The sequence below is a fragment of the Globicephala melas genome, chromosome 1 (genome assembly GCF_963455315.2).
Source record: "Globicephala melas chromosome 1, mGloMel1.2, whole genome shotgun sequence".
Lineage (NCBI taxonomy): Eukaryota > Metazoa > Chordata > Mammalia > Artiodactyla > Delphinidae > Globicephala > Globicephala melas.
This window is the reverse complement of record NC_083314.1, coordinates 164,326,925-164,398,834: the sequence shown is the minus strand read 5'-3', so window position 1 is coordinate 164,398,834 and position 71,910 is coordinate 164,326,925. Positions and strand designations below refer to the sequence as shown.

The 71,910-nt window shown below is 49.9% G+C and overlaps 1 pseudogene; it reads left to right on the top strand.

Moving 5' to 3' along the window:
* Window positions 1–17,941: 17,941 nt before the first annotated feature.
* LOC115857962 (eukaryotic translation initiation factor 4E transporter-like) lies at window positions 17,942–70,692 on the top strand (annotated as a pseudogene).
* The last annotated feature ends 1,218 nt before the right edge of the window (window positions 70,693–71,910 follow it).

The following is a 71,910-nucleotide window of genomic DNA, read 5'->3' as shown; positions in this document are numbered from 1 at the left end:
AAAAGTCCTCCCCAAGACTGAGCTGGTTCAGCATGGACAGGATGACAGAGGGGAGAAAGTCACCAGACAGACCTGAGCCAGGTCCCAGCACTGCGTCCTAACTGCACAGAGGTGGACAAAGCTCTCCCTGTCCCGACCCTCAGTTTCTGCATCTGCCAAATGGGCACAATATCTAACCACCAACTGGTGGCATTGATGGGGAGACACAAAGGAAAGGAGACAGAGAAGGCAATCGATGCTCAGAGATGCTAAGAAAATGCACCTGAAGTAAACAGTAGAGCCAGACTCAAACCCAAGGCTCATGTTCTAATCACTAGGGTATGCTACCCTCTCTCGTTAAGTACTCTCCCCCCCGAGTCACCAGCTGTGAGGGCTTCGCCAGGGCCTGGTGTTTGTAAGCCTTGGTTTTCTCATCTACAAACTGGGTCCAATGATACTGCCTCAGGAATTTTCCATCAGGGTTTTTGATCTTGTATGTAAATCACCTAATACACAGTACCAGCTGGGACCTGGTAGGTAAGATGGTGATGGTGATGATGATGCTGATGGTGATGCGGATAAAGGTGGAGAGCACTGGTAGCAATGAATAGATGTGATTGGAAGGAGAGGGTTCATCCTATCCCATCCTTAGCAGGAAAAAGGAGAACGCTGTCTATTCAGAAACACCCCACCCTGCCCACCACAGTCCCTCCCGCTGCCCCTCACCACCTGCCACCTAGGAGAAGATCCAGGAAGCCCCTGAGATGGATGTGGGAGGAGGGTGGCAGAAACACACTTTGTTCTGGGCACCGGCTGCCGTCCTTCCTTCCAGGGGAGGGTCTGGCAGAGGCATCCCAGGAAAGACTATGGCTCCATCTCCCCTGGGGACCAGGGCCTGGGGAAATGTGAGTGGACAGTAGAGCAGGTAGTGCTGGCCTCTCTGGCTTGTTAGAGGGAGACCCTTCCGCTCCACCCCCAGCAGCCCTGCCCTGAGCCCAGGCTGCTTTCCTGATCTAATTAGCGTCGCTGAGAATTACACTCCGCACTCTGGCACACTCCGGCTCTCCTGAGAGCATCGCAGAACTAATACTGCTTAAATATGAAATGGTTCCTGCCCTCGGGGCCCGAATCTAGGAGGGAAAAACCAGAAACAAGAGTTGTAATAACCAGCTCTGATTAAGCAGTGTGAGTTACAAGAAATAAAATAAAAAACAGGCCCCCCCCATACAAAAATTAACAACACTCTGAGTTTTATCTGTTCTTTTAAGGAACACAGGCTGCTTATCTCTTATGTCCTTTCCATTCTTACGCTCCCATTTATTCATCCGGGTCGTTTGCTGAGAACCTACCATGTGACAGGAGCTCATTTTGGGTGCAGGGATGACAAACACACCAGGCAATGTGCCTGAACTCCTGGGGCTCACTGTCAGGAGGAGATTGTAGCCCTTCAAGGAAAAGCCACATAGACAACTGCACCTCAGGATGGGGCCAAGCATGCCATGTACAGGATGTGGGAAGATCTTGAGGGGGACTAACTCAGATGGTGGTCTTAGGGACTGACATTTAAGTTGAGACCTGCTGGTTACCTGAAGAGTGGGGGGCAGAGTGATCTATGGAGAAGGAACAGCATGTGCAAAGGCCCTGGGGTGGGAAGGAGGGTGTCAGAGGGACGAAGGAAGGGCACTGGGGCAGAGTGTGGTGAGGAGGGAGCATGAGAGGAAGAGGAGAGCAGCCAGACCCTGTGGGGCTCATGGCCTTGGCTGGCAGGGCTGGGATTACTCAAGGTTCCCCGTGCAGCCCTGAAGGGTTTGAAGTAAGGGAGGAGCCCGATCAGTTTGGGGATTTAAGAAGCTTCTCTGGCTCTTCCCTGGAGGTTGGAGCAGGAGCAGGGGGCCCAGTGAAGAGGTGAAGGGGGTCGTCCAGGCAGGAGTCAATGGCAGCTTGGACCAAAGCAGGGCTGTGGGGATGGAGAGCAGGGCGTGGGTCCAGGAGGTGTTTTGGAGGGTGAAACGCCCCACCTTGCGGGGGGATGGGTGTGGAGGTGAGGGATTTGTCGTGAGTGCATGCAGGTTTCTGGCTGAGGAGCTGAGGGATGAAGCTGCCATTTCCTGAGTGGGAAGGTGGACGAGGCGCAGGCTGGTGGGTGAGGCTGGTGTGGCGTCTGGTGTGGCGTCTGGTGTGTGTGCGGCTCCCCCGCTGCATCGCAGAGAAAGGGGTGAGAGGCAACTGGGTGTCCGGAGGATCACAGGGGAGAGCCCTGCAGGAGACGCCCCTCCTTCAGGGGAGAGAGGGCGGATGGGGGTGAAGGGACCAAGGAGGAAGGAGACCATGCTCATCCCTCCCCAGCGCGACCACCCCTAGCTGAGGGCTAGAGCCACGTGGCAGTAAGAGCCCCTGGCTGCCCCGAGAGGCCCCAGGGGAGGCAGTGGTGGGGACCCCTGGAGGGAGGTCTTGGGGAAGCTTCTTCTCATTCTCCCTCCCCCACGGTGGCAGGACAAGGCCTGGGCACTGGCCAGGGCATGTTTTCGTCACACCCTCTCGGCGGGTGAAATGGAGGCCCAGAGCTCTTGTGGAGGGGGCCACCTGCTCCAGGGCACCTGCAGCCGTAATCCTAGATCTTTCCAGGTCCCTGCCCTCAGCTGCCCCAGGTACCACTCAGCAGAAGCACAGATCTCTCCAATCTCCATCCCTCTCTCTTTGCACCGTGTCTGCCTTCCCAGGGCAAGAAGGGGCCTGTGCCCATTGGGTTCATTTGATTTGTTTATAAGCTTTTTTATTGATAAGTATTTATTTATAAGCTTTCTATTTCTTGAACCTGAATATCCCCCTCGAGTGACTGATATCTGCTCTACCAAGGGCTGTTATGGGAAGTTAGAAACGACACATGGGAGAGCTGAGAGCTGGTTTATTTTTAAACCCTGGGCTCTCAGTGACACCCTGTCCCTCCATCCATCAGCTCCCTCACCTGGGCAGAAACACTTGCTGATGTTATCGTGTGCTTGGCCCCACGCTGGTGCTGGGGTACAGAGGCAACTGAGCCAGGGCCTTGTCCCAGCTGAGCCCAGAGTGGCTGGGCAGGGGGAGAAGGGTCAGGGCAGAAACAGGCTTTTCCAGCGCCATGTGATCAACACCCTTCATTCACTCATTTTTTATTCCCCAAATATATCAGTCTCTGTGTGCAGGCACTGTTCTAGCCACTGGAGATACAGCTGTGAACACCACAGACAAAATAAATTACCGCCGCACTGGAGTCACAGTCCATTGGGGAGACAGATGATAAACCAGCGAGAGAGTCTGTCACCTCTGCCAGGTTGTGGTACATGCTATGAAGGAAAAGAGAGCAACAGAAAGGATGGAGGGCCTGGGGAACCTCTGAGGAGGTGACATCTGAGTAAGGACCTGAAGGAAGTGAGGACATGAGTCAGGAAAATGTCTGAGGCTTCTGGGAGAGTATACAGCACATGCAAAGGCCCTGTGGTGAGACTGTGCCCGGCACACTTGAGGAACGGCAATGACTGGGAGATTCCAAGGCCTGCCTGATAGAGGGAAATTTGAAAACATAGGGAAAGGTGTGGCCCTGTGTGGGTGAGGGTGGAGGAGCTTCAGGGAGCGCTTGTAGAATGTGGAGTGTGAGGGAGTGTATGAAAAAGCATCTCTGAAGAAGGAACAGCACAAGTCGCAGAGGAGTGAGAGAGTAGCACATTTTGGTGGTGGTGGGAGGTGGCTCTAGGGTGAGGATGGTGGTGGGAGGGGAGCCAGAACAAAGGGGTTGCATTAGTCAGGGTTCTCCAGAGAAACAGAACCAACAGGATATAGAGAGAGATAGAGAGAGATTTATTATGAGGAATTGCCTCATGCGGTTATGGAAGCTAAGTCCCAAGATCTGCCATCTGCAATCTGGAGGCCCAGGAAAGCTGGTGGTATAGTTCCAGTCCAAACCCAAGGGCCTGAGAACCAGGGGCTGATGGTGTCCCAGTCTGTGTCTGAAGGCCCAAGAACCAGCAGCATTGATGGATGTCCCAGCTCTAGCAGGGACAGAATTTTCCCTTCCTCTGCCTTGCTATTCTATTTGAGCCCTCAATGGATTATTAGATGATGCCCATCCACATTGCTGAGGGCTCTTTACTCAGTCTACTCATTCAAATGCTAATCTCCTCCAGAGACACCCTCACAGACACCTGGAAATAATATTTTACCTGCTATCTGGGCATCCCTTAGCCCAGACAAGTTGACATACAAAGTTAACCATCACAGAGGCCCCGCCAGGCTGGTCCTCAAACACACCAGGTTTGTACTTACCCCAGGGCCTTTGCACTTGTTGTTCCTGAATGCTCATCCCCAGATCTCCACAAGGCTCATTCCTTCATATCCTTTTCGGCTGCTATTCAAACGTACCTTCTCACTGAGGCCTCCCTGCTCAGCTCTGCCTCTCTGAGCCCTTCCCCATAACTTCTCCCTCCACCCACTTTGTTCTCCTTAGCTCCTACCCATCCCTGTGTTACATACTGTGCACATCCCAACCGTTCCTTGTCTGTCTCTGTCTACTAGAAATGTGAGCACCGTGAGGGCAGCAACCTGTGACTATTTTATCATTGCTGCATCCCCAGAGGTATGCAGCCCGTAATAGTGATTCAATAGGTATCTGTTAAATGATTGACTGAATGGGCTTATAAGTCGTACCAAGGAGCATTGGTATTATGGGTGTAATATTGGTATGGTCCTCAGAGCAGAGAGGAATCACCCAGGGCATTGAAGGAGGGAAGTGATGAGGTCTGATTTAGATTGATCTTCTGTCCACATTGAAGGAAACTAGAGGCTAGAAGGAGAGAGGGGCTGTTCCACCCCTGGAGCGTGAGTTGACAGGTCTGGACCAGGGCAGCAGCAGTGGAGGGGGCAGAGGGGCTGGAACGTGGAGACCCCAGGGGGTCTCGTTGTCTGCTTAGCTGTGGGGAGCGCGGAGCTGGGCGCTGCCAAGGGCAAATGCCCAGTCGCTGATGTGGGGGGCTGATTGAGAAAAGAGTGGGCTGGAGGGGTCAGAGGGGTTTAGAGACGGACTGTGCTGGCGGGTGGGTGGGACTCTGGGCATCCAGGCTCACACAGCAGGTCCTAGTGATAGAGCAGGACATTGACCGAATGATGGCAAGTGGAGGCAGGGGAGGAGGGCTCGATGAAGGGCAGAGCTGTGGACATCTCTGCAGAGGCATAGTGACATGGTGGGGACAGGAGAGGCCTGCTTCTCCGAGAGTATGAATCCCACAGCCCGCTGGTGGCCCTGCCCGATCACTGCCACCTTTGAGGCATTTGGGGCCAGGAAGGACCTCCCAGGCAGCTCCCAAATCCCACCTGCCTGGAGAGCCCCCTCCCTGTCTATGGAAGGCTGGCCCTGCTCCCTCCCCGCACCGTGTCCCATCTTCCTGCCAAGTGCAAGGCCCAACTGCCCTTGCCATGGACTTTTCAGGTCCCAAAGCTGCAGTCTCTTTTATTTTCCATCAAGTGTTTCCTCAGCTTTCAGAGCAGCTCTTCTCTGAGGCTAAAAGGTGTCTATGTCAACAGCCCTTAATATAGATGTCCTGCCATCACTCGTCTGACAGCTGGCCTGGGAACCAACCCACGGGGAGATGAGTAGTCCAGAGGAGGGGCCACATCCTGAGCCCAAGCCAACATCGGCAAGTGTAGGGGGCATGGGGTACGATGGGGCTGAACCCAGGACAGTGATGGGAGCAGCACACACAGGCTCTTCCTCAAGGGCTGAGCTTTGGGGTAGACATGACGTGGTTCCCGCCTCTGCCCTTCCTATGCACCTTGGAGAGAAGCGCTGGCCCTCTCTGAGCCCTGGCTCCTCACATGCACACAGGGATGCTGAGAGTGCCAAGGGTGATGCTGGGCAGCTCTTGGCACGGGCCGCAGTGCATTGCGGGAGCCCCATCAGTGGCAGCCGCTCCTGAGATGCGTTGACTCTCCTCCTTAGTCACTGCAGGCACCGTGCCTCCCAAGTTTGGTGCCCAAGGGCAGAGTGTCTTTCTGAAAAAGAACTGAGAGCAGGTCAGGACCCCTAGCTCAGGCCCAGGACAGGAACCTCGTGTCTGCCTGGCTCTCAGACTGGGGGTGGGGTGCACAGTGGGGAGGCTGCACCCCCTGGGGTATTTTCTGACACCTCCATAATGTGTATTTAACCCTGCGACCTCCCTAAACCACACCCTCCTGTTCCATCACTATCACATCAGTGCCCAGCACTCGACCTGCCTGTTGTCTTCAAGCTCCCAGGACATGGGTGAGGCCACTGATCCTGTTCACAGATAAGGGAACAGAGAGGGAGAGTGACCTTCCCAAGGTCACACAGCAGGCAGTAACAGCACCAGGTGGCAGAGGTCCCTCAGCTACTTAGAGGTAGAGATAGGGTGGGACCCAGGGTCTGGCCTCAGATCCTGTGCCTTGACTGTGCCTGTCCTGTCCCTCATGATGCTGCCCTTGTGTCCTTCATTATCCTGTACCCACCGAGGCCTCATGACCACCCTGCTAAGTTGGCCTCATCATCCGCACTCTACAGATGAGAAAACTGAGGCTGGAAAGAAGGGAAGAGGCGTGTGCAAGGGCTGGGCCTGGAACCTGGATGTCTGCTGCCTCCAAAGCCTGAGCCGCACCTGGGATCCTGTCAGGGACCCACTGCCCCCTTGCAGAGATCAGTAGGAACCAGTGGGCAGCAACCAGGGCAGGGTCAGCTCAGAAGGGAAGCGGGCTGAGCCCAGGGAGGACCAGGCCTCTGTCAGCTGCCACCCCAGGTGCCAGGACTCCCACCGGGAGTTTCCCTTCTAGGCCCCATCGACCTCACCAGCTTCCGGGTCCCCAGTGCACAGACTTAAACCTGGGCCCTGCCCGGGACCCCTGCTCTGACATCTCTGAAGAAGACAGTGCATTCAGCTTCACAGGCTGAGAAGCAGCAGAAGCATCAGATTTCCTGTCCTAAAGCCTCCCTGATTTGTATCAAAAACAAGTGGGGGGGCTTCCCTGGTGGCACAGTGGTTGGGAGTCCGCCTGACGATGCAGGGGACGTGGGTTCGTGCCCCGGCCCGGGAGGATCCCGCGTGCTGCGGAGCGGCTGGGCCCGTGGGCCGTGGCCGCTGAGCCTGCGCGTCCGGGAGGCTGCGGCAGTGGGAGGCTGCGGCAGTGAGAGGCCCGCGTACCGCAAATAAACAAAACAAAACAAAACAAAAAAACCCAAATGGGGGTGGAGGATGCCTGGATTCTAGTCACCTCATCACCTGGTCATGGATGTCACAGACTGTGACACCCACGCAGGCCCAGCTGTGATGTCCTCCCACCTGCTCACCTAGGATAAAGGCACATTCCCTCCCTAGGGGCAGGGATGGGGTGGGCTGGTGAGGGATGGGGGTGGGGCCCAGGTCCAGCCAAAGGGCTCTGGTCACCATGGAAACAGGTAGCTGGGGAAGGCAGGCCCTGAGGCAGAGGCTCTCAGTCAGGCTCCAGCCCCCAAAGCTGGGTCCACTGAGCCCAGGCTGGGTCTCAATCCTCGGTTCCATCACCATTCTCACTGTGCAGGTAGAAGGGACCCCTCCCCACCTCAGAACCCCGGGGCAAGTAACCCAGGCTCCTGGAACGGCTTCATCTGCCTCCAGATCCTGCCAGCAGACATGAGAACAGCAAAGGGTGAGCCTGAGACTTTGGGGTCAGAGACCACAGCTGCTGAGGCTGTAAACTGAGGCTGCTGTTGGGGGAGGCGGGGGGCGGACACCCAGACTTTGGGCTTGTAAAGGTCGCCGGAGGCCTTGGGCTCAACCTGCTCCTTTTCTGGACAGGAGAGCTGAGGCCCTGAGGGTGCAGAGGGCTCACAGTCCCCCGGCATCAACACCGACCTCCTGAGGATGCTTCTTCCCAACGGGCACAGTCCCTGAGCCTAGCCAAGCCTCTGGCGCCTCGGCCATACCCTGCCTCCCCCTAGCAGGCGGGCTCCGGGCTGGACATGTCCCTGTAGACACTGAGCACCTGCCCTGTTTGTCTTCATGGCACAACAAGGCTCAGTCCCAGTTCACGGAACCTCTTCACGCGTGGCCGGGCCTGCCATTGGAGGAAGACACTGTCTCTAGGCCTGCGGGGGCTAAAAGAGCACTGGGCAGGGATCAATGTGACTGTACTGGGTTTGGGACAGTCACTGTCTGGTGGCTGGGGTGTGGGTGCAGGTCACCCCCAACATGTGCAGCCTGGGGCACAAGAACCAGTGAGGCCCCCAAACCAGTGGGCTAAATATCTAAAAGTTATAAAGCAACTAACGAACTGTCAAATCAAATAAGTTTTTCCTCTTACCTCCTCAAACTCCTGAGCCCAGGAATGTAGGGAGCAGCGATAGCTGGCCCCTGACCCCTGACCCAGCCTGGACCAGCGCTTTCCCTTCCCTCCCTCAGCTTGGCCGCTCCATGGTCTCACGCACAGTGTGCGACACCCCAGCCCGCAGGCTCTGTCCGCACCTCCCCACCCACAGCTGCACTTCGGGGTTTAGGGGGTGCGTGCTGGCTCTGCGGGCCACCCTCGCGGGGGCAGACCCCAGAGGAGGCCACACGAGCCCTGGAAGCAGGTTCGGGTCAATCAGGAAGGGAGTTCTGGGGTTGGGGGACTGGAGCTTGTCCCTTGTCCCCCTAGTCCCTGAGGGGAGAGGCACAGCTGGAGGAGGCGGGAACAGGGCCCCTAAATCATGGGGCCCCAGGCAGGATGCCCCTGCTCACATCTCAGTGTCACAGGATGGAATGCAGGGGCCGTGGTGGGGCTGAGGGACCAGGCGGGGCTGGTGGGGAGCGATGTCTGGCCGGATGGAGATGCTCAGGGCCTGAGATGGGGCAGGGATGGTGGATGTGGGGAGGGGACTGCAGAAGTTAAAGGAGTTCAACTTGGCAGGACCTGATGGTCCTGAGGTGTCAGGAGAGTCAGGAATGCCCCTTGTTTCTGATTTGGGTGAGTAGGAGCTGCGGGGGCAACACCAAGATGGGAACCATGGGGAGGACCAGGTTTGAGGGGAAAGGGAAGGATGAGACTTTGAACATGTCAAGGGGCAGGAGGCTGTGGGCCATGCAGGGGGCAGAGGCCACAGGAGACCCCATACAGGAAGGTCCTGGAGGTGGGACAGCCTGTTCAGCTCAACACCATATGTCCAGCACAAGGCCATGTGGTACATCAGGGACTCTCAATACGAATTATAGTTGCGGGGGTGGTGGCAGCAGATAGAGATCAGGGGCTGTTAGTCCATACACAGGGGATGGGCCCACAGGCGTGGCTGAGCTCACTCAGGGAGCGGGAGAAGAGAGGAGGGCCATGAGGGGCGCCAGGCACTGTCTTAGCTCAGGCTGCCACAGCAAAATGCCACCAGCTGGGGGATGTTAAACAGCAGTAATCAATTTGCTCTCAGTTCTGGAGGCTGGGAAGTCTGAGATTGGGATGCCAGCATGGTGGGGTTCTGTTGAGAGCTCTCTTCCTGGCTTGCAGATCTCTGCCTACTTGCTGTGTCATAATGCAGAGCTAGAGAGAGAGAGAGAGAGAGAGAGAGAGAGAGAGGGAGAGAGAGAGAGCTCTCTGGTGTCCCTTAAAAGGGCACTGATCCCATCGTAAAGCCCCCCCCCCATGATCTCATCTAACCCTAATTACCTCCCAAAGGCCCCATCTCCAAATACCATCACATTGGAGGTTAGGAATTCAGCATATAAATGGGGGGGGGGCACAATTCAGTCCAAAGCGTTCCACCACTGGCCCCCAAATTCACGTCCTTCTTGAATGTAAACTACATTCATTCCATCCCAACAGGCTCCAAACTCTTAACTCCTTCCAGCATCAACTCTAAAGCCTGAAGTCCAAAGTCTTCTCTAAATATCACCTAAATCACATATGGATGAGACTCGAGGTATGATTCATCTTGAGGCAACATTCCTCTCCAGCTGTGAACCTGTGAGAAGAGATAAGTGCATCTGAAATACAGTGATGAGACAGGCACAGGCTAGACATTCCCCTTCCACTGGGCAGAAATAGGAAAGAAGGAAAGGGAGGCAGGTCCCAAGGAGTCCAAAACCTAGCAAGGCAGATTTCATGAGTTCTTAAGGCTCTAGAAGAATCCTCTCTGGTTCAGTGCTCTGCCCTCCAGGTCCATTGGGGTGGCAGCATCACCCCCACGGCTCAACAGGGCAGCCCGATCCCTTTGTTGGACAGGGCACCAGGCAGTAAGCTCTCTGTGAGGGCCCCATCCCACCCTTTCAAGCCCAGGTGGAAGCAACCTTGCCTCCTGAGCCTGTGCACTCTGGCTGTACTAGGAGTGGCAGCCCTGATGATCCCTGAACTGCCTTTGGGGTCCTTGAAAGATAGTGCATGTTCACAGCTGCACTATCTATGGCCAGTCCCATAGAACTGAAGAGATCTGACAGCCTTCCTTCATCTCTTCTCACCTTCTCTGTCCCCTTTATTGCAGCTGGCAGTGTCTCCACTAGTGCGGTCCCATCTCCATGCCAGGCTTCTGCAGAGAAAGCTGATCAAGTCCACAAGTTCTCTGCTAAGTTTCTTTCTCTCTCTCTCTCTCTCTCTATTTTTTTTTTTTTTTCCTATATGAAGAGTCTGAGAATCCTCCAAATCTTCAAGTTCTGGCTCCTTTTGGCCGAACAATTCCCTCTTCAATTCATCTCTTTCCTTTCTCATTTCACTCGAAGCAATCAGGGGAAACCAAGCTGCTCCTTCAACACTTTGCTTAGAAATCTCCTCAGCTGAATGCATGATTTCATCACTTGCAACTTCTGTCTTCCACAAAACACCAGAACAACAGTTCAGCCAAGTTCTTTGCCATTTTGCCTTCGCTCCAGCTTCCAATAACATGTTCCTCTTTCCTCCTGAGACCTCACCAGAATCTCCCTTAACATCCATATTTCTAGCGCACACCTCAACCCTCTTCTAACCTCTCCCCACTACCCAGTTCCAAAGCTGCTGCCACAATTTTAGGTATTTGTTACAGCAGTACCTCTTCTCAGTACTAAAACCTGTCTTCCTCAGCTCAGGCTGCCAGAACAAAATGCCACAGACTGCGGATGGGCTTAAACAACAGAAGTGAATTTCCTCACAGTTCTGGAGGTTGGAAGTCTGAGATCTGGGTGCCAGCATGGCAGGGTTCTGGTGAGAGCCCTCTTCTGGGCTGCAGACAGTGACTTCTCACTGTGTCCTCACTTGGAGGAGAGAAAGCAAGCTAGCTCTCTGGTGTCTTCTTATAAAGACATCAATCCCATCATGGGGCCTCCACCTCATGACCTCATCAAAACCTAATCACTTTCCAAAGGGCACAACTCCTAATACCATCCCATTGGGGGTGAGGGCTTCGACATATGAATTGGGTGGAGGGCACAATTCATTCCAGAGCAGGTACCAGTGTGTAAGAACGAGGAGAGACAGAGGAGGGTCAGAGAGGTAAAAGGAGCTCTGGGAGATTGTGGAGAGCCCTTGGAGGGGCCTCAGAGGTGAGTCTAACATAGAGTGAGGGAAGAAGTCTCCTCCCCACAGTAGTAAGAGGTCAGACAGATAACTGTGGTGATCGTGGTTTAGACCAACTGTTCTGGAAACACTGAGAAGTAGAACATTGATTTCCACTGGGAGTTGAGGGAGCCTCACCAAGCTCAACTTTCAAACTTGGCCTGGAAGGTAGGGTGGGGATGGGGAGATGGGGCAGTGAGGGGGGAACAGATGTGGAGGTGGGAAACGCAGGACATGGGACTGGAGCAGAGGGACCTGGTGAATCTGGGGTAAAGGTGCTGGATTTGGGCAAAGGGGATGGAAGAGAAGTAGTAGGGCTGGTGGGAATCAAGATGCAAGACTGGAAGAGGGAAGAGGGAGGGAGGGAAGAGGGCCAAGGAGATGTCTCAGACCTCAGACCACCTGCAGGGGCTGAGCCAGGCTCCAGTGCTGGGGAATGGAGAGTGAATCTGGAATCACAAAGCCTCAGGTTCCTACGAGCATTAGATGGGAAGAATAACACCACCACACTGTCTTGAAGCCTCAGGATCTTATGAAGTCTTATCATCTTAGGGCAGCTGAATTATAGACTCTCAGAGATTTAGGTTTTTTGAATCACAGAAATTTTGAATCATAAGTTGCTTGAGTGTCAAAATCCTGGCCAGTTCCCCTCCTGGTAATGATAATCCGCACTCCGTGTTCAGTGCTTTGCACATATTATGTACTTTTGTCTCCATAACAACCCTGGGAAGTGGAAACTTGTTTTGCCTGATTTTCCAGATGAAGAAACCCAGGCTTGGTGAGTATAAGTCATTGCTGAAGGTCAGACACCTTGCAATCAACGTGACCAGGACTCAGCCCAGATCTCTTGGCTTCTAAAGCCCATGCCCCAGCCTCTATGTTAGTTTGCCTCCTGTGAGGCTTTTCTGCTGAGTGCTCACCCATCCTCTGTGTACACCTCCAGTGACAGGGAGCTCATTACCCCTCCCCAGATCCACCCATCATTCCCAACTGTGGACACATCTCTCCTTCACAGGGCACACACTGTTTGGTCTTAAATCTGTACTGGGAAACGCCACAGAAGAAGACAACCTTCACCTGGGACTCTTGTAGGGAGAGAGAGCAGCTACCCGAGGTGGGTCAGTGCTCACACAGGAGCGGGGAGTCTTGGGTTAGGGTAGCCCCAGCTGCAGCCCCTCCCCCACCTCCATGAAAGAGAAGGGAATTTTTCCTGAGGGAGGGAATCAGTAGGAGACATTGGGAACAGGACCTCTCAAAGACAAATGAAGAGGGAGCCCAGAACGTTGGGAAGGTCATGTGGTTGCAGGGGTGGAGGGGATGCAGAGCAGGGGGTGCACAACACAGAAATCCAATTTTACTCCAGAGGTCAGAGCATGGGGCCCAATAAGATTGGAAATGTGTGCTGTGCCTTTATTTTCTCAGCTCTTCTCTCTGAAAACTTATTCTGCAAAATGTGCCTTGTGTCATCCATACTCCCAGATGGCTTTCTAAGTGAAGCTGTTTGTTAAGTGGGAGAAGAAAAAGGGGAGATTGATCAAGAGGGAAGAACAGGCAGAGCCACTGCAGGCCCCAGGGCAGGAGACATTGCAGGAACAGCGAGTGGGAGGGCCAGGCAGGGAGACGGGACTTGAGGCTCAGCTGAGTCACATGACCAGAGATCCACTGTATGCCCAGCTCTAGGTGAGCATTTTGGACTCACTGTCCCAGTACCTCCTCACACAACCTGTGTACCAGGTCCCATGACTCTCTTAGTCCATTCAGGCTGCTATAACAAAGTACGATAGACTGGGTGGCTTACAAACAACAGACATCTATTTCTCACAGTTCCGGAGGCTGCAAGTCCAAGATCAGACTGCCAGCATGGTCATGTTCTGGTGAGAGCCCTCTTCTGGGTTGCAGACAGCCTCCTTATTTTATTCTCACATAGAGAAGAGAGAGTGAGCTAGCTTTCTGGTCTTCTTATGAGGGCACTAATCCCATTCATGAGGTCTCCACCCTCATGACCTAATTATTTCCCAATGGCCCCACCTCCAAATATCATCACATTGGAGATTAGATTTCAACACATAAATTTTGGAAATACACAATCATTCAGTCCAAAATGATGACCATCCTCATTGTACAGATGAGAAGCTCAGCGAGGTGCAGATACTTGCCCACAGTCACACAGCAAGTGAGAGGCAGACTTAAGATTCAAGTTCAGTACTATCTGACTCCATAGTCTTGGCTTATAGCCAGGCTATCACATAGCCTCAGGCTGACAGAGTCTGAGTCTCTGGGCAAGAGGTCCAGGTAGCTGTATTTTTTAAAGCTCCATGCCACCTCGGGACATTCTAATGCACAACCAAGGTTAGGAAACCCTGAGCTGCCCCAACTTCCTTACTGTCAAGATGGAGAAATCAAGACGCCCCCGTAAGGGGCAGCACTTGCATAGGGTCACACTGCAGGTCAGAGGGTCTAGAACCCACACCCACACTCCAGTGAATGTTCGAGGTAAGTATTACGGAGCTGATCACTGGAGATGGATGAGGAGATAAGCTTGGCTGTGATCCCACATCACAGGCAGACCAGTGGGAATGTCTGTGTTGGATTCCGTTTCCACCTCAACTTTTGGAGGCCTCTTTTTTCCCCTCCTCCTTCTTCACTGCAGCCCACGCCCTCTAAGCCGGGCCTTGAGGAGCCATGATGGATCACCGCTGTCCCTGGTCGCAGATGGCTCCTCCACTGCCTGACGCCAGCTGCCCCAGCCCAGTGTCTACAGCAGGGGCTCAGTGAATGATTATGGATGAGAAGAAGGGAGTGTCTGGGGCTTCTGAGATAAGGATGTCACAGGAGAAAGCAGAGCAGCTTCCTCTCAAGGCAGCCCAACTCCAGGCCCTGCATCGTGTCCTTCCAAGCTTCAAATCAAATATGTTACACCAAATGAGGGAGCTCAAGAACATCTCAACCAATAAATAATACTGGGAAATGGCAGGCATCTCATACTCACAAACAGGAGCTTTGTCTCTCCAGAGACAGTGGGCAAGTACCTGCACCTCTCTGAGCTTCTCATCTGTGCAATGAAGATGGTCATTGCTATGGACTGAATGTTTGTGTCCTCCCAAAATTTATATGTTGAAATCTAATCCCCAATGTGATGGTATTTAGAGATGAGGCTGTTGGGAGGTAATTAAGTCATGAGGGTGGAGCCCTCTTGAATGGGATTAGTGCCCTCGTAAGAAGATCTGCCCCATTCCCCAGAGGGGCAGAGCAAGACAATGTGTGAGGCCACAGCCACAGGCCATCAAGGTGGAGGAAGAAGAGGAGAATGCAGCAGGCTTGTTGCTGCTGACCAGGCCAGGAGCCTCAGAGCTCTCACGGTCTGCGCCACAGAGCTTCCTCCTCCCTGGGGTTTTCTAACCCAGAAAAGCCCTCGGAAACCCTGAGAGGCCCCATCTCCTTCATCACTCTCCCAAAGTTGAGTTAAGTCACTCCTGTCCCCGTTCATTCACCACACATACCAAGGCCCACAGTGTGCCCGCCCTGCACCTGGGACACATCTGTGACCGAGGCAGCCCCGTCCCTGCCTTGTCACCTGGGGGTCACGATCGAACAGGGGAGACGGAAGCAGGTAAGTGCACAGGTGAGGAAGCACAGCTGTGCTGAGGGCTGTGCTTGGTGCTCACAGCTGCAGAGCAAGAAGTGGAGGGGAGACCCTGGTCAGAGGGGACAAGGGTGCAGAGGGCCCTGAGGTGGGGAGAGCTGGGGGTGCTTCTCTGCAGAGGGAGGTCCTGGGTTCCCAGCTCAGAGCAGCCCCATCAGTGAGCCTGAAAGGATGCTCTGATCCCATTTCCTGTTTCTAAAACAGTTAGTTCTCTGCCCCAGGCTGCCCCTCACCCACACAAGTGGTACTGGCCCCTCCCAAGAGCCAGGCTGATCCCACCCACAAGGCGGCTGTGCCCTTCAGGCCCCTGTGCTTCCTCCCGCTGACCACTGCCCGCTGACCTTCTCCTTCTCCCCTTTCCCAGCCTCCCCTGCAGCCTGAGGCCCCCACAAGACCCCCCACTCCTTTGGATGTTGAGGGTCCCCTGGGGGTCCGTGGGGACTGCATTGTATTTGACACCATGTCAAAAGGCTGCTGGCATCTCCCAGACCCCTTTGGGGACAGTGTCCTGGTCTGTAACTGGGCATCTGTAACTGGGTATCATAATCACCCCTCACAGGGCGGCCAGAGCTGGGGAAGGCATGCAAATCCTGACACTGCGCTCTGCTAGGGAGGCCCACGGAGTGGAAGGAATGTCACCTTGTGAACCCACAAGGACTTTGAGGGGAAGACATCCTGTCCCATGAAGTCCTTCCTCAGGCAGATAGGCCTCTACTCACCCATCCTCTGGTCCCAGACACCAAGCCTCCCTGGACCGGGACTATGTAACTGGACTGTGGTCAGAGCCCAGGAGCATGTTCTGGAAGCCCTGGTAGCGGCAAGTTGAGTGGAGGCAGGGTAGACACAGCAGAGGGGGCGTGTGCTCCAGTCAAATCCATTTTCTCTCTAATGCTGGTCCTGATGCTGCCTCTGGTCCTGGGTGTGGACAGGCCATAACTGTGTGAAAACTCCAGAGAACAGAAGTCGGCCAGGAATCCAACAGCCCTGGGGGCATCTGATCATGCTGCTAAGAACCATAACCAACCACTGCATGTTGGACCCTGGGCCAGGCTCACGTTGGGCATCGTCTCTAGAATCCTCCAAAGCCTCTGGAGGAACACACTGTTATTGATCCCATTTTCGAGATGAAGAGGCTGAGGCTCTGAGAGCTGCCATTGCCTGCTTTCCCCTCACCTCTGAGTGTACCCGCCAGCCACCAGATTTGCTGACCAGCACTGCCTCACTCAGGCTGCAGCCCCTCTGCTCGTGTTCAAGGATGACCTGTCCCATTTACAGAGTAGTTGCAGAGGCGAGTGTCAGCAGTGAAGGGGCACTGGGTCCTCCTGGACCAGCCTTGCTGAAGGCTCACATCAGCTCAGGGATGCATGGAGGAAATTGCTCCAAGGACAGCAAAGTGAAGGGAGGACCCATGAGCCTGGAGCAGGGTGACACTGCCCATGGCCTACAATCAGGTGGAGGTCAGCCCTGCTGGGGTTGGGGGCTTGGGGACAGAAGGCTTTCAGCATGGACTCCGAGGACATCAACTACTGGATTTGGAATGGATTCGAGCTAGTCCGATATTTAGAATTGTGAGGTCAGTCCGGAGAAGAAGGATGCCTGTGAGGGAAAACAGCCAGAGGGAAGCTGAGCCCAGGGATGGAGCCTCAGGGACGGGTCGGGACACAGGGGCTTCAGCACCTGGGTCAGCCACATCTCACCCAAAGTGAGACTCTCCCTTAGACTGTGTATTAATAATAATAACCCAAACAAACACTTCTGCAGCATTTACATGTGCTCAGTGCTATTCTAAGCACTTTATACACATGAATGTGTTAAATTCTCACAACTTTATGAACCAAGAAGCATCATTATTCCAATGTTACAGAGGGGGAGGCTGAGGCACAGAGAGGTTTAGTCACTTGCTTGGGGTCACACAGCTTCTGAGTGGCACAGCCAAGATTTAAATTCCAGGCTTACTGACTCCTCTACTGCACTGCAGTGAAATGCAGCAAGAAGCAAATAACTACATCGAAGCGAATGCTGGCAAAGGCTGGGATTGGGAGTATGACATGTTCAAATTGTCCTTTATAAAGTGCACTTTGGTAGTTCAGGCTTCAACAGATAGTCACTGGACACCTACTGGGTGTCAGGCCCTGTTCTGGGCACTAGAAGGGCTAGAGGGAGGGAGAACAGCTGGGGAGCTATTGCAACAGGTGCATAAGTGGAGACCCAGAGGAGGAGAGGGGCCAGGTCATGCACCCAGCAGGTGAGGGCAGGTGGGGCAGAACCAGCTCCTCTGACTCCCTGCCCGGGCTGCCCTCCCCAGGCTACCTCTGTCCTTGTTGTCAGGCTTCCAGACACCCGGGGATGTGATTCGATGATCGTGTAGCTGGGAAGAAGGCCAGGGCTGTGAGTGGTGCAGTGGGCACCCTTGTGGGCTGCTGGGGGGCATCCATCGGGACAACTTTCAGGAAGATGGTTGGATGACCAAGACCCCGAGTCTGAGAAACACGGCTGCTCTGGATGCCATGATTCTGCAGCAGGAACCTGTCCTGAGGATGCGGTCACGGACTCAGCACATGGGTCTCTGAATGTTCATCAAAGCCTGATGTGCATAAGAGAAAAGCCTGAAATCCTCCAAGTGTCTGGCAGGCGAGGATGGTGAGGTAAATTATGGTGCATCTAAATGAGGTAAATTGCGAAGCTATTAACATCATGCTTTTGAGGAATTTTCAGTGATGTGGGAAAATGCTGATGATAGAATGGTAAGAAAGAGAATTGACTACGGAGCATGTCCCAATTGCATAATATTTCAGTGTGTGCAGAGAGAAGGCAATGATGATGATGATGATGAAGAAGAAGACAGTGTTGACAATGATGATGATCATGATGCTGATGGTGGTGGTGACAATGCTGATTGTGATGGTGGTGGTGGTGATGGTGAGGATGAAGGCTGCTATTTACTGAGCACTTGCTATGTCCCTGGCTTTCCTTCCATTAGCTTGTAACCACCCTGAGTGGTGAGAACCCTTATAGTCCTCATTTTACAGATGAGGAAAATGAGGCACAGAGAGGTTAAGTAACTTGCCAAAGGTCACACAGCTCACCAGGGTTTGAGCCCAGGTCTGGCAGCCTCCAAAACTCCCCTCTATACTCTCTACTACTGGCTGTATCTGCCAGGCTGGAAGCAGCGTGTGAGGAGGCCATGAAAGGAGTCCCAGGAGCTTTATGGAGGGAGGCTAGGGTAGTTACAGATCACTCCTCCTTTCAGAAGTTGGTGTCATTTTCTACCCCATTTACACAGTGACTCAGGACCTGCTCAAGAGAAGTGGTGATGGGGCTTGGACCAGGTCCACAGCTTTTACCTCCCAAGCTCCTCCCTCTGTTGTGAGTGTCTGGATGGGTCTGGGGGCTGAGGCTCAGGCTTGGAGCAGCATGGTCAGAGGCCTCAGTACTTCTGGGCTGCTCTGGGGCTGCGTGGATGATGCACAGAGCTCCTCTGTGATTTCATCTGCCCAGGCTCTCCAGGGGGCAGACCCAGCGACTCCACTCGGCTGAGTGTGTCCCTGCAGAGTCCTTGAGTTTATCCAGGTGTCTCCCCTCCAGGCCATAGCAGTTGGAGCCAGGTAGGGACAGATGTTGGTGGTTGCCTGGTAACCCGCACTTTCGCATCCACCACCTTCGGAGAAAGACGAACACCAGAGCAGCAGGATCCGGGAACCATCACTCAAGAGCTCCTGGGATGCAGAAGCTGCAATTCCTTCCCTGATTCATGATGATTTATTGAATTATTTCCCTGAGCACTAATTTCTGCTAAACACTCCCACCCTCACCACATCACCTCAATACTCCCTGCATCTCCTGTGCCAAACCCAGGCCTCGCGGGAACTCAGCAGCAGGCAGACGGGTGGGCTCTCCACCCAGGACACGTGCACATTCACACACCAGAAGAGGAATTGCACGAGGCCACCTGGATTATCCTTCCCCCACTGAATATGCAAATACCTCATTGGCTGCTTGTGTTGATGGATCAAGATGTTCTCCCAAATGTGAGGCAGCGGCCGAGCAGAGCAGAGAAATGAGGCTGCCCAGAAGGAGGAAGAAGGAATCAGGCATTCCTCCCTCTACCCCCACTCCTCACTGCCAGCGCTCTGTGGTCCACACCTCCCTCCTGGGGGTGCTCAGACCTGGAAGCTTTCATTCAGGCTGTGCTGATGTTTTGCCAGCGAGAGACTAGATGTCCAGGCTTCTTTCCCAACAGGATCTGGTGTGGCCAAACCCCCATCTTGTGGCTGTCAGCCCGGACCACGTGGGTTCACAGACTCTGGAAACAGGGGGAATATCCATTGACGCTGTGTGTGCATTTTTCCTTTACAGAATATATTTCCTTCCCATTCTCCACAGCCCCTGGTGCCTCAGGAATTAGTCAACCGTCCATATCCGCAGGTTCCACATCCATGGATTCAACCAACCGTGCACTGGTCAAAAATATTTTTTAAAAAATTCTGGAAAGTTACAAAAAGCAAAACTTGAATTTGCTGTGCACCAGCAGCTATGTACATAGGATTTACATTGTGTTTATAGTGATTTACATAGCATTTACATTGTATTAGGTATTATACGTAATCGAGAGATGATTTAAAGTGTATGGGAGGATGTGCATAAGTCATATGCAAATAATACGCCATTTTATATAAGGACTTGAGCATTCTTGGATTTTGGTGTCTGCTAGGGCTGAGGGGGTCCTGGAGCTGATCCCCCTCAGATACTGGAGGGCAACTGTATTAGTCCCACTTAACAAATGAGAAAACTGAGTCACAAAGAAGTAAGCTGTTCCCGAATTAGTTAAGAAAACAGAGCCGAGCTCATGTTTGACGGACCCCAAATCACTGCCTCGACCTGAGAGAAGAATCCAAACTCTCTGGGAAGAGCAGACAGGAGGGGTGTACATGCGGGGCCAGGCAAAGGTTTTCCGAGCAAATCTACGTCCCAGCCAACGCCTGCATCTCCTCCCTCTAAGAGCCCTGAGATACCCTCCCTCCTGAAGCTGCCCATCCCACCGGCGACGACTCTGACGCTGTGAAAAACCCCTCCTTTCACTGTGTTGAAATGCATTCACTCATTCATTCACTCGTTCATGTTGAACACCTCCTGTGTGCCAGACACACTTCTCAGCCCCAAATACACAGCAGTGAACGTGGTAGACATGCCATGAAGGAGGGGAAAAGCAGCCAGTGAAAGGTGCTGGGGTGGAGTATTCATGCTGGGCCACTCTGGCCACCACCAGGGACCATCCACGCCTTTGTCTAAGCCCTGCTGCTTGGCTCACAAGCTAGGAGGCCACCACCCTCCGACTCCATAAGCTCGTCTGCTCCGAGAGTCTCATCCACCTCCCAGGCTCCTCCAGCATCCCATGGGGTCTTGGCCAGCAGGTGGGCGCTACGGGGACTTCCGTTGGGCCACCGTGGCCACCACAAAGGGCAGCGTCTCTGTGGCTTCCTGCCAACCTGGGTTCTACCTTCCCTTCCTGGGGCCACAAGCTGAGCATTTGAAACTTAATTCATTTTGCAATTAAAATGTGCTGAGGACAGGTGATCCAATTAATTTACATAAACATGTTCAGGAATAAGGTGTTCCAGCCTTCAGCGCATCCTTAAAGGGTTTCTGCTATTTCTCCACATGTCAATCTGGCTGCTCACACAGCTTGACAGAGAATTCTTCATTCCGCCTTCCTTTCTGGGGTCTCTCGTGTGGTTCACTGGGTCCTGCCGATGGTTCTAGTTTAGGAGTAACGTAATTTTCTCTGTTTTATTGACAAAGAGACAGAGGGTCAGGGAGGTGCAGTGACCCACCCAAGGTGCACAGCGAGTCTGGGGCAGAGGAGGGACTCCAATCTCCGGCTCCTCCAGTTCTGACCTCACTGCTCTTCCTGTCCCACCGTGGGTTTAGAAGACAGAAAAGTCTGAGCTCAAAGACAGCATAAGTCCTTTCGCCAAACAAAGCAGCCTGGTGTATCTAGCTCCCATTCTATGCCAGTTCCACACCAGGCCCTCAACTTGTATCACCGCATCCAACCTTCATAACAGCCTTCCCAGGGGGCGTCATGTTCCAGTTTTATGGATGAGGAAACTGAGGGTCAGAGAAGCTCAGTAACCTGGCTGAGGCTGCACAGCAGAGGGTTAGAGCCTTGGCCTCCTCTGGCTTCTGGGCAACGTGTTCTTCCCAGCACCTGTAGGTGCGGGTTAAGAAAAAGCCTGAAATCACTGAGAGAGGGAAAATATGCCTTTATCCAAATAAGTGGAACAAACTTTTTGAACACAATGTGCCTGGAAACATTTTAACACTGTGTCTACAGGTCTATGCTGGGTACTTTGTCTTTTTTTTTCATTTGATCCTCACAACAGCCATTTAAGATACATGTTATCATTCCCATTTTACAGAGGAGAAAACTGAGATGCAGGGAAATCAATGAACACACTCAGAATCAGAAAGCAAGCAAGTGAAGGAAGCAGAATTGGGACCCAGGTCTTCCCGATCCAACAGCTCCTTCAGCCCAGGGAAGTACCTGTTCTGTGGTTCCTGTGGTGACAGTGCACCCCCTCACTCACGGAGACCCCCTCGTCCAGGGACAGGGGGAGGTGGGGAAGACAAGCCACAGCTTGTTGTGTATTCTTGATGCAGGCTTGGATCCTAGCACTGCTGCTTCCCAGGCATGTTGCCCGTGCAAGTTACCCACCTCTCTGGGTCTCTCAGCCAGTTTTCCTGGCTGTAAAATGGGTTCAGGAGAGAATCTTCTTGTAAATACAGGATGCTTTGTTAGAATGAGTGAGGAGGCAAAGTTCCGTCTCGGCCCTTGTTGGTTTTCTACATGGCACGTACCTCACTGCTTCACTCTTTCACTTAATTGTTTATTTGAGGGGTTTTTACCCCATCTCCTTCACCTAGACATGAGCCCCATGAAGGTAGGACCACATCTGTTGATTCACTTGTCTTCCCAGGTCTCAGCCTGGGGCCAGGCCCATAGTAGGTGCTCAATGAAATGTTGTGAATGAATGAGTGGATGTGTAAACTCCCTGGCACACAGTAGGTGCTCAGCCAGCAGTGGACATTTGTCTGTATTCTCTGAATCCCTCAGAAACCTGCACACACCCCAGGTGACCTTCCACTTGACTCTCCTGGCATCTCTCCCTACCCTGTTTCCCCTTCACCCTCAGCAAGCCTCCTGCCCCACCCAGGGGAGCGTTTAAAAGCAGCCACAGGACACTGGCCAGTGTCCCCGAGTTTGTTTACAAGTTGCTGAAGTGAGTCCTGAGCACTGCAGAGGCCCCATTATCAGGCCATTCTTTACTCTTCTGGTGACCCCGCGGCCCAAGCTTACACAGGGGTCCTGGATAGAGCCTGGACTCAAGGTCTGGCCTGTCTAACATACTCCCATCTACCTGGACACAGCCACCTCCTTGTGGTCTGAGGCCACACCTGGGGGCCTCCACTGCAGCCCACCCTTTTCCCCTGACAGTCCCTTCTCTTCTCCAAGAAGAACACCCAGGACCTTTACTTGGCACCCCATGCTCCCCCCCATCCCAACCTGGCTTCTCATCAATCCCCTCACACCCCATCCCTCTCTCCTATGCGCCCAATGTTCGGCTCCCTCTGGCTGTGTGGGGTCCTGAACTGAACACGTTCAGACTTTTATTCAGCATCCACTGTGTGGCCAGCACCTACACTTGAGTTGCCTACCCCTGAGGGAGCATCCTCCCCCTTAACCCTGAGGTGCCCAAAGTCTCAGAGTCTTGCAAGGTCTTCCCATTCCTCAAACACACCAAGCACATTTCTGCCTTAGGACCTTTGCACTTCCTGCTCCCTCCGTCTGGAAGTCTTTTCTCTCACATATATGAATGACTTGTATGTTGACTGGGTGTCTGGGCAAGATGATAATGTAGGTCCCTAAAATCCTATGATTCTGACATCTGACATTAGGTTTTATAGTTTAAGATTCTATTAAAGAGTCTAAAACTCAGTAACATAAGATTCTAACTTTTGATAATTTCCAGGTTCTAAGATGCTGAGATTCTCATGAATGACTCTGCCACTGGAGAAAAACCCATCAGAATCTCCCATCAGCTAGGAGTGGGTTTTCCCTCTTCCTGGGTTCCCCACTCAGCCCTGTAAGGCACCACGGGAATGTAGTTCTTGTGGCTTAGACACAGTAAATCTATTCTGCATTTTTAGCACCATATGCTCACCTTGTCTCATAGTTTGGTCTTCTGCATAAATATTAGAAGATGATGAATCTTTGCAGATTTTCTGTGTGTAGAGGACCTACGTCTTCCGGGAAAGGATTTTGATGCCAGGAACTGTTCTTGCACTCACTGCAAGGCAGACTGGTGCTGGGCCACAACGAGCCCAGAAGAGGGACAAGCGTTCCTGTTTTTGAAGAAGGGACTAAGCAGGGCCCTTTGTCTGCAGAGGCTACAGGCTGTGGTGGGGAGACGCCAGCAGGGCACTTCCCTTCAGGTTGGGGCCGTACATTTTGAAAGCAAAGAACTAGCTTGCGTTGGAGATATTACTTCCCCATTTTAAAGAAGAGAAAACCGTAACCCAGACAGCTTTTGCAAGTTGCCCGGAGCTGCAGACATAGCTAGAAGATAGCAGTTAGGTAAATTTTAACCCCTCTCCAGGCTGTAAAGCTCATCTAGAGGGAGTTCAGGAGAAGCCATTCAGAAGCTGAAGCTGTAAATGTGCCCACTCCCCTCATCAATGCCAATTACACCTTCCTACAAACACTCTTCTTTATGTCACATAAGCGCATCATTCCCATTTAATCAATCCGTAATGTTAATTAAACGTGGGTTGATTATCAAGGGATGCATTTAGGCACCATGTAATTAACTCACAATAACACAGGAGGCAAACATGGGATCTCATGAATACAGTAACCTTGCAAGCATCATGTGAAGCTCTTCTTTGCAGCCCTTGCACTTTGAGCCTTAAACACTATTGCCCAGTTCTAATCTATCAGCAAACCATACAAAATTGATGGAAAATTTAACTTAATTGCCCACAGTGAGAGGTGAGTTTGACTCAGGCCAAGGGTTCTGTGGTGCGGCTTAGGTGAGCCTGGAATGAGGAAGAACTCTGTAAAGGAAGCACCAGCCACACAGAACCCTCTGGGGTCATTGTACCACAAATGGCGCTCATGGGATCTCCGTCCCAGCCAGAGTTCAGGCCATCCTTGCTCACCTGCTCATCTGCACTGTGGCCCCAGCTTGCCATCTTGCTGGCTCCAATCTGCCCTCTGCCCTAGCCACGTGATTGTTATAAACTCATAACCTCCTGAAGACCTGCCATGGCTCTCTATTCCCTAAAAATGCCTTTGCCTGGCATTCAAGCCCTTCACGATGAGGACTCACCCCTCTCTCCATCCCTTCTCCCTTCTCGTACCACACTTGGCTCTGGCCACACTGAGTTATTGTACCAATTTCCTGCACTGAGGTCTGCCAGGCCTACAGGCTTTTGCTCGTCTCTGCTCTTTTGCCCTCCCCTTGTCATTCCCCTGGCCAGTTCATGTTCACCATTAAACCCAACTTGCTTTACCTCCTCCAGGAAGCCTTCCCAGATAACCCCAAACTGTTCCTTCTTTTAGGACTTGAATCAGTTATCTATTACCACGGTTAGATTGCCTAACACAAACCATAGAACCTCACTGACTAACGTCAAACACATTTCTGCTCACTTCTTTGGGATCAGCTGTGGGTTGGCTAGGTAGCCGGATGATCTTGGCTGACTCACAAAAAAGCCTAGGGGAGAGGTGTTCATGGTTGTTGGCTGATCAATGTAGGCTGACCTTGACTGGGGTGACCAGAGCAACCTGGCTCTGCTCCACATGTCTCGCATCCTCTAGAAGGTCAGTCCAGGCATGCTCTCATAGCAATGGTAGAGACGCAAGAGGCAGCCTCAGCACACAGCCTGGATCTGTATCACAGTAGCTTTCACATCTGCTGACATCCCCCTGCCAAAAGCAAGCCATATGGGGGAGCCATATGCTTTCTGTCAAGGGATGGGACAGGCGCCCATCCACAGTGGAAGGGCGCTACAAAGTTACATGGCAAAGGGTGCTGAGGCAGAGAAGGAATGAGGAACGGGGGCCAGCAACACACTCTACCACGGAGCATTGTGCAGGCGTCTTTCAGAGCTCTCAAGACACTGCAAAGTAGCGACATCTTAATTTTTTTTAAACAGCTTCACCGCAGTACGGTTGACGTACAACAAACTGTGCATATTTCATGCATCGATTTTGATGAATTTGACATATGTATATACCCATGAAATCACCACCATAATCAAGATACTAAACATGCCTGTCTTAATCCTTTTGCGCTGCTATAACAAAAATACCACAGACAAGTGGCTTTAACAACAAACATTTATTTCTCACCTTCTGGAGACTGGACAGTCCAAGATGAAGATGCTGTGGGATTGGTGTCTTGTGAGGCCCCACTTCCCGGTTCATAGACACCGTCTTCTCATTGCTGTGTCCTCATGTGGCAGAAGGGAGAAGGAGCTCCCTGGGGCCTCTTTTTTTCCTTCCAGTTTTATTGAGATATAATTGACTTACAGCACTGTATAAGTTTAAGATGTACAGCGTAATGATTTGATTTACGTACATCATGATGTGATTATCACAATAAGTTTAATGAGCATCCATCATCTCGTATAGATACATTAAAGAAATAGAAAAAATGTTTCCTTGTGATGAGAACTCTTGGGTTTTACTCTCTTTACAACTTACACATATAACATACAGCAGTCTTAATTATATTTATTATGTTGTACATTACATCTCCAGTATTTATTTATCTTATAACTGGAAGTTTGTGCCTTTTGTCTGCCATCTTCCAATTCTCACCCTCCACCTCTGGTAACCATAAATCTGGTCTCTTTTTCTATGAGTTTGTTTCTTTTTGAAGTATAACTGACCTACAATAATATGTTTGTTCCTGTTACACAACATAGTGACTTGTATTTCTATACATTTCAAACTGATCACCATGATGAGTCTAGTTACATGTTACCACACAAAGATATTACATAATTATTAAATATATTCCCTACACTGTATATTTCATGCCTATAACATTTATTTTGCAACTGGAAGTTTGTACCTCTTAATCTCCCTCCCCCATTTATTTCCTCCCCCCACCCTCTTCTCCTCTGGCAATCACCTGTTTGTTCTCTGTATCTATAACAGTTTCTGTTGCTATATTTGTTCATTTGGTTTGTATTTTAGATTTCACATATAAGTGAAATAATACAGTATTTATCTTTCTCAGTCTGACTTATTTGACTTAGCATAATACCCTCTAGGTCCATCCGTATTGTCGCAAATGGCAAGATTTCATTCTTTTTTATGGCTGAGTGATATTCCACTGTCTATATATATGTCACATCTTCTTTATCAACTCATTGGCTAATGGGCACTTGGGTAGCTTACATATCCTGGCTACTGCAATTAATGTTGCAATGAGCATAGTGGTGTATGTATCTTTTCAAATTAGTGTTTTTATTTTCTTCAGATAAATACCCAGGAGTGGGATTGCTGGACCACATGGTAGCTCCATTTTTAATTTTTTAAGGAAACTGCAAACTGTTTTCCATAGTGGCTGCATCAATTTACATTCCCATCAACGGTGCATGAGGGTGCCCTTTTTTCCACATCCTTGCCAACACTTTTTATCTGTTGTCTTTTTGATAACAGACATTCTAACAGGTGTGAAGTGATACTTCATTTCATTGTGGTTTTGATTTACCTCAAAATTCATGAATAACAATGATTAGCGATGTTGAGCATATTTTCATGTGCCTGTTGAATACCTGTATGTCTTCTTTGGAAAAAAAATATCTATTTCTCCTCCCATTTTTTAATTGGGTTGTTCCTTTTTTTGATGTTGAGTTGTGTGAGTTCTTTGAATATTTTGGACATTAACCCCTTGTTGGATACATTGTTTGCAAATTCTTCTCTCATTCAGTAAGTGGACTTTTCATTTTGCTGATAGTTTTCTTCCCTGTGTGGAAGCTTTTTAGTTTGATGTAGTCCCATTTGATTAGTTTTGCTTTTGTTTCCCTTGACCAAGAAGAAATTTGCAAAAAAATATTACTAAGACCAATGTCAAAGAGCTCACTGCCTAAGTTTTCTTCTAGAAGATTTATGGCTTTAGGTCTTACATTTAGGCCTTTAATCCATTTTTTTAAATTTATTTTTGTACATGGTATGAGAGAATAGTCCAGTTTGATTCCTTTTCATGTAGCTGTCCAGTTTTCCCAACACAATTTATTGAAGAGGCTGTCTTTTCCCCATTGTGTGTGTGTATATATATATATATATATATATATATTTTTTTTTTTTTTTTTTTTTTGCGGTACACGGGCCTCTCACTGTTATGGCTTCTCCCGTTGCGGAGCACAGACTCTGGATGCGCAGGCCCAGCGGCCATGGCTCACGTGCTCAGCCGCTCCGTGGCATATGGGATCCTCCCGGACCGGGGCACGAATCCGTGTCCCCTGCATCGGCAGGCGGACTCCGAACCACTGCACCACCAGGGATGCCCCTTCCCATTGTATATTCTCGTCAAAAAATTAATCAACCATGTAAGTGTGTGTTCTTTTCTGGGCTCTTTATTCTGTTCCATTGATCTATGTGTCTGTTTTGGGGCGAATACCATGCTGTTTTAGTGACTGTAGCTTTGTAGTATAGTTCAATATCAGGGTGTGTGATACTTCCAGCTTTGTTCTTCTTTCTTAAGATTGTTTTGGCTATTCAGGGTATTTTGTGTTTCCATACACATTTAGAATTATTTGTTGATTTGAATTTTTAGTCCATTTACATTTAAATTAATTATTGATAGGTATGTACTTATTGCCATTTTGTTAATTGTTTTGGGTTGTTTTTTTTAAACATCTTTATTGGACTATAATTGCTTTACAATGGCATTATAGTTTCTGCTTTATAACAAACTGAATCAGCTATACATATACATATATCCCCATATCTCCTTCCTCTTTTTTTCCCTTCTTCTTTTGTTCTCTTCCCTTGTGATTTAGTGACTGTCTTTAGTGTTATGTTTGGATTCCTTTTTTTTCTTTCTTTTGGCTGTGCCCTGTGCAGGGATCTTAATTCCCTGAACAGAGATTGAACCCAGGCCCTCAGCAATGAAAGTGCAGAGTCCTAAGCACTGGACCACCAGGGAATTCCTGATCCATTCTCTCTTTTTGTGTGTGTATCTATTACAGATTTTTGTTTGCCAAATGCATTTTAACAACTTAATTTTATTCACCACCCCGACATGTTTACTGTTTTTGACATTATATTTTACATCTCTTTGTTTTGTGTATCCCTTAACTACTTATTTTGGATATAGATGATTTTACTACTTTTGTCTTTTAATCTTCCTACTAGATATGTATGTAGATGATTTACTCCCTTTACTGCATATTTGCCTTTACGAAGGAGATTTTTCCTTTTGCAATTTTCGTGTTTCCTTTTGTGGTCTTTTCTTTTTCACTTAGAGAAGTTCCTTTAACATTTCTTGTAAAGTTGGTTTGGTGGTGCCGAACTCTTTTAGCTTTTGCTTATCTGTAAAACTTTTGATTTCTCCAACAAATCTCAGTGAAAGCCTTACTGGGTAGAGTATTCTTGGTTGTAGGTGTTTTTCCTTTCATTACTTTAAATATATCATGCCACTCCTTTCTGGCCTGCAGAATTTCCACTGAAAAATCAGCTGGTAGCCTATGGGAGTTCTTTTGTATGTAACCTGTTGTTTTCCCCTTTTTGCTTTTAATGTTCTCTTTTTAGCTTTAATTTTTGCCATTTTAATTACAATGTGTCTTGGTATGGTCCTCTTTGGGTTGATCCTGTTTGGGACTCTCTGTGCTTCCTGGGCCTGGATGTCTTTTTCCTTTCTCAGGTTAGGCAAATTATCAGCTATTATATTTTCAAATATGTTATTGGCCCCTTTCTCTCACTCTTCTCCTTCTGGGACCCCTATATGTAAATGTTAATATGTTTGATGCTGTCCCAGAAGTCTCTTATACTGTCCTCGTTTCCTTCCCACCCCCCTTTTTTTTTCTGTTCTGCTTCAGTGATTTCCACTACGCTGTCTTCCAGTTCACTGATTCATCCCACTGTATCATCTAACCTACTGTTAAATCCTTTTAAGGTATTATTCATTTCAGTTATTGTACTCTTCATCTTTATTTGGTTCTTCTTTGTATTTCCTAATTTTTTGTTAAAAACTTCTAACTTCTCACTCTGTTCATTCAATCTTCTCCTGAGTTCTCTGAACATCTTTACAATCACTACCTTGAACTTTTCTTTGGGTTGCCTATCTCCACTTCCCTTAGTTCTTCTTCTGGGGTTTTATCTTGTTCCTTCATTTGGAATATATTTCTGTGTTGTCTCATTTTGCCTAATTTGCTGTTTTTATTTGTATGTATTCAGTATGTTGGTTATGTTTCCCAACCTTGGAGAAGTAGCCTTTTGTAGGCGATGTCCTATGCATCCCAACAGTGCACTCCCCTTTGGTCACCAGAGCTATATGTTCCAGGTGTGCCTCTATATGGACTGTTTGGGTTCTTTTGTTGTGGAAGGCTGACTACTATGGGTGGTATGGTAGATGTGGCTGGCTCCTGGTCTAGTTGGTTGCCAGGCTCTGACTTGTGTTGAGGCTGCCACCTGCTGGTTGTTTGGTCTAAGTCACCAGGTGACTGGCTGTGGAGTCACAGCAGGTCCTGGGGCTAGTGCTGGCCCACTGGTGGGCAGAACCACGTTCTTGAGTGGGTAGTTGGACCAGGGTTCCCATATCTGGAGTCAGTCTGCTGGCAATCAGGGCCAGTTCCTGACGTGGCTGGCTGTGGGATCTGGGGTGTCCCAAATCTGGTGTTGGCCTTCTAGTGAAAGGGGCAGGATCCTGGTGTGTCTGGCTGAGGGGTCAAAGGTGTCACAGAGCTGGTGTTGGCCTGTTGCTGAGTGAGGCTGGGGCCCAGAGGGTCCAGGGCTAATGTCAGCTTGTTCGTGAGTGGGGCCTGGGTCCAGGGGATTCCCAGGGCTAGTGCTGGCTCACTGATTGGTGGAAGCAGGTCCCCGGTTTCTGGCTACAGGCTTCCCAGTGGTCCTGGAGCTATTATTGGCCAACTGGTTGGCTGGGTCATTTTCTGACCTGGCTGGCTGGGGAAGTAGGGGGTCCAGGGTGTCCCTAAGGTGGTATTAGCCCCCTAGTGTGTGGGGCTGCATCCTGGGGTTTCTGGCTGAGGAGCTCAGGTGGTCCTGGAGCTGGAGCCAGGCTGCTGGTGTGTAGACTGGTTCTTGACATGGTAGGCTATGGGGCTGTGATGGTCCTGGGGCTGTTGGCCACCTGCTGGTGGGGGTGGCTGGGGCTCAGGTGTATCCCGGGGCTGGTGTCTATTCTCTGGTGGGTGAAGCTGAGTTCTGGAGCTAGTGCCGGCTCACTGGTGGGTGGATCCAGGTCCTAGGGTCTCTGGCTGCAGGGCCCTGGTTGTCCTGGAGTTGGTATGTTGGCCCACTGGTGGGCAGGGCTGGGTCCCAGGGTGTCCTTGGGCTGGTGCCTACACACTGGTGAGTGAAGCTAGTCCCACAGCTAGTGCAGGTCAACTGGTGGGTGGAGCTGAGTCCCAGGGTGTCTGGCTGCAGGGCCCTGGGTGTTCTGGGGCTAATGCCTGTGCACTGGTGTATAGGGCTTGGTTCTGGACCCTCTCTTGGACAGGGCAAGGTCCCACAGTGGCTCTGGGCTCAGGGGGTCTTAAGTCATCAAGCCTGCTGGAGAATGGGGCTATGTCTCCATCCAGCTACTTGCTTGACCTGAGGCATTCCAGTACTGGTGCCAACAGGCTGGTAGGCAGGACCAGGTCCCAGCATTAATAAACTAGATGGAAGATTCCAAAACGGCACTTGACAACACCAGTGTGGTAAGAATGAGCTCCCCAAAATAGCTGCCATCAGCGTCTGTGTCCCCAGGGTGAGCTCCAATTGTCTCCTGCCTCTGTGGGAGACTCTCCAAGATTAGCAGGTAAGTCTGACCCTGGCTCCTTTAAAATTACTCTTCTACCCTGTGTTCTGGAGTGTGTGAGATTTTGTGTGGAGTCTCTGTTTACCACAGCCCTCTGACTCTCCATAAAGTAAGACTTGCTGGCCCCAAAGCCAAATGCTCTAGGGGCTCTTCTGCCCAGTGCAGGACCCTCAGGCAAGGCAGTCCAATGTGGGACTTGGACCACTTGCTCCTTGGGGAGAACCTCTGCAATTGTACTTATCCCCCCACTTGTGAGTCTTGATGTGAATCTTGATTACCTTGTCTCTGCCCCTCCTACCTAGCTCATTGTGGTTCCTTCTTTTTTTTTTTTTTTTTTTGCGGTACGTGGGCCTCTCACTGTTGAGGCCTCTCCCGTTGCGGAGCACAGGCTCCAGACGCGCAGGCTCAGGGACCATGGCTCACAGGCCCAGCTGCTCCGCGGCATGTGGGATCTTCCCGGACCAGGGCACGAACCTGCGTCCCCTGCATCGGCAGGCAGACTCTCAACCACTGCTCCACCAGGGAAGCCTGTGTTTCCTTCTTTATATCTTTAGTTGTAGAAGGTCTTTTCTGCTAGTCTTATGGCCTTTTTCATTGGTGGTTTCTCTGTAAATAGTTATAATTTTGGTGTGCCTATGGGAGGAGGTGAGCTCAGAGTCTTCCTACTTCATCATCTTGGCTACCTGGGACCTTTTTTATAAAGGCACTAACCCCATTCATGAGGGCTCCACCCTTATGACCTAATCAAGCAAAGACCTCCCACCTCCTAATACCATTACATTGGTTACAACATAGGAATTTGTGAGGGAACACAGACTTCTGTCCATAGCAATACCCATCACCCTCACATGACTCTGATCTTTTGTAATCTCTCCCTCCCATTTGTCATCCCCACACCTAGTCTCCTGCCCTAGGCAACAATCAAACTGCTTTCTGTTACTATTGATTAGTTTTCCTTTTCTAGACTTTTATCTAGTGGAATCATACAGGATGTGCTCTTACTTGTCTGGCTTCTTTTAGTCAGTATAGTTATATTGAGATTCATCAATGTTGTATATATTAATATTTAATTCCTTTTTATTGCTGAAGAGTATCTCATTGTATGGATAGACCACAATTTGTTTATCTATTCACCTACTGATGAACATTATTTTTTTCCTTCTAGTTCATGGCTATTACAAATAAAGCTTCTATGAATGTCTGTGCCTAAGCATTTGTACAGATGAATGCTTTCTTCTCCCTTGGGTAAATACTTTGGAGTGAAATGATCAAATCATATGGTGGTATATGTTCAACTTTTTAAGAAACTGTCATACTGTTTTCCAAAGTGTCTATACTCTTCGGCATCCCCGCCAGCAGTGCGGGCAAGTTCCAGTTGCTCCTCATCCTCTCCAGCACTTGATATTATCAGTTATTTTTCCATCCTAGTGGGGGTGAACTGGTATCTCACTGTGGTTTCATTCTGCATTTCTCTAATAACTAACAATGTCAAGTATCTTTTCATGTGCTCATCAGCTATCCCTATCTCTTCTTGCTGTAGTGTCTGCTCAAAGAAGATCTTTTTTTTTTCAAATTAATTAATTTTTATTTTTGGCTGTGTTGGGTCTTCGTTTCTGTGCAAGTGCTTTCTCTAGTTGCGGAGAGCGGGGACCACTCTTCATCGTGGTGCGCGGGCCTCTCACTATCGCAGCCTCTCTTGTTGCGGAGCACAGGCTCCAGACGCGCAGGCTCAGTAGTTGTGGCTCACGGGCCTAGTTGCTCCGCGGCATGTGGGATGCTCCCAAACCGGGGCTCGAACCCGTGTCCCCTGCATTAGCAGGCAGATTCTCAACCACTGTGCCACCAGGGAAGCCCAAAGAAGATCTTTTTTAATTGGGTACTTTGTTTTGTTAGTATTGACTTTGGGGAGTTCTTCATATGTTCTGGATACAGACCTTTATCAGATATGTATTTGGCAAATATTTTCTCATGGTCTGTGGCTTGTCACGGGTGACACTCTTAAACACATTGATCCCCTTTTGCCCCAACAATCATGACTAAGAGCTTGACCAAGGAAGCCAGTGCTGATAGAACATATCAGCGTCTGATTCATTCCCTTCATAAAAATAAAGTTATTGCCAAAAATTAACATGGAAAGCCTCATCAAATCCATCTTCCTGCCCCAGATTACCCTGACTCTGGGAATGTCATCCTACAAATCATGGTCACAGTTGGAGGCAGGTGTGGCAGGTGTGAGGGAGATTAGATCCTTTGCCCAGCATCATTTTCCTGATCCAAGATCGCCCCCTAATGGGCCAGGCTCATCCCGCTGCTAAGCTCAGCCCCCTTGGAGCTCTGGGAGGCACTAGAAGAGAGATAAATGGAAGCGTCACCTTCAGCTCCCAAGTTTCTGATGAAAACAAGTGTTTTCATTCACTAGGCAAATATCTCAGTGGAGGTGGATGGAAAGAGAGCCGCGACTGAGGAGAGTCAATTTCTTCTCCTCCAGACGAGGCTGCTGAGGGTGGGATGATGGGGTGAAGGTAGGGACGAAGGAAAAGGCTGTGCACACACAGGGCATAACTCCCATGACCCATGTCCCATCCCGGGCCTGCATTTCCTGACGGCACCCTTTCCTTGAATATGCTAATAACTCACCCCCAGCCAGAACCCCTGAGTACGGGATGTCCAGCCCTGTCCTCCAGGCCACAAGGATTCCTGGTGTTGGAAAGTGGGCCCCTGGTACCCCTTGTTCTGGGGTCCAGATCTACTCCTTGGCCCTCCACACCCTCTTCTGCCTGCCTGGTCTCCTGCAGCCACCACCTTTTCTCTGCCTCATGTCACCCAAGCCTAGGAAATCTGCCGGCCTCCTCCATTCCCCACAGGACCACTAAGAGGAGGCTGTTACCCGTGCAGACACCGCAGAAGGTTAGGACGCAGTGCAGGGAATCACAGCACGGGAAGGGGACAAACGCCCCTGCCCCCAGGTTCTGGAAATCTCCCTGGCCGGCTGCTCCCTTCTTTGGCCCCCAGCCTGTTGCTCTGGTGCTAAGCCCCGAACTCTTTAGGATCCCTCTCTACACCCCAAATGCCATATTCTCCAGACCCTTCCCTCTCAGGCTGTTAGGGTCTCACGCCGATTTCACAGTGTTGCTAAGAACTGTGTTAAGTTCTGGGTACCGAGTCCTGCCTCTGCACATTCCTAAAGGCCCAGAAGCAGCTTTCTTTTCCCCAAGAGAAGAATCATCTGCCCCAGACACTGGAGACTCCATTCCAAGCAGCGTAAAGAAGCCCTGAAGCCCAGTTCCAAATCCCGACCAAACCAACTACTACCTGGGGGCCTTGGACAAGCTCCTTAACCAGCTGTGCCTCAGTTTCCCCACTTATAAAGGGGGGAAATCGTAGTCTATAGGCCATAGAGTTTTTGAGAGGATTAAGTGATTTAAAACCTTTAATGGGTTTAGAATAGTGCCTGCCACACACTAAATGCTCAATTAATGTGAGCTACCTCACACATGCTACCTCCTACCTGTCCCCACAAATGACCTGCTCTAAGTGCATCCAGGGCTGGACCCCTTTCTCTGTCAATGGGCCCTGGGAGGGGGGAGAGAAGCGAAAGATGAATGTCTGTGCCCCAGCCAAGGAAGCCTCAGAAGTGCAGGGAGGAGAGAGCCGTGCTTCTGCACGCACAAGGGAACTTGTAAAGCACCTTCTGAGGCTGTGATTGCCGAGGCAAGGCCAGGTTGGGCTGAAATGTCGTCCATGGAGGCATGAGGGGCAGAGGTGACACAGGAAGGCAGGCAGAGGGTCCCATGGCTGGGGACACATCCTTTGGAGGTTGAATCTATACAAGAGTGTACACTTCTGGAAATTAATCACAGAGTGGATAAAGGTAACTCATACACTCACCTGTTCTGTTCTTTGTTTATTCAACATATATTTCATTGAACATCTACATGTGCCAGGATCTGGGTTCACACAGGGGATACATTGTTGAACAAGGCAGAAACAATTTCTGTCTTCAGGAAACTTATAGTCTAAGATCTAAGAAGACAGACATCAAACAAGTACAGATTTGATTATTTAATGGAAGGGCTCATGTCCCATATGGGGGCAGGAGACAAAGGCAGAAGAGGCTTCTCAGTGGAGATACAAAGATAAGAGTTATCTGGATAAATTGTGAAGAGAGAGAGAAAAAAAAATGAGGCAGAAGAACCGGTATGTGCAGAGGCCTGGAGAGGAGATGGGGCCTGGCCCGTATGAGGAACTGTGTGGAGAGCTGGGTGGCTCGAGGGTGGTGACCAAGAGGGATGAGGCCCAGGATGTAGTCAAAAGGGGCCACTGCCACACAGGGCCACTGCCACACAGGCCACTGCCCAGTCAGGCCCAACATCTCTGGCAATGACATAATCAGTAAACCTGCCACAAAACCCAGACCTCAGAGGCCCCTCACTGTCTCCACACAGACGGGGACGCCAGACACACCAATGAGAGTCACATTTTTCAAAAATCCCAGCAACTAGATCCTGTTCCTGTGACCTGCCATGTAGTAACACACAAGAAACATTCTTAAGAGACTGATAACGTCTAAATTATAAAGGGCAAAGTCACAAGCCCAAGGCTTTCTTAGGACATTATTTTCCCTGCTGGTGTTGGAATATCCCTCTGAGATTTCAACGTCATAGCTGGATCAGGGGGGCGGGGCTCCATCTCTCTGTGCCGCTCACTGGATGATTTATGATCCCACAGGGTAGCAGGATAGAGCAGACACCTGTTCGCATCTCCCAACACTGAGCACAGACTTCCAGGAAAGCCCAGCCAGTTCTGGAAGAGTTCATTGACAATTCACGCTGATTTTGAAATGCCAGCTTTCCCAAATTGGGTTCAGGGGAACGCAAGTTCTGGGTGGTAGTAACTGATTTCAAGAATGAAGACTTATCATTAGTCTGAGGAATGTTATACACAAAACACATTAGTGCACAAAATGCTAGGAGAGTCCTACAGTGATGGAAAATCCCACAGTTGCAAAGAAAGTTTCAAAGCAGCAGCTAAGATCTACTCTCACAGTCCTTTCATAAAAGAAAGAAAAGTTCAACCGAAAGAATGGCAGTATTTCATCATAAAAAATAGGCCTTTCCAAAAAGAATAAATGGCAACAACCTTATACCGACAGACTACCTTGACCTGATTTTTCTCATTTCGCTGAGAGCCTGTGACAATTTCATCCCAGGCTGCCCTGCCATCGGGTTCAGGTCTGTGCACTGGCCCAGTCAGGACTGCAGGGACCCTCGGCCACTGTTCCCTCCAGAACCCAAGTGGCCAGCGTGAGGCTTTTACTCCATGGGCTTAATATCACCCCCTCCACACAGGTCCTGCCCAGATCTGCCCCTCCCTCATCTGTGCCGGGCTTGGGATTCTGGCCCTTCCAGCCCCAGGCCTAGGATCCATGTGGCAAAGGCAGAGCTGAAAGAGCATCAACCACGGGTCAGGAGAGCGGGTCCTGGTCCCTGTTCTATCAGTGACCCTGGGCAGGTCACATCACCACTCAACCTCAGTTTCCCCAACTGTACCTGGAAGGGTTGGACTGAATCATCTCCTAGCTCCTCCCTACTTTGCTGGCCCAGCAATCGATGACTCTGTGCAGGGAGACCTTGCTCAGATCTTCGTGGGAAAATGGCACACGTTCTGGCAAGACAGTCTCTCCACAGGAGGTGAGAAGGGAGAACAGACGTTGGCCTGCTTATGAACTGAGAACACCAGGACCAGAATCAGAAACACACAGCCTCGTACTGGTCAGCGCTGGCCTGGCTGCGGAGGGCGCTGGCTCCCAGTGTGAGCAGAGCAGGCTGAAACCTGGAGCCAAACACAGGTGCCCTCCTTGGAGATGCGGGTTTTAGGATTAACTAAGCCAGCGAGAAGGAGAGAAGCCTCTCCTGCATGACAGAACCTTGGGGGAGATGGGCCAGCCAGGAGGGTGCTGACGCCTAATGACAGGAGAGAGGACGTGGGAATAGAGAGCAGGGAAGGGGGACTGTCACCACCACCACCACCACCATCATCATAATCATCATCAGAGTAACAGCTAGGAAATATCGTGAGCCTACTATGTGCCCTCCTCCTTCTCAGTGCTCTGTAAGCAGCAAGCCCAGGGCCCAGCGCACAGTGGGCCTCCATGAGGCTGGGTGGATTAATCCATGATTGCCAGTGATGTCTATTTTTGCTCTTGCTGAAACAGCATCTCCTCACATTTCTGCAGTTCACAGCCCAGCTCTTGGCAAACTTCTAAGATGAGATTAAAAGAAAAAGTGGACAGGGTGCCCACATTCCCCAAGGCAGAAGTATCATTCAGCAAGGCCCCCACTGCTGTGACACAAGGCCCTCCCTTCAGGCCACTGGGGCCAGTTGGCATCTTTATGCCCTGAACCCAGCTATAAGGCAGGAGTCTCTGAAAGGTCTAGAATTAATCCTGCCTGTGCGTTCCTGCCGTTCTCAGGCACTTCGCAGGCCCCAACAGTGACAATAGCTCTGTTTCCATCAAGGTCCAGCTGTTTTAATGGAGACTTTAAATACCCCTCTGCTGCTAAGAAATTTATGTCCTGCAGAGACGTGTGTGGCTGGAAACAGACATTTTAGAGAGGTTCAAGGCCCGGTGGCTTTTGGAAAATGAGCACAAAATGCCCTCCCCTTCCCTCCATCCCTTGAGACATCAGTTTCCAGTGACTCCGCAGATGTCACCACAGAGCACCGGGCCGTGTGCAGGGCTCTGGGCGCAGAGACAAAGCTTGGTCATGTTCTGTGCTTGAGGAGGTCATGGTCAAATGGGAGAGGCTGACCGCCAGCAACACACACCGTCCCACCTACGGAGTGCCAGACTAGAGGGCACAGCAATGGCTGTCACTCCACGAGCACCTCCTGTCTCCACTTCTTCACGTTAATGCCTCGTATGTGCTGGAGACCAGGCGATTCATAGATGTTGTCGCCAACCCTCACAACAACCCTCCCCTGCTACAAGGTTCGTTAATCATTCCCATTTTAGAGATGAGGACACAGGCTCAGAGAGGTTGAGGAACTCACTCAGAGTCACACAGCCAGGGAGGCAGTTTGAGTCAGTGTGTGCTCTGTGGAGAGCCAGCATCACTGCAGCTCTGCTCACCCATGCCCTCTCAGAAGAAGGCCAGGTCTGCTGGGATGGAGCAAAGGCAGGTGAGGTCACCTGACCCAGAGGGTCAGGATCCGGAAGGGGTGCTAGATTGCAGGTGCACTGTCTCCTGATTGTGGAGGTCGCCAAGGTGACCCACATTAGCCCAGGTGAGTTTGTCATCCTAGCCCAGCAGCCAAGCAAGACGCAGGATTTAGTTTCATCCTGTAAATTGAGATTGTTTGCACCTGCTGAGAACCCACCTCCCACTCCCCCTAACCCCCCACCAATGTTCTTCTCATTTTCCTTTGGAAATCATGCTCCTCACCCACCATCCACACGGTCTAGGTGCTTTGGCCAGCACCGAGCCCACCATGGCTCTAAGGGTGAATGCGTGACTCAACACTGGCCAATCCATGCCTTCAATTCCCCTGGACTTAGTGATTGGCTCAGAGATGAGCACATGACCCAAGTTAATCCAATCAGAGTTTGCCCTTGGACTTTGATTGAAACTAGCATAAATAAGGCTTTCCTTTCCTTTAAGCTTTCTGAGCTTGTCAGATGTAGGGCCAAAGTTGCTGTTGGCTGTCATAAGAAGCCTGTCTAAAAATGAACAAAAATGAACACAGTTGAACAAATCTCTGAAAGATGGAGTGAAAGAGGGATGGTCAAGGCAGAGAGAACATGAGCCCCCCTGTTTGTCTCCCTGCTGTACACCCAGTGCCAGAATGCTGCCTGCACAGACTGGGTGTGACAGCTGGAGCCCCAGGATCAAGGCAAACCTGAAGCCAGCAGCCCCCCGGATGTTCTAGCTTCAGGAGCCAATGCATTTCTTTTTCTGTCTCAACCAGTTTGTGATATATTTTTATCACCCACAACCCAATGAGACTTAATCCTCTTCTGTAGTCACCACTAGGAAACACAGTGCCTGGTGCATAATAGATGCTAAGTAAATATTTGTAAATGAAAGAAAAAATGAATAAACCTGGCCATCTCTCCTTCTCTGCTTCCCTCAGCCTCACCCCGTTCTCCCCACCCCCAGCTGTAGATTGCCTAACTGGGACCATCCCTCCAAGGACTGAAAAGGAGTTTTGATGAACAGTCAGCTGCTTTCCCCACTGCAGCAGTGTCTGCACATTGGGCCCTTACGGAGGTGATGTGAGGTAATGTGACCTGCCCAGGGAGTCACAGAAAGTTAGGAAGGGTGACGTCTGGAGCCAGGGCTTTCTGCCTCCCAGGCTAGTTCTCCAGACACTGCATCCTGGGGTCTCAGGGGGAGGGCGACAAGGTACTGTCTGGCATCTCCCAGAGGAGCAGGGACATAGGAACCCTTCGTTCCTTCATGGCTGCCTAACCATGTGTCACCCCAGGATGCCCAGAAGCTTGGCACCCTGCAGAGAACACCGAGGGCAGGTCAGGGAAGGGAGCTGAGTGCCAGAATGTCATCCCTCACATTCCCACTAGACGCTGAGCTTTAACAGAAACTATACCTTAATTTCCATCACCATAGAATGCATGCGTGCTGGACACATGAATGAATGAATGAAAAATACATCATTTCACATAAAGGAGAAGGAGTCCCAGAGAAGTCAAGTAATTTGTCCAAGGTCACAGAGCTTGAATGGAAGAACATGTCCAAACCCCAGCCTTCTGCCACTGAGGCCCATGCATGTCCTTCCTCCACCCCACCCGGCCCTGCAGAGCATGGGAGAGGAGTTAAGAAAGGAAGACGCCATCATAGGCTAGAGGTATCCAGGAGGGCTTCCTGGAGGAGGGGTATCCCTAGCTGGGCCCTGAAGGATAAACTGGAGAAGAACATTCAGGGAGGGAAGAGCAGCCCGCAGTTTGCTGCTTCTAGATCTCTAGGCCTCTGGGTCTGCAGTTCTCCATGAGAAGGTTCAAGGTCTTCCGTGAGAAGGTACCTGAAAACCTCTCTCCAGCGCAGGTGGAGCTGCATCCCAGGCAACTTCTGGGAGGTGGCCCCCAGGTAGGGGGTGGTGGGCAGGGCAGAGTCGGAGCTCCCGGGAACACTGCGTTCACTCGGTTTCTGTCCCAGGTTCTCCTGAATGGGAGCGAGGATGGCAGTGTCCTTGTCTGTCTGCTCTGAGAGGACAGTGGCCTCACAAGCACTCTGATGACGTTATATGCCATCAGCCAAGCAGCTCCACCAGACACACTCCCTGCAAAATGTCTCATCAGTCCAAGAGCTGCACTGCCGGCAGACTTTATGATTTCCCTTGCAAATTCCTCATTGAGCACATCCTGCAAAGGTAAGAATCCCTCCCATTTTGTCCACAATTGGGAAAATTAGTCCATTCCCCTCCCCGTTCTGCCTCTGAAGCCCATTTCCCTATAATGAGCCTGCAGAAGTAAAACAACATTACACAGGCATAAAAACATACAACAGTTCAGCTGCCACAGGGTATTCTTGGGACTATTTTGGGAGCCAGATGCCTGTGTTGGTGGGAGATTCATCCATTCTCTGCACAGGTGAGATTTCCAGACATAGGCCCGGGAGCTGAGTCAATGATTCTTTTAAATCTCAAATCCATTTTTTCCTCTTGTCTACACTCTCTGGTTGGCATGAGGCATTTGAGGATAACAGAACACCTCCTTAAATATATAAATACCCGAGGGACTTCCTTGGTGGTGCAGTGGTTAAGAGTCCGCCTGCCAATGCAGGGGACACGGGTTTGAGCCCTGGTCCGGGAAGATCCCACGTGCCGCGGAGCAACTAAGCCCATGCACCACAACTACTGAGCCTGTGCTCTAGAGCCCATGAGCCACAACTACTGAAGCCCACATGCCTAGAGCCCATGCTCCACAACAAGAGAAGCCACCGCAATGAGAAGCCTGCACACCACAACGAAGAGTAGCCCCCACTCGCTGCAACTAGAGAAAGCCCGCACGCAGCAACGAAGACCCAAGGTAGCCAAAAATAAATAAGTAAATAAATAAATTTATATATATATTTAAAAATCTCTTCTTATTAAGTATATATATATGTGTATATATGTGTATATATATATATATATATATATATATATATATATATATATACCCTAGACAACTCTCCTGCCTGACCCTCGTACCAGCCCAGTGATTGAGACATATTCCCCACCCATGGGGGTCTCTGAGACCTGCAGTGACAATATTCATTTATTTATTTAACACACTTGTTGAGTACCTACTGTGTGACAGCCACTGTGTTAGGAGAATCAAAGCTAAGCAAAAGCATCAGGGACCCTGTCCCGCAGAGCTCACAATCTAGAAAGGGAGACAAAGACTAATCTAGAATTGCACAAAAAATGTGTAAAATTACAGGTGCTCTAAAGGAGAGGCTCACAATGCTATGAATAGAGAAGTTCAAGATTTTCCCAGAGTAGATGAGCTTCCGTCTGTGATCTGAAGAATAAACCAATTATCAGGTGAGCTTGGGGCTGAGAAAGAGTGTTCAGACCAGGCAACAGCATGTGCAAAGGCCCAGTAGCTGGAGGGCTCTTGGCAACCAGGAAGAACTCCAAGACCTGTGTGATTGGAGGGCAGGAAGTGGGTGGGATCCTGGAGAGGGGACAGGAGCAAGATTGTGGAGGGCCTCAAATGCCACTCTCAGGATTTGGGTCTTCATCCCACCAGCAGGGGACCAGTGGAGGGTTGTAAGTATAGGGCAAAGGGCAGGAAGCAGGCTTGATGTGATTAGATCTGTTTCCAAATTAGTCCTCAGGCCACAGGAAGGTGAGTGAGGAGGGAGGGAGGCATGAGGACAGTATGACTTGAAGGCGGAGTACTCACCTAGCTGGCAGGGAGGAGGATAGCCTCCAGAGGAGGAGGAGATGGGAAACACCAGCAGCCACGTCTGCAGGATGTTCCCTCAGTCATTTGACACACATTTATTGAGCACCTACTACGTGCCTAGTCTTGAGGTTGGAGAGGGGTGCCAGGATGAATAAGAACAACTAAGTCACTGTCCTCAAGCATCTTACCAGGAAGAGGCAGATGTGTCCCTAAGGTGTCAGAGAAGGCCAGCTTCTGTCAGAAATGCATGGGAAGTTGTGATAATCCGCTGAATCTCTTATCAGAAGAGAAAGAAAAGACCTGCCAGGGCCATTTGGATAAAAACAAGAGAAACACAATCACTCCAAGTCAATTAAAGGGGTTTGGTGAAAGGGCAGAGAGTGGAGCCAGGCCTTTACAGGACTGACAGTCACCAAGCCCATGTCCCTCTCTTTCCTGTGCAGCTGTCAGAGCTCACCCAGCTCTGACAGGGCCTGTAGATACCACACCCAACTCTACTGCCAGAAGGAGGGTCTTGATCACATTCATTCATTCACTCATTAATAACAACAACCTTGGAAAAAGGTCCTCATGCCATGCTCTGCCTTGGCACTGCCTTCTCTTAGTCACACGCATTTATCCTAACACTCAAGTGTTAGGAGCTCAAGTGTCTCCTCCTCCAGGAAGCCCTCCCTGATACCCAGGGTTAGTCAGCCCCTCCCACTTTGTGCTTATGCTGCACCCTGGGAGTGTCTCCCGATTGCCATTTCTGACATACGTGCCAGTCTCCAGCCCCAGGGTCCTGTGAATGGGCAAGTTTCCAGAGGGCAGACAGGGATCCCCTTAATGATTTCCTCTGTTGTCTCCTCTGACCTGCTGGAGGCTCCAAGGTGAGGCAGGGTTGTGTCCCTCTCACCTCCTGTTGTTTCCTTGGAACTTAGAACACTGCGGGGCACAGAGCATGGTCAGAATGACTGTGTGGAAGAAAGAAGGGAAGGAGGAGAAGTAAAGTAAAGAAGGGCGAGAGGGAGGGAGAGAAGTGCAAAGGTACAGGTGAGGACAGGAGGCAGAGGAGAAACTTGGAAACTCACAGGCTGTGAGAGGGCAGGGAGGCAGAGAGCCTCGAACGTTAAAAATGGCCCCTCTCTGACCTATGACATTTCACTTAATCAGGAACAAATTACTCTGCACCTGGTAGATCTGAGCACTCTTCAGACTTTGCCCTCAGAAGAGCTTTCTGGAGTAAAACATTTCTCCAGAGACTTGTTTCATGCTGAACCACATACACCCAGATTCCATGGGTCAGAGAGAATCTCATCCCCTTGGCCTCTTGGAAGAGAGCAGAGGACCTGACCCAAGGCTGGTTTGGGTATCTGGTCTACCCAGCTGTGTGACCTCAGACAGGTCACTCCAAACTTCAGCCTGCCACCCTGAAAGGGCATGGACGACCAGAGTCTCACCCTCCCTTTTTTGCTGCTTCTACAACACCCTCCCTGACCTTGGCCTCAGCTCTGAGATCAGACCCCACCTCTTCCAGGAAGTCCTCTCTAGACCTGAGTAGCTCAAGTGCTTGGTCTGGGAGATGAGTGCTGGCTGTGGGGTCAGACCAGCGGGGTCCAAATCCAGGCTGCTCCCTGTTCTAGATTCTTACTGTTCACAGTGGTCACCAGCAGTGGTGGCATCAGTGGGGAGTTGGTGAAACTTTGGGCCCCACCCAGACCTGTAATGAGCCTGACTCTGCACTTGAACAAGTGCCCAAGGTGGTGTGTGGACACATGTAGGTGTGAGATGACCTGGCCCTGCGCAGGGGGAGAGACAGGTGTCAGAGCCCGGCAGGAGGTCTGCCTTTCCCCAGGTGCCTATGACTCTCACAGACACATCTCCTCGTAAGGAAGAACAAAAATCAAAAAAGACATGTGTCCTGGCTATGTGACTTAGCTCCTTCAATCCACCTCTGGGGCCATAGTCTCTCCCCTGTACAATGGTCAATAGAAATCCCCAGCCCCCTGAAGTTGTTGTGAGGATGGAGTGAAGTAATTTGCATAAAGCTGGTGTCACGTGGCCAGCAACCTGTTCTCTCTGCAAGAAGCTCTTCCAACCCAGCCTCTCTGTTCTCCCTCAGGTACTATCCAACAACCCTGTTAAGGTCACCCCATCCCCACCACCTCCCCAAATCTTTTATTTGATGTCTTATCGCCCAATCTGTTGTTGTTGTTGTTATCATTTACTCCTTTTGTTTGGCTATTTCCCAAACTACACTTGAGTTCCCTGAGGGAAGGGGCCTGTGGGTCTTGTTCATGGCTGTGTCTGGTGCTCAGCACAGAGCCTGGCACCCAGAGGAGGCTCATAAGTATCTGCTGGATGAAGGGTTGGATGAGGCGTAGGACTGGGTTGTATCAGTCAGTACAGGTGAGGTGCTGTAACAAATAGCCCTCAGATCCCAGTGGCTTCACCCAGGAAGAACTGATTTCTCTCCCACATGAAGTCCACATGAATGTTGCTGGTCTGAGGATCTCCTCCAGGGAGGCACCTCCTCTGAGCAGTGATGCAGAGATCCAGGCTCCTTCCATCTGTGATGATGTCATCTCTACACGTGGCCTCTGGGATCACCAGGGAAGGGGAGTGAGTGAGGCAAGTTCACCAGGTAATTAACCAGCTCAGCACAGAGGGGTTCACATCATTTCCACCCACATATCATTGGCTAGAATGAATGTGCATCCTGCCCCACTTGGATGCATGGGGGCTGGGAAATGTTGTCTCAGGCTGGGAAGCCACTCCCAGGACCAGCCCTGCACTGTGGAAGGACATAGTGGTCAACGGCCATCTCTGCCCCTCTGTGGTGGCAATTGATGACTCTTGTCACTTTTATCTTCTTTCTGAGACCCCTGGGCTCCATGTCCTCTTTCTAGGCTTCTGGCTGATTCGATGCCTGGGTCAGGAGGGCACAGAAGAAGGGGCAACCACCCAGGAAAGGGCTCACAGCACCGCTCCCCACACTTGGTCGCGTGGGGAGAAGTTCTGGCTGTTTTGAGTTGATTGTGTTTGGAACGATCTGTGTCTGCTGAGCTGCTAATTCCGGTGCCATCTGCCTGTGATTCCAGCACCAAAGCCCTGGGATAAACAAGTTTTCTTCTGGAGTTCCTAAAGAAAGTTTTGGCAGGGGGTGGGGAGAGAGAGAGAAAGGAGAGAGGCCTCTGAATGTCTTGTCTCTGAAGAGGAGGTGCTGCCCAGCCGAGGGATGAGGGACATTGAAGGGACGAGGATGTCATGTACATCCTTATCCTGCTGAGGATGTTGTGTGGAGCGCACGGTGGGCAGAGAGGGCCGAGTGGCCTGGGGGATGGCGTTCCTATGAATTCCTACCTCCCTCCATCAGACTGGGAGCTCCTTGGGGCTGAGTCATCCCATTCCCAATGCCCAGCCCAGGGCCTAGCAGCGAACACCTGCTGAATGAATGATTGAGTAAATGAATGTACAGTGATGAAGGGTACGGATGGGGAGAGGTTGAATGGGATGCAATAGGAAGCCAAGTGACTGCTGTGTTACGAGCTTTAATGAGGGGCTTCCCTGGTGGCACAGTGGTTAAGAATCCGCCTGCCAGTGCAGGGGACATGGGTTTCGAGTCCTGGTCTGGGAAGATCCCACATTCCGCAGAGCAACTAAGCCCGTGTGCCACAACTACTGAGCCTGCGCTCTAGAGCTCACGAGCCACAACTACTGAAGCCCGTGTGCCTAGATCCTGTGCTCTACAACAAGAGAAGTCACTGCAATGAGAAGCCCTTGCACCACAATGAAGAGTAGCCCCTGTTCTCGGCAACTAAAGAAAGCCCGTGCACAGCAACAGAAGACCCAACACAGCCAAAAAAATAAATTAAGTAAGTAATTAATTAATTAAATCTATAAAACGAAAAAAGAGCTTTAATGAATTACCCTGCAGTGGGGACATTTCTAGGATGGCCTTATGATCCCTGCTTCCTGGGATGATAGGGTGGGCAGGACCCGTGAGTCATTTCTAACAACTGAATACAGCCAAGGTGATGGGATGTTACTTCTGTGACCTAACTGCAGAAGACTGTGGCTTCCTTCTTGCTAGTCAACTTTTTCTGTTGCCTTCTTGGCTTGCGTGCTTTGGTGAAGCAAGCTGGTATGGGAGATACCCTCATGGCAAGGAACTGACAGTAGCCTCCAGCCAACAGCCACCAGCAGCCTGGACCTGAGGCCCTCAGTCCATCAGCTTTCAGTGAACAGTCCTGCCAACAGACACATGAGCTTGGGAGCTGCTCCTTCCCCACTTGAGCCTTCAGATAACATCTCAGCCTCAGCCTAAAACTTGATTGCAACCTTGGGTGAGCTGCTGAAGCAGAGGATCTAGCTAAGACATAAACTTCATCTAAAAACCCACAAGGAACAGGAAAATCTAAAACTTGAACGATTTACTCAAATATAAATCAGACCTTTCTCTCCATTGCCTACAATTCACTCTAAGTTCCACCGGCTCACAATGGGGAGGAGACATGAAGATAATCTAAAAGCAAATCACCTCTGACAGTGACAGTCCTGTCATTTACATGGGGGGTGTCTCGGGCAAGTGCAGTTAAATATACTGTGACTGTGTCAGGTAGGAGTGGCTTAGGAAGCAGATGCTGGTAGGTTTTTCCTTTCCCCACTCCCATTTTTAAAGTGAAAGAGACATCAGAATGCCTACAAAGCTATCTCCGAAGAAGGACTTTGCACAGGTAGGCCCTGGGGTGGGTCGAAGGGGAGGTATTTGGTAGAAGGGGCTGGAAGGCCAGGAAAACAATGAAGCTTCAAGGGTGCAGTCAGAAGGGTCCCCTGGGAGATCCCTTTCCCGGGTGGGCCCTGGAGGGAAGGCAGCTTTGGGTCACTCCCTGCAGAGGGAGGGTAATGCAGGAGGCTTGGCCTGGGAGTTGGAACCCACAGTACTGTGGCTGGCTCGCTCTGATCCAGGAGTCACCCTGACTCCTCTGACCCCCATTGTCCCCACCTGCAAATTGCAGGGTAAGCTTTGAGGATTTGTCACTCATGGAATCCAAGCCAGTAAGAACAGACACCCAGTTCCATCCCATTCCCATCTCTCCCTCTAAGCACCATGGAGAATGAGAGACCATCAGAAATCACCCCAGGCCGCCCTGGCAGGAGACATGTCCCCACCTCACACCCTGCTTAGCTCGTGCTGACTCTGCAGCAACAATTGCACAGGCTGTCACTGAAATGCACCCAGTCAGCATGGCCTCCTGTGAGCTGGGCCCCAGCTCACCTGCATTCATCCTGCACACTTCCTCTGCCCGCAAGAGCTGCCCAGCGAGGTGCCCGGCCCTGAGCCTGCCACTGTGGCTGTCCTGACGATAAGTTGTAGAGCATGGAGTTAGGGGTGGGTGATCCACGCTCCATGGAATCTCATAATCAAGACCTGGATAGCCCTTTGTGTCTCCCAGCTGGATCGATACTCTTACAAATCCTAATAGATGGGGGCTGACCCATGTCAAGTGCCTGTTACACCTCAGGGACCATGTTATACATTTTCTAGGCACTGCCTCATCTCATCTTCACATTGTTATCTTTGTCTGTGACAAGGAAACTGAGGCCCAGGGGTGGGAAGTGCCTTGCCCAGGACGTGGCTGAGCCAGAACTTGAACAAAGAGCCTGTCCCTTAAGCACCCCTGTCACATCCCTTCCATGAGGACCCACAGGACGGACCCAAGCTCTGCTCCTGTGCATTTCAGGGCAGGAGGCATGCCACCCAGATCATGCAGTGGGGGATCAGGGTTAGGTCAAGCACCCCAGATCCCAGGACTTCCCACCACCTTGGGCCCCCTGGGCTCACAGAGGCCCTTTGCCTTGTGAGCTGGAGTGAGCCGGCTGACCATGCCCTGTGATGTTAGAAAGGTGTTCAAGGCGAGGAAGATGTGTCTCCAAGAAGCCTGGCCAGGTGGTGGCCAAGGGGCTGCCTCAGGGTGCTTCTGGCCTGGTGAGATTGTCCCTTATTTACTGTTGTTTCAGCTGCCCTCCCCACCCTTTCCACAACCAGAAAGAACAGCTTTGCAAAATCAGTCAATGCTGGATGAAGGAGAACCTAGAAGGTGTTACAGGATTGATCTGGGTGGAGCCCCTGCATCCTGAGGGTAGAAAGATTGGCCTTATCCTGCAGCCTGTATACCAGGAGGGAGAGCAGGTGGGGAATGGAGCCCCCTCTCTGCACTTCACAGAAGATGAGGGAAGCCTGACCCATCAGGCAGCTTCGTGCTGTAGATAGCAGACAAAGAAGTGCTTTTAACACATCAGCCTCTCAGACACTCACTATTTATCTCAGGAAACGTAAGTGTTTTTCTTTCTGTCTTTTTTTTATTGTTATTCTTTTCTCTGCTATAAAATGCTCAGGGAGTAGCACAGAGAGAGATGAAGGGCTGATACACTGGGAAAGCTCATTTTTAGAGGATTTGATTGATCTCTATCCGCTGTGCTCTGGCTGAGCGGAGCATAGTGGGCGTTGGGTTGGGACGGGCAGGTCCAGGCTAGGCAGTGGAGGTGGACACACTCGTGGGTGCTGAGGATGGAGGCTGGGCAGCTCTGGCAAGGGGGCACCCACTGGGATGAGCTTCTTTAGGGCAGGGATTGGGAAAGTGGGGGACAAACATTTCAGGCAGGACTGCCCTTAAACTAGGTCAGGAGAGGTCCCTGTGCTTTAGAGGATCCCCCCGCTTCCTTTACCAAGCTCCATCCACAGGGTGAGGACTCTGCAGGGCCCAGGGAAGGAGGACTGTGTGCCCCTTTCACCTCACTCTGGGACCCCAGAATCCTCTGTCTAAATGACCCTGAGTCCATCTCTAGGAGCCTGCCTGCCCCTCTTGCCCAGGTCTGGGCTGCTGAGGTGACCGGCAGGGTGAACGCCACCCCCAGGGCATAAAGACACTCAGGCCAGAGGGCAGCTGACGTGTGAGGGATGCTGGGCTGTGAAGGCAGCTTTTGCAGTGGGGGGAGCCACTAAGTCTAGAGTCAAATTAAACTCCCACCCCCAGCAGTGTCATGACATCTCTGCTCAGTGCCCCCAGGCGGGGACCACGCTGCTTGCTTCTCTCTCTTCCCGTGAGCCTAACATGGGCCTGGCTCCAAGTGGGGACCTGGTGAGGGCTTCTCAGGGCTCATCAGGGAGGAGCAATGGCTCCTCAAGTGCACCCAGTGGTGGGATGGACAGAAACCCCTGTGTCCAGGCCTTGGTCAGCTCAGAGCTCTCCAGCCTCAGCTCCGTCCCCCATCAGAGAACCTCCAGGGACCCTCAGGGAGACCCATGGATAATAACTAGTGTGCAATTGTCTCAAATAACATTAGCATTAAGCAGGGCCCCTTCGTCTCCATGGGGCACGGGGGAAGCTGCAGAAGAAACTTTCCAAGAAGGGCGAGAGGCATTGGGCAGCTCCCTGGAATGAGGGGCGGAGCATCCAGCACCATGAGGTTCTGCGAGGTGGGCCCGCCACTGCGTTTCTCAGAAGCCCTGTCTCTCCTGGGGGTTGTAGTGGCCACCATGTGCCTGCCAGACCTGAGGAACCTGGGGTCTGTCCTCCTGGTGCACTCCCTGCATCCAGCAGCCAGGGAAGCAGAAAGAGCCAGGTCAGGCCCTGGCTCATCCATGCACTCAGAACCTCCAGCTCTTGCAAGTTCTTTTTCAATTGAAAATACGGAAGCAGCTGTTCACACCATTATGGGCGGTGGTGGTGTCTTGATCAGTGACGTTATTGGACCACTCACCATTGCCGGTAGTCAGAAACATCAGTGGTTCTGCCGGAAGGACTCGGTGGAATGAAGAAGCACAAAGGCTCTGCAGCAGACCAGGCGGGCTCAGCCCTACTGCACCACAGAGAACCCTAGTTTCCGAGAGTCACACTCTCCTCAACTGCAAAATGGAGCTAAGTGTCCCTGTCCACAGGATGAGGGGAGGATGAAATGTGCTGCTGTCCTCCGTGTGCCCCTAGACCCACCCTCACCCACCTCCTCTGCTCTGTGCCCGGGAGACTGACCTGCAGGGGCAGCACCGACAGGGCCCTGCTCCCTCCTGGGGACCCGTTTTCTGTTGGGTCCTGGAGGCCAGGGGCAGGAGGAGAGAGGTCAGGTGTTGGTTCCCCAGGTCCTTCCACTGACCACACTTGGCAGTGGCGGCATCTCTCTCCTGTGACCCCAGCTCCATCGGACGGCCCCTCCCCTGTGGCTGCAGCTGTCTCTGGGGTCTGGTAAGCGCCCCCTCCTTTGGTCCCTTCTGGACTGGGATGGCACAGCTCCCCACTGTCACTCACCCCAAGTGCATCAACATCCCCTGTTGGTTTCCTGTATCCCGCCCACACCTTGGTACTTGTCCCTCCATTAAACATTTCAATTACCCCCTCTTGTGTCTGTTCCCCGCTGAGAAACTGACCAATAGAGTTTGGGTTTTTCTTGAATTCCAATGGGAAGAGTGGGCTGGGGGCAAGAGTGGGAGCCAGGAGCTGCTCTGAGTCTTGGGCAAGAGCTGCCTTGAGCAGGAATATCAGGAAACCGAAAAATTCCTGCAATTCTCATTATCCTGCATCTCTACAAGGCACCAAATTAAGGCACTAAACCAGCAGCCATAATCCTCATCTTTTCTCTTCATCTAATTGTTTCGGCACCCATACACCCCAGTAGTGTGGGGAAGGTCCTGAGGCAGTGCAGTGATGCATACTTCCTCATGAGTAGATCCAGCTGAGGTCCATGGTCATGACCTGTGTGTCCCTCCCTCTAGCCCTGGGGTCAAGAGGTGGGTGGAGTTGGGAAGCACATCCTGGTGTGAAAGCCAGGAAGTTCAGGGGTCTTTTCCCAATTGGCCAGTTTTGCGTTTAGGAGGGTTCAGCTGTGGGGCACTGGGCAAGTTGCTTAACCTCCGTGAACCTTACTCTCTTCATCTGGGAAATGGGTTAAGACCAGCATCACAGGGCTGGTGTGAGCCCTGAGTGAGGTAACCCAGGTGATGTGCCTGGCCCTCAGCAGGGGTTCCACATGGGTGAGCCCCGTCCCACTGTGTAGAGTACTAAGGATGCTCCTAGAATGCAGCCCCTGCCCCATTCTCCCTTTGACATCCTCATGTCTGCCTTCGTCCCACATCTGGACAGTCAAGGCATTGGGTGGATGGTCACCAAAGCCCTTTTCAGCTTGGACAGTATGGGGCCCTTTATTTCCTTACCGAGCAAGAGCCTTGCAGCCCGAGCCCTGAACCACTGCACACCCAGCCTCAGGAGCCTGTCGAGGGCATTCAGGAGACCCTGAAACCTCCCCTGCTGGGCCCCTACAGCTGCAGGCAGGAGAAGACAGCCCCGCTGAGTAAGGACCCGCTGTGTCTGGGTCCTGGGCTCACAGGGAGGCCCTCTTCCCGCTGAGGTCACGTGCCTGTCGGCAGGAGGGAGCAGAAACCACAGGGACAGACCCTGGGCCCCCAGGCACCCCTGGGAGCAGGGCGCTCACCCGGAGACCCGGGAATAGACACGCTGGGTGCCTGCGTGAGTGCTGGGCGCCTGTGTGAGTGCTGGGCAGCTGCGGCAGCTCTGGCCCTGCAGCCTGTCAGCACCGGGAGCAATTAGAATCCTTAAAAAGCCCTCATTATTTCTCCCAGGGCCGAGGCACCCTTTGGAAAAAGGAATGTTTCCTGCCAGATCGTCCCCTGAAAGTGCGTTTGTCACAGGCTATTGTGTAAATCCGTGTTTGCCCCATTTGAAAAGATGTGATTTATCCACTTGACCAGCCTTAAGTTTCCTTCTCCAACCTCAAAGTGTGGCCGTTATTAGGAGCCCAGAGAGGAGCCATGAAACATGACAGGGCGAGGCTGGTGAAGTCACCCCCTGGGCTCTGAGCCCCTCTTCCTCGTGCTGCTCAGGAGAACCGGAGGGGAGGGGACGGGATCGCGCTGCTCAGGACCTGGGACACTTCAGGATGCGGGTCGGTCCTCAAGGAGACAACCTGGGATGCCGGATAAAGGCCCAGCATCAGGTCCGCTCGTGCCAACTGGCTTGTTGAGGTCCTACTATGTGCCGGCCCAGATGGGGGTGAGGGTGCAGCAGCGAACAGACGCGGTCCCTGCCCCCAGGATCTGACGTCTGGAGTGGGGAGGCAGGAAGGAACAGGTAGACCATCATTCACGAGTATCCCAGGTGGGAAGAGGCTGGAAGAAGGTAAACAGGGTGACGTTATAGCATCTGGCTCTGGGGCTGGGGATGGACAGTGACAACCTTGGACTGTGGGGACAAGGAAAGCCTCTCTGAGAAGGGGAGCTTTAAGCGGATACCTGAGGGATGAAGAGGAATGGCCTCTGATGCACATTTCAGAGCAGATGACCCACCAGGTGGGGGCATCCTGGGCCAAGGCTCTGGGGTGTGACAGCCTCTATGGAAGCTCTGGTGACGAAGCAGGTAGCTCCACCTGGTAGGACCAGAGGACACTTCAGCCAGGTGACAGCAAGCTATTCGCTGGTCCATACTGAGCATTTCACGAGGTGGGGAGAGTGAGGGATTTCCAAATGAAAGACAGAGACAGAAAGACCTGGACCCGGGCAGGCACACGTTAGAACAACCAGCCTCCCGCGTAATGGTGGAGGGTTTCCTTGGGAGGCGTCGGTCTCGAGCAGAGCTATGAGGAATGGACTCTCTCTGAAGGCAAGGAAACCCACTGTTTAAGCAGAAATCAAGTCAGCGTCTTCGAAAGTGTTAGGTCCTGCGACTTCTAAGGCCTCTTCCAGCTCTAAACCGCTACAAGCAACAAGACTATCTTGGGCTGTATTTGAATGAAAGTTCAGACTTGCTGCACTTGGCTGCATTTGGTTTGGGTTTCCCATCCTCACCCCAACCATCCAGAGGCAGGAGGTGTTCGTACCCTGAATTCTCTGCACAAATGCAGAGCTGTGTGCTGACTGGGCCCCCGAGTACTGGGTCCTGGAGGGGGGGTTTTGGGGGAAAGTCACAGAGACCAGGGCTGGTGGGGGAGACCCGAGGCTCAGTAACCAAGGCTCTCTTGCATGGGGACCTCACACAGATGGACACAGCCGAGGGCAGGGACTCCCACCCTCCTCCAAACAGCCTCTCCACTCAGCTCTACAGCCCAGAAGCACCAGCAGCACCTGGACCGCCCACTGCCCCTCACCCAGCACCCTCGGGAGCAGCCCGCAAGGCCTGCCCCCAATAACCGGCCCCGAACCAGGTCAACCTCCCTCCCCTTCTATTTTATTTTATTTTATTCCCCCTTCTATTTTAGATCAACCCAGTCAGGCTCCCCTTGGGGAGCAGCAGACTCTCATTTCTCTCCCGGGCTCGCTAAATTGGTAAGACCCTGTGCCTGGCCCAGCAGGCAACAGAGGGAAAAGTTTCCCAGAATTTCAGGTCCTTTGATGGAGAAAGTCTGCCTAATAAATAATTGAGAGGTACCTCGGCTTCCCGAGAACTGTTCCGAGCGGTAAAGGCTCCTGTTCCAGTTCCCTCAGCAAAGCAGAACTTCTGAGCACTCCAGCAGAGGTGAGGAAAAGCCCTTACTTACAGATGAGTCAGGAAAGGCAAGAGGGCTGGGGTGGAGAGAGGCTGGAGGCACCAGGAGAGGGTAGGCGCAGAGAGGGGGCTGCTTCAGGGAAGGATGCAATTGTGCCCCATCCTGAGGGCCCTACTCAGTGCCAAGTGCCTATGGTCAGGATCCCATCTCACCCCCAAATGACCCCATGTGGTGAATCCTCTCCCTGCAGACCCATTGGACAGATGAGGAAACTGAGATGCAGGTAAGCCAAGGCCTTACCTGATGCCTCCACTGGGGAGGCCTGGACCCTGGCCTGTCAGACTCCAGCCCGCACGCTCTTCACGTCTCTGCTCACCTGGAGGCATTCAGAGACCCATAGGATCCTGGAGTCTTTGGTCCTCTGGACCCTTAAGCTGTGCATTGAGAGATGAGTGTCCAGAAGAGCTGAGTTCGATTCCCAGCTTATTCACTGCTCTGGAAAAAATGGAGATAATAATCCCAAGGTCATGGTCCTATTGAAAGGGCAGATGTGTGACATGTGGAACACAGGGTCCTGCACAAAATAGATGCTCAGTGAATTCTGAGTATCACCCACAATAACACACGTTGCTCTAAGAAACCAACCCCAGAATGTATAATGGCTCCAATGCAACAGAAGTTTTATGTAAACCCCAAACAGTATCCTTGAAGGGTGGGTGCCACAAGATGGCAGGAGACTGGGTCTGGGATACCTTCTTGGTGGAGGCTGTCTTGCCAGCCTGTGCCCTCTATTGCCTTCTTGGTTTGCACACTTTGATGAAGCAAGCTGCTGTGTTGGAGAGAACCCTATGGCAGAAACAGGGGGCAGTTGGTCCTCTGCCTGTATCAGACTGGCAAAAAAAAGCTAGGGAGTTCATGGGATGATCTCAAAGGCCTGGAGTGGAAGTCACATATGTCACTGCTGCTCATATTCTATCATCTGGAAGGCAGTCACGTGGTCCCACTTACCTGCAGAGGAGGCTGGGAGATGTAGCCTTGCCATGTGCCCAGGAAGAAGAAGAAACATATTTGTGGAACAGCTAGACACTCTCTACCACACCTGGCAAAGTGAAACCATGACCCAGGAGACCCGGCAGGTCAACAGTGGAGCCCTCCTTAGAGCCCAGGCTCTTCCCTCTACACGTCACATGGAGTGTGGTAGAGTCACAGGACTGGCCACGGGGACCTGAGACAAGGTCCACCTGAGTAGGGAAGGGAGGTTACAGGTGGTCAACATGTTGCCTTTGCTGCCTGCAAGAATTACGGGTTGGGGGCAGAGCCACAGCTCCAGGGTTCTTGGCTGTGAACTTGGTCCAGATGCAGAGTTGGCCTCAGGGCCCCCTTGAGATCAGTTTCCTTATCTGTCAATAAGTCTGCAGTGAGAAGACTGGTCACATGCGGTCATCTGAGTGAGATCTTTGATGCACTCATACTTGTTTGTCCCTTTACTCTCTGGGTCCTGCTTCTCTGCTGGGAAGATCTGATATAGTCAAGCTACAATACTTTGGATAATGCTGGTTCAAAGGATACCTCCTTCCTAGGGGTGTTCAGGTACAACAGGAAGCCTGGGAGAGGGAAGACGATCATGCAGGTCATCTCAGCAACAATTCCATAATTCAAAACAATTGTGCAGAAGACGTAAAATGGCATAGGAAGACTTTTATGACATAGTAAACATAAACAGAAGATTACAGAACAAAATGCACAGAATACTCTCTTTTTTTATTTTTTATTTTTTTTTTTTTGCAGTATGCGGGCCTCTCACTGTTGTGGCCGCTCCCATTGCGGAGCACAGGCTCCGGACGCGCAGGCTCAGTGGCCATGGCTCACGGGCCCAGCCGCTCCGCGGCATGTGGGATCTTCCCAGACCGGGGCACGAACCCGTGTCCCCTGCATCGGCAGGCGGACTCTCAACCACTGCACCACCAGGGAAGCCCTCTCCTTTTTTTATTTTTAAATAGATCTTTATTGGCATATAATTGCTTCACAATACTGTGTTAGTTTCTGTTGTATAACAAAGTGAATCAGCCATATGCATACATATATCCCCATATCCCCTCCCTCTTGAGCAACCCTCCCATCCTCCCTGTCCCACCCCTCTAGGTCATCACAAAGCACCGAGCTGATCTCCCTGTGCTATGCTCCCACTAGCTAACTATTTTACATTTGGTAGTGTATATATGTCGATGCTACTCTCACTCTGCCCCAGCTTCCCCCTCTCTCCTTTATTTATGAGAAAAATATAAACATATATAAACACATATGTTTATATAACCAATATTTGACAGAGTGTTTTTTTGGTGGTGGTTATTATGGGTGGTTTTTCTCTTTTTCTTTCTGCCTGTCTGCATTACCTGTAATGAACCTGTATAATATTTACATGAGGAAGAAAATACTCTTAAAATAAAGGTTGACATATTGTTGTCCCTAAGACTGGATGATGTCTCAAGACAAAGAGATTCTGACCTTTTGTGGCTCTAAATCTTAGACACTGATGGGTCTGAAAATGAGCTGAGATCACTGGATCACTGGATCCAGATCACTGGAAGGTCAGGACTTCTTTTGCCTTTGAGATCCTTAAGAATCGGTGGTCAATTTGAAAATGTTTTAGATTTCAGCTTTCTTAGGTTTGTGATCCAGTTATGCCTTCCTAAATAACAAAGACATCATCTTGATTGATCGGAGTACATGTGAAACATTTCAATCACACTGCATCAGTCTGCTATTGCTGTGTAACAAACAACCACAAAAATTTGAGTGACATACAATAATAAGCATGTATTCCTCACACAATTGCAAATTGCTTGGCAGTTCAAAGCTGCAGATTTTGAATGCAGGTCTGCTCCATTCTCAAGTCTGTAGGGTGGTGAGTGTGGGGGAAAGGGATGCAAGGGTCAGAGTGGGCAGGGTGGAGAGGGGAGGTCTTGCAGACCATACCGCAGAGGAGGTTAAGTTTTATTCCAAGTGCAATAGGAAGGCCTTGAAGGTAGTAGATGTAGGTGCCATGGATCTGAAAATTTTACCATTTTGAGAATTCTCTTTAAGAAAAAGACATAGAATTTGGAATCAAAATTAGCTAAATAACTAGTTAATAGTTATTTAGAATGAGCAAAGAAATTATAATAAATTGTAGGTATCAAAAAGCAAGCAATTACCAGAAAACATAACAGAATTGAGGAAAATCTCACTCTATTTATTACTTAGCATCTTGACACTCCTTCCCGGCTTTCATTCTCCCCTGAATTGTTTGGGCTGCATTCTCTATATTCACATGTTCTTAAGACAATGATTTTGTAATATCATCTTCCGTGGAGAGAATAGAAAGTTTAATCAGACTTTCCTCCCACAGAGCCTGATTTTCACGGTTTTCTACAGGGGTAGGGTTGAATTTTTTTCACCTTCACAGTTCATTACAGATCATGCCATGTAAATGTTCAGGACTGTTGTCAAATTTGGGAAGCCTCCTGTCAAGTTCCTCTTATATCTGAGCAGTAAGATTTCAGGGCATAGCAAGTTTTCCTTGCAGTTTCTAATCCTAATTAATCTTGGAATTGACAATGTTCATTAATCACATTACATGGGGCCCAACTGGGGCCTTAAGAGGGGCCTGGAGAGTCAGGGTCCCTGAAGCTTAAGCTTCTCTAGCCTCTGGTAAATTTGCCTTTGTCTGGAGGCTCTTATGGGAGAGGGAGATTATCTAAGCAGAGGGGCTGCTGGGCAGAGGACAGCAGACTCTGGAGGCTGCGGGGTGGATGCAGGAAGCAGGGAGTCAGTTAGGGGGCTTAGTTCAGGCTCCAGGCAAGCAGTGGTGGGGCATAAGATTCTGGGATTTTCTGGGATGTGCTAACCTGGAGAAGGAGAAGGGAGGCCTCAGAGTGGTCCAGATCAGATCTGTTACCTGATTTCTCTCTTTCGTCCATGTCTCTGGGGGCTGATCCTAAGCAGACCTCCTCACTCAAGACTACCACCCCTCATGGAGACCTGGAGCCTCAGCCCCTACCAAATTGACTACAGATGGAGGAGCCAACAGGGACATCATTCTGACTTGTGACGTGATGAGGTGCTGAGCAGATGAGTGCAGTTTGGTCTCCTAATGAGCTCACTGGGGACTTGTGGAGGGGTGGGGAGGAGCCAGGCCACAGAGGAGGTGGGAGGAGAGACCACACTCTGTCTGTGAGGGAGGGAAGAGGCTGCTGGGGCACAGGAAACAAGGCTCTCGATGGTAATACCTAGCAGGCCGTCACTGCCCTGCCAGCTGCAGACTGATAGAAGCCAGAGGATTTGGAAATGGATTTGTTGACAGTGGAGAACCTCCACCTCTCACTCCCGAGCCAGGAAATAAAGGCATTAGGCCAATCTGTTACGTTAAGGAAGAGAAAGAGCTCAATAAGTTGCCTGAGTGGAGGGCAGGTGTCACTGCATTGAGGCTGAAGTTAGGGGACATCATTGGCCATGGGTGGCCTCTGATAGCTTTGAAGCCACTGTTATTCCCCACTTGGGTCCCTCAACCAGGGTCACCTAGTACCTAAAGCCCACCCACCTGCAAAGACCATGCAGGTTGGACCGGGCATGGGGATGAAGCCAACGCAGGACCAGAGATGGGAGGGGATTTCAGTGGGGGAGATGGCCCTGAGCGACATGAGTAATGTTTGTTTTAGTCTCAATTAGGGTGGAAATTCACTGAAAACAGTAACAAAAAGGAATGAAATATTGGAGGGAAAAACTCCATCTTCCACAATACGAGTAGAACCAAGGGCTGGGTGGTTGAGGATGCAGGGGGTGGTGCAATTCTGCAGTTTTAAACTGCGGGGAAAGACTATGCCTCATTGAGAAGGTGACTCTTATAAGTTAAATTGTGTCCCCTCCCAAATTCATATTCATGTTGAAGTCCCAATCCTCAGTAACTCAGAATGTGGCCTTTTTAAAAGATACAGTCCTTACAGAGGTAATTAAGTTAAAATAAGTTCATTAGAATGGGCCTTAATCCAGTATGACTGGTGTCCTTCTACAAAGGGAAAATTGTGAGATAGACACACACAGGGAGAATGACACATGAAAATGAAGGCAGAGATTGGGGTGATGCATCTATAAGCCAAAGAACAACGAATATTGCCAGAAAAGCACCAGAAGAGATAGGCATGGAACAAATCCTCCTTCACAGCCCTCAGAAGGAACCAACCCTGCCAACACTTTGATCTAGGACTAATCACCTCCAGAAGTGTGAGACAGCAAAGTTCTGTTGTTTACATCACTCAGTTTGTGGTACTATTATACAGCCCTAGCAAATTGATATAGTGACATTGGATGAAATACTTAAAAGAGATGAGGAAGTTGGCTAGGCAGATTCTGGAGAAGATGTTCCAGGCAAAAGGAACAACTAAGGCAATGGCAGAAAGAACAGGTGGACAGCAAGGGAGGATGACTTCAGGGGTAAGTGGGGGGTGCAGAGCAGGAAGACCTCACAGTCCACTGGACACCTTTGGATTTCACGTTGAGTGAAATGGGGAGACACAGCAGGGTCCAGACCTAACAGTTTCACAGGTCCACTCTGCCCACTGGGTAGAGAAGAGCACAGGAGGGAGGGGGAAGCAAGGGGACCAGGTGGGAAGCTACTGCAATGATGCAGGTGAGAAATGATGGTGGCGCAGGGCAGGTGGTGATGGGGATCAGACTCTGGACCCATTGTTGATGGGAGAGGAGATAACAGGGTTTGCTGGTGAGCTGGGTGTGAGGTATGAGGAGACGGAGGACTGCGAGGCTTCAGGTCCAATCAATTTCAGGATGGAGTTGTTGTTCACTGGGCAGGAAAGATGAAATCTAAGGTGTGCAGTCCTTGAAAGGCAGTGACCTGGTGATTGGAGAGAGGACAGGTGAGTTGATGGACAGGCCACAAGGGACTGAGTTCTCTAACTCAGCATTGCAGGGGTGATGATCTGAGAAGACAGCAAGCTGGCAAACCATTGACATTCTTCACCCTTGGCCCCCTTAGCTCTGACAGTCCAAGGGAAAGAGGCATGAAGGAGGGTGTGGGAGGGACATCTGGGCCACAGCTCATAGAGACTTAATGAGATTTGCCAAGAACACGCCCACCTGCTGACCCTGAAAACTGAGGAAGATCGGTCCCCCAGGGCAAAGGAAATGATGAATTTGCTCTGAAGGTGTTTGAGATGGTGAACCCAAACAGAATGTAAGGACTACCCAGCTCACTGCCCCACCCAGCCCCACACCAAATGGCCATCCCACTGAGATGAGGCATGACCAGCAAGGAGAAACACAAGACCCACACACAGGAAGTGCCTCCTGCTAACAAAAGGAAATGCACACGAGCAAAAGATGGAAGAACTTGCCTCCTAAGAGGAATTACCCAAGATCCAGAATCAGGATGACTCAGTACAAAACAAAACAAAAACTCAAAGAAGAGAGTGAGATTCAAAGAAGAATTATCTGTGGAAGTTATAAAATGAGAGAAGAAAAATGAGCTGGTCTACCTCTTAGGAGAGAAATGAAACAAATGAAAACATTGCAGAGATGAATGTCGCATAAAAACCAACCACAAAGACGATATATCATAACTGGAGATTCTATCAGGGAAATAGAAATCGGCTTCAGGAAATCACTCAAGTCAAAGTGGAAGAAAACAAAGTTGTAATAACGAATGCAATGAGGACAAAGGACATGAGAGACAGAACAAGGAGATCTGGTATATTCATAATGTTGCTGAAGAATAGAATACACACACATGCACACATAGTTTCCAAAGAACCCCAATATGTTATACAACATCAGGCTACATTTCCAGGGCACTTGCTTTGTGGCAGGACCTGGGCTAGGAGTTCAGAATCCCAGTTGCCTTTGTGCCAGCTACAGGTAAAGAAAGCAGATGATTTGATGAAAATAAGAGAAACAGGATAAATGCTAAAAAAAATAGAAAATTTCCTCTGGAGTGTGGGCTATCATTTATTGAGTCACATGTCAGACACTGTGCATTATTGTATGTGTATGTGTGTATCATCAACAGGTTGGGAATGAGTTGTGTATGAGCAGCATATGATGGAGCCAGAATTCAAGAGCCAGGTGTGTCTGCTTCCCAGTTCATCCTCCTTCTCCTTGAGTGTGCTGCCTTCAGTCTCACATCAGCTGCAAGTCATCCATCATGTCTGTAAGGAAAGCACCAGCGATGGTAAATCCTAGGGGTCTTGTTATTAGGGCTTATTACAAGGGGTCTTCCTGGGGCTGGGGAGGAGGACATGACTGATACCCGTGTGAAGAGCACAGGTGTGTAAATAATTTCCATACCCAGGCAGGTGGGGCTTGGAAGAACAGTAAGCAAACTCATCAAGCAAAATTACAATCCAGGGTCAAGTCTCTTTGCAAGATAAACAGTGGAGTATCCATCAAACCGCAGCTGGGGCCCAGGATGAGCTAAGAATTCAGGATCACAGGATAGTGGGAGAGACCAGCCGTTAGAGGGGACACGTGCCAGAGGAAACAGGGTAACAGGTCTACTGAAGAAAGAACATTTGAAGACCATTCTGTGCTGAGCAGAGGAGAAATGCAGGCTGCCTGCCTCTGCTTTTAAGATGGCCTGATGGGGTTCGCTACCTTGCTTGTTTAGCCACAAGCACAGAATATACGATGTAAGAATGATTGCGCTGGAGCTGTGAGTGGACGTGGAACTGTAGCACATAATAGTTCTTTGAGTCCAGGGCTGGGTCCCTTAGTGTTCATCCCAAACTTTCACTTGCTTTTTGGAAGTATTAAGATGCTTCTGATTCCTTATGCCTCCTTTGCCTGGTACCCAGGTTCCTCACTTGGGGTCAGTATCCCAGAATTCCACTCATTAAAAGAGGGAGCTGAGGAGAAAACCTCGAGGATCGCCTTCAGAGTAGACTCAGGGAAAGAGACAGATACCGAGTGGACAGATGGAGAGGTGTGGGCTAGATGAGTCGGGGGCACAGAAGCCAGAGAAGAGGGTTGGAAGGAGGAATCAAGTTCTAGGAGGCTAAGGGCCAAAGTGAGGGTTTGGTGGTGAGAATCGGAACTGAAAAGGCAGTTTTGGCAGCATGGTGGGCTAAGAAGCCAATTTGCAAGAGCTTCAGAAGTAGTGGAGGAGGAATAAGAACATCTTTCCAGGCAGCTCAAGCCCCAGCATTCATTCCTGCATCAACCCTACACCACCAACCCACCCCCACCTGTGTGTCTCAGACTACCTGCTCCAGCGGGATAAACCCTTCCCATTGCCTTACTTGCATAACCTTCTTTGCACCTGTGTGTTGACCTTTCATTCTGGAACACCTTCCTCCCCTCTCACCACAAAACCCTGTTTTGGAATCCAGATTCTTAGTATTGGAAGAGACCTTAGAAATCACTCAGTGGTCAACTCTTTCATGCAAAATTTAAAGAAACTGAGACCAAGAGAAGAACATGACATGTAGAAGGTCACACAGCAAGAGAATGGCAGGGTATGTCAGTCATCTATCCCATAATACTGCTGCATGATAAACCAGCCCAAACTTGGTAGTTTCAAACAAAAACCATTTTCACTCATGTCTGTGGCTCGGCAGCTATGGCTCTGCCGACCTTGGTTGGGCTGGGCTAGGCTTGGCTCCAGACCATGGGTTTGGCTCAAGTTCACTCCATGAGTCTCTCATTCATCTGCTACCAGCAGGCCAGACAGGGCATCCTCTTTTCATGAGGTCAGAAGAAGCACAGAGGGCAAGCTCAGCCACACACGTTGAAAACCTTTGCCTGCATCACATCTGCTAACATCCCACTGACCAAAGCAAGGCACATGGCCAAGCCCAAAGCCAAGCGGCTGTTCCCAATGTTATACACAATGTTAAGACACAAAGAACTTATAGGCAACCATATGAACGTGCTCACTACCCAGAGAGGCAATCCACAAAAGAAGATTGAAATGGCCCATAAGCAGAGGAAAAGATGTTTTTCAACTGATCAAAGAAATGCATGTGCAAAGAGAGGTTTGTTTTCCATTCACCAGATAGGTAAAGATTAAGAAAATTGACAAACCCACTTAGCTCATTGGAAAATGGACACCCTCATGCCCCAATGAAAGCAGTGCTAATTGATTTAACCCTTTTGGAAAGGCAGTTTGGCAATATGCGTCAAAATGTAAAATGAGCTAGTCTTTTTTCCTGATCATCTCACTTCCAAGGAGTCTATTGATGGAAGCAATCACGTAAACTCACAAAAAAGAGGTGTGCTGCAGTGGTTCATTGGGGTGTAGTTTATTTCATAAGATCAAATAGCCATAAGGAAGGAATTGATTTGTTAAATTAGTGCAAATCTATAAAATGGAATATAATGCAATGATATAAAATGATGTAATTCTGCAACTATTAAAGTGGAAAGACATTCACAATACCTTGTAGAGGAAAAACAAAAAGTGGGCACAGACCCAGAAGCCCATTTATTGGTATCAAGAAATATAAACAGGATAGTGACCAAAATGTTAGCAATGTTTCTACTTCAGTAGTACAATTTGGGGAAATGTCTACTTCTTTGTATTTTTCCCTAATATTTGAAATGTTTATGATGACACACACCATTTTATAAAACACAAAACTTTAAAAGAAATGAATTCAGTTTAAGCATTTTTGCTCTGAAAAAGACATGAAGAACAGTTATGGTAATAAATCGCACTAAATTTTGAACAGAAAAAAAATCTTTATAATAATTTTCTTTTTTAGTTGGTTTTCTGGTAAGTTAACTGGAAAAATTTTTTAATGTAACTTAATTAGCCCTGCTTTGGGATTCAATAGAAGTATTAATTTTACCATGTGCTTTGAAAGTGCTTTCTTTAGTGCTCTTTACTTTGGAGGGAGGAAGGCGCTGTCTACCAATTACTTATAGGTCAGAAGCTGTCACATGACAGCTGTTTCTGACTGTTTCTGCCTGGGGACCATATTCTAAGCACAGTCACGGAAATGCAAGAACACATATTCAGAATCACAACTCCAAATGTATGCTGACTCCAGTCTGAGCTAACATTTATCAGATATTTACGATGTTCTAAGGACGTGACATCCTTGGTTTCATTCACTTTTCATGCCTACTCTTTGATGGAGGTATATTGATTTATGAGGAAACTGAGAATTGCACCATTTAAGGGACTTAACTAGGATCCTGAGGTTCGTAAGTGACTAAGTTCCAGCAGGAGTCACACCTCACCCCAAAATTCCAGTAAACGATGGAAGATACCAAGAAATAAATCTAGGAAACTATGTGCAAGACCTTTAAGGAGAAGATTATGGAACTTTATTGAAGGACATAAAGGAAAACCTGAATAAAGCGAGAGATATAACATGCTTATAGATGGGAGGACCAATAGTCTAAAGATGTCAATTACCCTCCAAGCAAATCTATGAATGCAGTGTAATTACAATTATTAAAATTCCAAAAGAGCTTCAGGTAACACTGAGTGGCTGATTCAAAAGCTCATATGGGAAATAATTTTGAATAACAAGGACAACTCACCCTCCCCAACACCAAGGTTTATGATAAATCTCTCGTTTTTCAGACAGTGTGGTGTTGGTTTAGTTCAAGGTAAAGAGGCCAGTGGAGGGACGAGAAACAGATGGGATGTGTGCAGGGACTCCATATACAATAGAGAGAGCATTGCAAATAAGAGAGGAAAGATAGATGGCACAATAAGTCATGCTAGGAAAGTGACTATATGTAGGAGGAACTCCTTATGTCTTATAGGAAAGGTAACTGTGCAAAGTAAAACTTTACTATGAGAACTATGAAAAATAAAACTTAAACAATAAGAAAAAATAATTCTCTTTAATGACCTTAAAAGGGAAAGAATTTCTTAAACAAAACATGCAAACGTCCAAACTGTAATGGAAGAGATTGATAGAATTGAATACAATAAACAATAAAATTAAAAACTTGTCTATGATAGAAGAATTAGTCAAAGTTGAAAAAGAAAAAAAAATCACAGCCTGGAAGAAGATATTTGCCATGCATATCACCAATTAAGAATTATCATCCAGAATACACAAAAATTTCTTACAAATAATAAGAACATGACAAACTATCCAATAGAAAAATGTATACAGAGAAAATAGAAATGCATGACCGATAATCAAAAGATATTGATTATCTAGTGACTTCCTCACTAGAAGTCAGAGCAATGCAAATTAAAATAATAGGGATATGTCACCTCACACTCTCATGCATGGCAGGTGACAGTGTACATTGTTGCATACACTGAGACTTGGCAATGTCCTCCAAAGTCAAAGACATTCCTACTCTAAGACTCAGCAATTCCACATCTACGAATAAACCACAGAGAAACTCAGGCACATGTGCACAAGGAGACAGGCAAGGGGGTTCCTGCACCATTGTGTGCAGTAGAGACAACATAACATTCTAAATATCCATCACTAGGAATATGGCTATATAAATTGTAGTGTAATCACAAAAGGGAATACTACAGAGCAGTTAACATTAATGAGTTCTGTTTGCAGATATCAACCTGAGTGAATCTCCTAGACATCTTGGTGAGTAGAAGATGTCTGTGGCAAGAAGACATGTGTGTGTCACTGTGGAATAATGACTGTGGAGGCTGGTTCAGCCCCAGCATCAACACTTCTAGCTGTGGGTCCTTGTGTAAGTTGTCTTAACCTCTTTGTTCCTTGGCATCCTTGTTGGGGATAACAATGCCAGGGTTGTGGTGAGTAGGGAACGTATTACTGCATGGAAACAACTTAGAATGGAGCTTGGTGCACAGTAAGCACTTGCCAAATATTAGCTATTTTGGAGATATACATATATGATATCTTAGAAATTGTGGTCCCCTCTGTGGATGGAGGGTAGGGAATAGGATTGCATTCAGAGTTCAACTGCACTTGAAATATTTTATTTCTTTAAAAAATAAGGATAGGGGCTTCCCTGGTGGTGCAGTGGTTGAGAGTCCACCTGCTGATGTAGGGGACGCGGGTTCGTGCCCCGGTCCAGCAAGATCCCACATGCCGCGGAGCGGCTCGGCCCATGAGCCGTGGCCACTGAGCCTGTGCGTCCGGAGCTTGTGCTCCACAACGGGAGAGGCCACAACAGTGAGAGACCCGCATACCGTGAAAAAAAATAATAAAAAAATAAAAAGTAAGGCTAAACAGATAGCATGAGAAATTTCCTTTATGATGACGTAAGAGTTCGGTAATGGCCACATTGGCAATGTATGGATCTGTACTTCCCATAAAATGGCAGAGAACTTCACAAACAGCACACGTACACACAAATGAATACATATAAAAACTGGTGAAATCAGAATAAGGTCTGTATCTAGTTAATAGAATCGTGCCAATGTTTTTTGGTTTTGTTTTCATTTTTTGGTTTTGATGTTATACTATAGCAAAATAAGCTGTTATACTATAGCAAAATAAGCTAGGTAGAGGGTACCCAGGAAGTTCAGTGTGAAGAGTGCCTATTAGGAAGCACCCCGAGATCCACAGCTGTGGGAGGGAGGGAAGGAAGCAGGGCTGGTGGGGGAGTTGGGGTCTGATGCAGTCCGGAGGGTGGCCTCAGCTGACCACAGGGAGCACGAGAATGAAATGGCCCAGGGGAGTGGTCAGCCTGGGGCCTTAGTGTTGGTCCTCTGTCCTGCCCCCTCTAGTCCTGGGTGTGTATCTGGGAAGAGCGGGATTGCAGCGCTTCTCCAGGAGAGGGAGTTCCTGGAGAGCGGGCATAGGGGCTGAGGGGACACTGCCATGCACCACCCAGACACCCCCATCCCTGAAAGAACTTGCCATCCCACTTCCTAATACAGGCCCTTCATGCTGAACTTCCTCCCAGACCATTCCCAAGGCACCTGCTGGAGGAGGGACACCAAGGTGGAGGCCCAAGGGGTTCCTGGGGGTACATGAGGAGGCCAGATGAGGCCAAACCGCCCTCCAGGCAGGATCAGAGTCCTGTGGCCTTGCAGAGCCTGTGGTGAGAAACTCAGACGCTGCCCCATGAGGGCTGCCCAGGGCCCAAGAGCAGCCGGGGAGAGAGCAGGCGGGGTGGCCATTGGGCCGAGGTCACGGCAGCACTTCCCATGGCTCATCTCTTACTTTTAGCCCAGGTGCCTCTGTGACAAAATCAAATACCTGAAGCATTTTCACTGCCAACCCCCTGGTTCTGCACTGCAGAACTTTGTCAACAGGGGTGAATCTGGCTTTTTCCCTTCCTGTATCCCTAACTTCTTTCTCAGAAAGTGAGAAACCTGGTGCTCATTAACCTCCCATTTGAAATCAATCTTCCAATGCAGCCTTAGCTGCCCGACTTCACACTCCCCCCTGGTGTGAGCCCACCCCCTCACCCCACTGCTTCCCAGTGTGGACACTCCCTACTCACTGGGGTAATTTATTCCATGCCTGTGGTAAGCACTTAATAATTGTTCATTGGGTGAAAGAATGAATGAACGAATGAATGAATGTTAGTTATCTCCAACCCCTAGCATAGTGCCCATGGCAGTTTATAATACTTATATTATTAATAAATGAACAAATAGATATGAGAAGAACAGTAGAACCCAGGAACTCATAATTTAGCACAAATCAGGCATGAAGTTTATCCTTCATGCATCTGCAAACAATGTTCTGCTGAACCATTTGAAAGTGTTGGCAAGATTAAGAATGGCATGTCTGTCCTATTAATATTTATAAATTCATTGCCCAGAATTGACTTCAGTGATGATATAAGACCAGGAGACAAAGACTGGTGGGGTCCTAGCAGTATGAGAGGAAGGTCAAGGTCAGAAGTGGGCCTCTTGGCTCTGCTGCTCAGGAGGTGCTCTCACACTGCAGGTGGACATAGTAATAACAATAAGAGGGTAATGATAAATGATGGAGATTTGTGTGTGTGTGTGTGGACACAGCCACCCTAGGAGTTGAGTGCTATGGTCATCTCTATTTCTCAGAGGAGGAAACTGGGTTTGGGGGGTCTGGGGGACGAGAGTGAAGGCCACGCAGAGCAGCCCTCGGACCAGCACGAGGGGCAGAGAGGAACAGCGGCCGAGACACTGAAACTGTAGACCAAGGAGCCACGGACAGAAGTGTGGGTGAAACAGAAAATGGAGATACTTTCCTTGAGCTGAAGAAGCAACTGGCCTCCAAATCCCCCCATCACTATACAAAATATAAGGATTTCAGCTCTGGGATGCCTCACAGAAATCAGTGTCCTCTGTATTGATGTTTCCTTGAGAGGCGAACTCCCCACAGGAATGCTCTTTAGTGTGCTTGCCTAGGGAGGAGCTCTTGAATATTTAAGAACTCCCTCATTCCAAACAGAAGCCTCCGTGCCTCTCTGAGAAATACGACAGTGATGGTGTCTAGGACCCTGAGAAGTGGCATGCCTCCCTTTACCCAGCTTCAGGACGGAGCTCACCAGTGGAAAGTCTGAAGAAAGAGTTGGATACAGATCGGCCTTCCCTGGTGTGCAGGATCGTAGATCCTCGAGAGCATGTGAAAGAAAATGACTTAGATGTTGTTCTCAGCCCACAGAGACGAAGCTTTAGAGGACGCTGCCACGTGACCGCTGCTGTTAGCTCCTGGCACTCAGGAAGCCCATTGGATAAAGACAGTGATGTGCTCTGTCTGCTTGGCGGATGAAGGATTGGCAGTGGGAAGATAATCTCCCCTCGGACCTTTGAGAAGGATTGCCGTCTTAGCCATAAGGACCTGCAAGACTTGAGAGACAGAGACTGAGAGAGGGACTACAAAGACAAGCATTTCAGGAGGGAGTTTGTGGATAGTAAGCGTGTCTTTGAGCATAGAAGAGATGATTCCTACACAGAAGAAGAACCAGAATGGTTCTCAGCTGGACCCACAAGTCAGTCTGAAACCACTGAGCTGACTGGCTTTGATGATAAGATGCTGGAAGAAGTTCATAAGGGGAGAAAAAGAACAAGGCAACGGACAGCCTCTGTGAAGGAAGGCATAGTCGAGGGCAATGGAGGAGTGGCCAAAGAGGATGAGGTGGAAGTCATCCTCTAACAGGAGCCTGCTGCTGATCAGGAAGCGCCAAGGGATGTCATCTTGCCCAAGCAGTCCCCAGGAGAATTTGACTTTAATGAGTCCTTCTTTAACCTTGATAAGGTGCCATGCTTGGCTTCGATGATAAAAGATGTTTTGGGAGAAGGGTCAGTCTCTGCCGGTTGGTTCCCTAACCCGAGCCGATCAGGAAGCCGATCCAGCAGTCTTGGGTCAACAATGCATGAAGAGCTGGAGAGATGTGCAGGTCTGGAACAGGCCATCCTCTCTCCCGGACAGAACACGGGGAATTATTTTGCTCCTATACCATTAGAAGACCATGCTGAAAATAAAGTAGATATTCTAGAAATGCTACAGAAAACCAAAGTGGATTTAAAACCCCTCCTTTCCGGCCTTTCTGCAAATAAAGAAAAGTTTATAGAGAGTTCACATTCAGGGGTTGTGCTTTCAGTGGAAGAGGTAGAAGCAGGGCTCAAGGGCTTGGAGGTGGACCAGCAGGTGAAGAATTCAATTCCCTTTATGGCAGAGCATTTAGAGGAGACCCTGAGCATTGTGAGCAGCAATTCACAGCTCAGAAAAGATGGAGATATGACTGCGTTCAACATGCTAGTGAGCACCATGAAGGCAAGTGGGACTCTGCCTTCTCAGCCCAAAGTCAGCCGAACCCTTGAAAGCCCCTGCTGAGATTCCAGGCCAACCTGTCCCTAAGAACATCTTGCAGGAACTTCTGGGTCCACCTGTTCAGAGACCTGCTTCTTCCAATCTTCTGAGTGGCCTTATGGGGAGCTTGGAGCCTAAGACATCTTTACTGGGCCAAAGAGTACCCTCTCCTCCCTTGTCACAGGTGTTTCAGTCAAGAGCAGGCTCAGCAGACTACCTTGGTCCCAGAATACCGTCACCAATTTGTTTCACACCAGGACCACAGCAGCTTCTCGGAGATCCATTCTAAGGCATGCGCAAGCCCATGAGCCCTGTCACAGCCCAGATGAGCCAGCTAGAATTGCAACATGCAGCTTTGGAGGGGCTGGCCTGCCACATGACCTTGCAGTGCAGGCAACAAACTTCTACCAGCCTGGTTTTGGTAAACTGCAGGTGGACAGAACCAGAGATGGATTCAGAAGCAGGCAACCATGAGTGACCAAGTCTCCAGCACCTGTGCACCCAGGGAATTCCTCTTCTCCTGCCCCAGCCGCCTCCATCACAAGCATGCTTTCTCCTTCCTTCACTCCTACCTCAGTGATTCATAAGATATATGAGAGCAAAGAGAAAAGCAAGGAGGAGCCAGCATCTGGAAATCAGCTCTTGGTGACAGTAAAGAGGACACTCAGAAGCCCAGTGAAGAGAACCTCCTGTCATCCAGGTCTGTGCCCACCACTGATTGAGACTCTTCTCCCACTATAAATCCCAAACTGTCAACCCTACAGTGGTTTTCATCTTGCACCCCGCTATCCCAGACCAAACGTTACACCAAAGAACAAAATTATCGACCTAAAGCAACTGGGAGAAAAACACCCACTTTGGCGTCCCCAGTTCCAAAAACACCTTTTCTCCACCCTGACCACAAAGTCCCCCTTGTACCCCATGTCCACATTGTTCAACCTGCTCTCCAGCTTCACCCAGGGTTGGTCCAAATGATGCTGGCCCAGGGAGTACATCCACAGTATCTTCCAAGTTTTCTCCAACCTGGTGTGCTTCCTCCTGGGGTGGACCTGAATCATTTACAGGGAATATCTGGCCCAATCTTGGGTCAACCTTTTTATCCTTTACCTGCCACGAGTCACTCTCTCCTAAACCCTCATTCTGGGACACCTCTGCATCTGGCATTGATGCAACAGCAGCGACAGTGCTCAGTTCTTCATCCTCCAGGCTCTGGTTCCCAGGCAGCTGCTGTCAGCATTCAGACGACTCCTCAGAATGTGCCCAGATGGTTAGGCGTGCCCCATGTGCACTCCCAGGTAGAGCGCTGCCCCAGCCATAGGAGCAGCTCCCCCCATGGGCCTTGCCAAATGGTGTGGCTCAGATGTGCAAGAGCAGCCCCTGCCCTCCATGCCCGCCAAAGTCAACAATGTAGATGAATTGGAGTACTGACAGTGAACAGGGCAGCAGGCTTGCCTAAGCAGCTTCTCATGGCACCCTGGTTAGGACTCTGTTTCCTCATCTCATGTTGGTTTATGGGCTTTTACTTTGTAGCACTCTGTGCGAAGCTGTTTAATGGCACCCAGGCACCAGGTGTGGTCTACATTATGATGGAAGGAACTTAACCAATCCAGTGGAGCCTACATGGTCTGAATACAGGATGCAGTGTTGTCAGTCCCGGAAACAGTCTTTTTTTTTTTTTTTTTGTAAGATATGTGAATGAAGTGTTGATGTCTTCACCAAGAGGTGGCACCTTAAGAATTCTGAGGAAATAAATGTATAGACCCTTATGTACAGGCCTGTGTATAAACAACTTTTGTACATACATATAGGATAGCTTTTTTGAACTTATACAGCTGTATGTAAAAGTAGCTGATATTAGTTAAGCCTATGTCAACAGTTTGGATTTTTTTTTTGCCCTTGTACATCTGGAACTTTTTCTTTTGGTTGATTAAAGTTGCATATGCTAAGTGTGAAAAAAAAAGAAAACTGGGTTTTGTAAACAGGGCGGATTCTAGTTTGCCCCTTCTTCATGTTGGTCAATCTTTTCTCAGATGTTGAAACTCTGGCTCCCATTATGCTTGGTATTTATTCCTATGATCAGAGAGATGGAATCGTTGGTCTACGGTCACTCAGATTCATGGTGAACAGTACGGCATGTGCATCTAGAATGTTGGTTTCATAAGTTCACTTTCAGGAAATGCTCCTGCAGGAATGATCATGGGCCTCAGGATACCATGTGTTTAAACTGAATGGAGGGGCTTCCCTGGTGGCACAGTGGTTAGAAATCTGTCTGCCAATGCAGGGGACATGGGTTTGAGCCCTAGTCTGGGAGGATGCTGCGGAGCAACTAAGCCCATGCACTGCAACTGTTGAGCCTGTGCTCTGGAGCCCACAAGCCACAACTACTGAGCCTGCATGCCACAACTGCTGAAGTCCACATGCCTGATGCCCATGCTCTGCAACGGGAGGGCCCACTGAGTGAGAAGCTCATGCACCGAAACGAAGAGTGCCCCCACTCACCACAACTAGAGGGAGCCGGCATGCAGCACGAAAACCCAACACAGCTAAAAATAAAATAAATTAAAAAATATAAAAACAATTAAAAATAAAATGAATGGCATGTGTCCTGAGGACAGTCCTCAAACATGACAATGAGATCGTAGGCAC